Source organism: Pristiophorus japonicus, chromosome 2 (assembly GCF_044704955.1).
Source record: "Pristiophorus japonicus isolate sPriJap1 chromosome 2, sPriJap1.hap1, whole genome shotgun sequence".
Classification (NCBI taxonomy): Eukaryota; Metazoa; Chordata; class Chondrichthyes; family Pristiophoridae; genus Pristiophorus; species Pristiophorus japonicus.
The window spans coordinates 91,974,457-92,046,545 of NC_091978.1; positions in this window are offsets into that span (position 1 = coordinate 91,974,457).

The window sequence follows — 72,089 nt, forward strand, 5'->3', positions numbered from 1 at the left end:
TATGTCAGGCAGGACATGGGTGGTAAACATGGCCCTCAAGCTTTCAATGGTGGCAGTGGCGGTGCTTCCCGGCATTATTTCGCATTCAATCCATTTTCAAAAAGCATCCCCCACCACCAGGAACATTTTACCGAGAGGCCCGCATAGATGACATGGATCCTCAACCATGGTCTGGAGGGCCAGGACCACAAACTTAGTGGTGCCTCTTTGGGCACATTGCTCAACTGAGCACATACGCTGCATTGCCGTACACAGGACTCTTAAGTCAGAGTCGATACCGGGCCACCACACGTGGGATCTGGCTATCGCTTTCATCATTACTATACCCGAGTGTGTACTGTGGCGATCCGAGATGAACGTCTCCCTGCCCTTTTTGGGTAGCACTACGCGGTTACCCCACAACAGGCAGTCTGCCTGAATGGACAGCTCATCCTTTCGCCACTGGAACGGCTTGATTAGCTCTTACATTTCAACGGTGATGCTGGCCCAGCTCCCATGTAGTACACAGTTTTTTACTCGGGACAGCAGTGGATCTTGACTGCTCCAAGTCCTAATCTGGCGGGCCGTGACAGGTGATTTATAATTTTCAAACGCTTCCATGACCATCAACAAGTCTGCGAGCTGCACCACCATCAACAAGTTTGCAGGCTGCGCCATTTCCATCCCCATGGTGGGCAATGGTAGCCGACTGTGAGCATCCGCACAGTTCTTGGTGCCTGGCCTGTGGCGGATGCTATAGTTATACGCTGAAAGCGCGAGTGCCCATCTTTGTATGCGGGCTGAGGCATTAGTATTTATCCCCCTGTTTTCAGCGAATAGGGATGTGAGGGGCTTGTCATCGGTTTCCAGCTCAAATTTGAGGCCAAACAGGTACTGATGCATTTTCTTTACCCTGAACACACACGCTAATGCCTCTTTCTCAATCATGCCTCTTTCTCAATCCCCCTCGGCCTTAGACAAGCACCTAGAAGCGTAGGCAACAGCTTGCAACTTCCCCGCAATGTTAGCTTGTTGTAATACACACCCCACTCCGTACGATGATGCGTCACATGCTAGCACAAATCTTTTACACGAGTTATACAATACAAGCAGCTTGTTGGAGCATAAAATGTTTCTGGCTTTCTCAAAAGCAATTACTTGTTTTTTTCCCGATACCCAGTTCTTACCTTTGCACAATAACGCATGTAGGGGCTCCACGACGGTGCTTAACCCTGGTAGGAAGTTACCAAAATAGTTGAGGAGTCCCAGGAACGACCGCAGCTCCATGATGTTCTTTGGCCTGGGCGCGTTCCTGATAGCCTCTGTCTTGGTGTCTGGGCCGAATGCCGTCCGCCACGATCTTTCTCCCCAAAAACTCCACTTCTGTTGCCATGAAGACACATTTCGACCTCTTCAGCCGCAACCCTACGCGATCCAGTTGCTGGAGGACTTCCTCCAGGTTTCGTAGGTGCTCGGCGGTGTCCCGACCCATGACCAATATGTCGTCCTGAAAGACCACCGTGCGTGGTATTGACTTGAGTAGGCTCTCCATGTTTCTCTGGAAGATCGCTGCAGCCGACCGAATTCCAAACGGGCATCTGTTGTATATGAACAGTCCCTTGTGCATATTGATGCAGGTGAGGCCCTTCGAAGACTCCTCCAACTGCTGCGTCATGTAAGCCAAAGCCAGGTCGAGCTTGGTGAACCTGGCAGGTGAGCTCCTGCCAGCGTCGCAAATAGGTCATCTGCCTTAGGTAGCGGGTATTGGTCCTGTAGTGAGAAACGCTTAATAGTTCCACTGGGGAGATGATGCCCTCACGTTGCAACCTGTCCAGCTCGATTTGTACTCTCTCCCTCATCATGTGAGGTACCGCTCGCACCTTGTGGTCAATGGGTCGTGCCTCTGGGACCAAGTGGATCTGCACCTTCGCCCCGGAAAAGGTTCAAATGCCTGGCTCAAGAAGGGAAGGAAATTTGTTAAGAACCTGGCTACATGAGGCCTCATCGCCATGTGATAGCGCTCGGATGTCATCCTAGTTCCAACGGATTTTGCCCAGCCAGCTCCTTCCAAGCAGTGTGATGCCATCGCCCATGACAATCCAGAGTGGCAGTTTGTGCACCGTGCCCTCATAGGTGACCTTGACCATGGCGCTGCCCAGGACAGTGATAAGTTCTTTGGTGTACGTTCTCAGTTTCGTGTGGATGGGGCTCAGGGCTGGTATGAATGCCTTGTTGCACCACAGTCTCTCAAACATCTTTTTACTCATGATGGATTGGCTAGCGCCAGTGTCCTGTTCAATGGCTACTGGTAAGCCATTCAATTTTATGTTTAGCATTATAAGTGGACATTTCGTCGAAAATGTGTGCACCCCGTGTACTTCAGCATCTGCCTCCTCTCTCTGAAGCTTGAAATTGCTTTGGTCCACCATGAACCGATCTTCCTCTGCCACATGGTGGTTAGCAGGTTTTGCAGAGCTTGCAGCTCGTTTGCAAGCTCGTTGCAGGTGCCCCATTGTTCCACAGCTCTTGCAAACATACCCTTTGAAGCGGCATGAATAGGCCGAATGGAAGCCTCCACAACGTCAACAAGGTGTGAATTGTCTTGCATTCATCCTTTGTTGTGGACTCTGAGTCATCTGGGTCACCTGAGGCCTGCTGGCAGTTGCAGACTCGTGGTTTCTGCCCTGTACATTTCTGCTCGCAAACTCAGTTCCAGTTAATTTATGAACATTGCTCGCATTTGTGTGCTGAGAGATTTGTTTGGTGTTATCACTGGTGGACATACATGCCTGTGCTATTGCAATGGCCTTACTGAGGGTCGGTGTCTCTACAGTCAAAAGTTTTCGTAGGATGGTCTCGTGGCCAATGCCCAGTACAAATAAGTCTCTGAGCATTTGCTCCAGGTAGCCATCAAACTCACATTATCCTGCAAGTCGCCTTAGCTCGGCGACGTAGCTCGCCACTTCCTGACCTTCAGATTGCTGGCACGTGTAGAACCGATACCTCGCCATCAGCACGCTCTCCCTCGGGTTAAGATGCTCCCGAACCAGTGTACTCAGCTCCTCATACGACTTATCTGTGGGTTTCACCGGAGCCAGAAGATGCTTCATGAGGCTGTAGGTCAGTGCCCCGCAGACTGTGAGGAGGACCGCTCTCATTTTTGCAGCGCTTCCTTCTCCGTCCTGCTCATTGGCTACAAAGTACTGGTCTAGCCGTTCGTCATAGGCTTCCCAGTCCTCACACTCCAAGAACTTCTCCAGGATGCCCACAGTTTGCTGCATCTTTGCGTTGGATTCGTATTCTCGTCGCCAGTTATTGTGTTCCTAACACAGATAAGGCTGCACACAGGGAGGTTAAAGTAACAGTGACCTCAGTCTTTAATAAGACACTCCAGAGTGAGGAACAGGCCTTAGGGGCCGGCTTATATACAGTGCTCCCAAGGGATGCTGGGATCCCTTGGGATTTCATGGGATGATCTCCCTGGTGGCGGAACATGGGAGTGCATGCTTTACAGATACACAACAAATACTTTAAAAAAGTTATTATAGTGTTCGGGGTGTGCAAGGAGTGATGCTGGGTGCTTACAAAACCTTGGATGTGGAAGGAAAGCCTCTGAGAACACCACCTGTTCCCTTTCCTGGGGGCTCCAGTTGCAGTCCCCCTTGGGCTGAACATCACATGGAGATGGAGCAGAGGCAGCAAAGGGGACAATGTGTTCTCAGAGGGAAGAGGAAGAAGCAGAAGAGGAAGAAGCGGAAGGAAAGCTGCACCCCGGACAGTTCCTTTCTGGCCGGGATATCTGAGATCGAAGCATCCGACTGCGGTACCAGTAACCACAACCCCAATTCCCCTTTCAACATTTGTCCCACACCTTGCCTTCCCTCTGTTACTGACCATCACAGCGTCCTCTTGGCCACAATGCTGAAATAAAAGCCACCACAAAGCAAACTTTCCAATCCAACTTTATTCATATATGCATCCAATATTACATTAAAAAAATCATCTAATCGCCCTTGTGCATTCCCTTAGTGACTGTCTTGCGAGTGCCTTTGCATATCTTACTGCTCCTCTGCAATGCTACACCAGTCTTCCTCTGCTTTTTCTTCAAGGCAAAAGGGTAGGGTTGTGGTGAGGGGGGCGGGAAAGCAAGGGGTGCATGCTCATACTATGTGTGGCTTGTATATCAGGAGAGATTGTGGGATGAGGCGTAAGTGGGATGTGAGAAGGAGGATAAAGTATGACGTCACCAGCATCTTGTATTCTTTCAGCCCCGCCACTGGCCAAGGACTCAGCCATGCCCATGCCAAGAATGGTCAGCACTATCTCCTCCAAGAAGGTGAGGTGTGTCTCGTGTTTGGTTGAGATTGTTAGCCGGTGAGTGATGGGGGTTGGGGGTGGGGGGTGGCTGGGCGGATGTCGTGCATTGAGCAGTGTGTGAGGTTAGTGATGCAATTGGTAGGAGGCAGTTTTTGAAGATGTATTCACTGACCTTGACCACTCATCTGAGGTCATGAAACTTTTTTGGACACTGGAGCCAGGTTCTGGGGTGACACTGATGGCCTCGGTGATGTGGTCCTACTTCCTTCTTTCTGGAGGGCCTTCTGGCCCCTTGTGGGTAGAGGACCTCTCGTGCAGTGTTGACCCCCTGCAAAAAGCTGCAATGCTGTGTGCGAGACCCTGGGTGCCCTTTCCTGGCCTGTTGAACTATTTGTATTAATATTGAAGCACCTTTACCATTTTTTAATTGCGGAAGGCTGTTTAGCTTTCAGAAATGAAGACTGCCTAGTTTGGAATGATTTTTTAATGATTTTATTCAGAAGATAGTTGAGCTTGAAGGACTATAGACTGCCTATATTTGAATCATTTTTTTTTCAGAAGGCAGTTAACCTATAAGGGCTCAAAACTGCTTTCTAAAATGACAGCTTTGCTTCAAGAAATGTTCAAGTTCCTGGAGTGGTACTTGAATCCACAGCCTTCTGAATCTGCCCCACCCCCCCTAATTGATGCTGGCACTTTGCCCATCCCAACACCACCCCCCAGCTTATGCTGACCCTCTGGAGATAGCAGTATGGTTCATACTGATTTTTATTAGGAAGCGTTTATATGCAGACCTGGTCCCCAAGACAATTGGCATGCATGGAAGCAATATGCAAGTTTATGAAATACTCTGCTTGAAACACTTATGGATTAGGGTTTGAATAGAATTTTGGAATTTGAACAAAATAAGAAAACATGAAGGCTTGGCATCAGAGTGGGCTAAACTGTGTTTACTTTGTGGCTTCAAACTGTTCAGCTTTAATTCACAAAGCAGAGAAAATCTTATGATTGAATCATTGCCATAACTATCAACTGCACCATCAAAACACCATTATCAATTCCCATGTTTCATTAGTATGAAATAAATATGAATGGTGTTATGTTGCTATGAATTCCTCATCAGTTAAACAGGCTGAAAATTACTTTTTGTTCAATTACGTTGGGACTTACTGATATTGAGAATTTAAACTCATGACAGTTTAGTTAAGGAATTCAACGCTGAATTTCCGTGGGGTTCTCCTGATCTCCGACTGTGATTTTGGTGGAAGATCGACAGTACCACAGAGAAGCAGTGTAAGTGGTTGTTTTCAGTCATTTAGGCTGCGTCTCCAGGGGTTTAACCAAAGTTACAGCAGGGCGTTGGGAGAACTCCTGCAGAATTTCAGGGTCATCGTCTTTACCAGAGGAGATATATTCCTTGGGGCGATAACACAGCCCTGTTTGACCCAGTCAGAATGAGGTGAATTTATAATGGGGAACAAGGAAATGGCAGAGCCATTGAACAAATACTTTGGTTCTGTCTTCACTAAGGAAGACACGGAAAACATCCAGGGGACCAAGAGTCTAGCGGGAAGGAGGACCTGAGGAAAATCCTTATTAGTCAGGGAATGGTGTTAGGGAAACTGATGGGACTGAAAGCTGATAAATCCCCAGGGCCTGATAGTCTGCATCCCAGGATGTGGCCCTAGAAATAGTAGATGCATTGGTGGTCATTTTCCAACATTCTATAGACTCTTCAAAGTGCTCCTTCCAGTGGGCCCTGACAGCCTCTGTGTCCTTGATGAGTGTTTCCCCATTCTTGGCCTGTAGTGGGGTGGGGCCTTGAGAGTTTGGACCATAGGTGGCCTTGACTGCGACGAAGAATCCTCGCACATCATGGCTGTCGACCAATTGTTGTATCTCCTGCGCTTTCTCCATCCACCACCTGTTCTTTAAGTCCCAGGATTTTTGCCCCAACCGTCCTCTCAATCTTCCTAACTGCCATGCTCCACGTCACAGTCAACAAGCTCCCTGCTGGAGAGGAACTAAACTACAGGACCAGTGGGAAGATGATCAACCTTCATTTTCCAACATTCCATGGACTCTGGTTCAGTTCCTATGGATTGGAGGGTAGCTAATGTAATCCCACTTTTAAAAAAAGGAGGGAGAGAGAAAACAGGGAATTAAAGACTGGTTAGCCTGACATCGGTGGTGGGGAAAATGCTGGAATCAATTATTAAAGATGTAATAGTAGCACATTTGGAAAGCAGTGACAGGATCGGTGCAAGTCAGCATGGATTTATGAAAGGGAAATCATGCTTGAGAAATCTTCTAGAGTTTTTTGAGGCTGTAACTAGTAGAGTGGATAAGAGAGAACCAGTGGATTTGGACTTTCAAAAGGCTTTTGACAAGGTCCCATACAAGAGAGTAGTGTGCAAAATTAAGGCACATGGTATTGGGGGTAAAGTAGTGACATGGATAGAGAACTGGTTGGCAGACAGGAAGCAAAGAGTGGGAATAAACAGGTCCTTTTCAGAATGGCAGGCAGTGACTAATGGGGTGCCGCAGTGTTCAATATACATCAATGATTTAGACGAAGGAAATGAATGTAACATCTCCAAGTTTGCAGATGACACTAAGCTGGGTGGCAGTGTGAGTTGTGAGGAGGATGCTTGGAGGCTGCAGGGGGACTTGGACAGGTTAGGTGAATGGGCAAATGCATGGCAGATACAGTATAATGTGGATAATGTGAGGCTATCCACTTTGGTGGCAAAAACACGAAGGCAGATTCTCTGAATGGAAACAGATTAGTAAAAGGGGAGGTGCAATGAGACCTGGATGTCATGGTACATCAGTCATTGAAGGTAGGCATGCAGGTACACCAGACAGTAAAGAAAAAAAATGGCATGCTGGCCTTCATAGCGACGGGATTTGAGTATAGAAGCAGGGAGATCTTACTGCAATTGTACAGGGCCTTGGTGAGACCACACCTTGAGTATTGTGTGCAATTTTGGTCTCCTAATCTGAGGAAGGACGTGCTTGCTATTGAGGCATATTGAATGGTGGTGCAGGCTCGAAGGGCTCAAAAGGCCTGCTGCTGCACCTATTTTCTATGCTTCGATGTTTTTATGTTTCTTCGCCGTCTCCGGGCCAGGTGCAAGACCACCCCAACCTCTGTCGTCGAGCTACAGTACGTGGATGACGCTTGCGTCTGCGCACACTGAGAGGCTGAACTCCAGGACATTGTCAACGTATTTACCGAGGCGTAAGAAAGTATGGGCCTTATGCTAAACATCCAGAAGGCAAAGGTCCTCTACCAACCTATTCTCGCTGCAGAGCACTGTCCCCAATCATCAAGATCCACGGCGCAGCCCTGGACAACGTGGATCATTTCCCATACCTCGGGAGCCTCTTATCGACAAAAGCAGACATTGATGAGGAGATTCAACACTGCCTCCAGTGCGCCAGCACAGCCTTCGGCTGCCTGAGGAAAAGAGTGTTCAAAGCCAAGGCCCTCAAATTTACCACAAAGCTCATGGTCTACAGGACTGTAGTAATACCTGCCATCCTGTTTGGCTCAGAGACATGGACCATGTATAGTAGACACCTCAAGTTGCTGGAGCAATACCACCAACGATGCCTCCGTAAGATCCTACAAATTACCTGGCAGAACAAACACACTGACTGTTAAGTATGGAGAAAGAGTCAGACTGAACACTGTGAGCTCAAAGTAAAGTGTGACCGTAGTCTTTTATTGCAGATCTCCAGAGTGCTGCTCCAAGCTGTGAGGCCTCCTTAAATACCTGCACTCCCAAGGGATTATGGGATCCCTTGGGACTCCGGGGGATGAACCCTCTGGTGGCTGCACAGAGTAAATAGAAGTTTACATATATAACAACACTCCCCCCCGCAAAGTCAATAATGTAACTATTTACAATGTGAGTCGATCTGGGGCCCTTCTTACCCTGGTTGTTCGCCTCGGTGTGAAAGCTGGTATTGTTGAATCATTCAGAAACATAGAAACATAGAAAATAGGTGCAGGAGTAGGCCATTTGGCCCTTCAAGCCTGCACCACCATTCAATAAGATCATGGCTGATCATTCACCTCAGTACCCCTTTTCTGCTTTCTCTCCATACCCCTTGATCCCTTTAGCCGTAAGGGCCATATCTAACTCCCTCTTGAATATATCCAATGAATTGGCATCAATAATTCTCTGCGGTAGGGAATTCCACAGGTTAACAACTCTCTGAGTGAAGAAGTTTCTCCTCAACTCAGTCCTAAATGGCTTACCCCTTATCCTTAGACTATGTCCCCTGATTCTGGACTTCCCCAACATCGGGAACATTCTTCCTGCATCTAACCTGTCCAGTCCCATCAGAATTTTATATGTTTCTATGAGATCCCCGCTCATCCTTCTAAACTCCAGTGAATACAGGCGCAGTCGTTCCAGTCTCTCCTCATATGTCAGTCCGGACTTCCCGGGAATCAGTCTGGTGAACCCTCAATAGCAAAAATGTCCTTCCTCAGATTAGGAGACCAAAACTGAACACAAAATTCCAGGTGAGGCCTCACCAAGGCCCTGTACAACTGCAGTAAGACCTCCCTGCTCCTATACTCAAATCCCCTAGCTATGAAGGCCAACATATCATTTGCCTTCTTCACCGCCAGCTGAACTTGCATGGCAACTTTCAATGACTGATGTACCATAACGCTCATGTCTCGCAGCACCTCCCCTTTTCCTAATCTGCCGCCATTCAGATAATATTCTGCCTTCGTGTTTTTGCCACCAAAGTGGATAACCCCACATTTATCCATATTATACTGCATCTGCCACGCGTTTGCCCACTCACCTAACCTGTCCAAGTCACCTTGCAGCCTTTTAACATCCTCCTCACAGCTCACACTGCCACCCAGCTTGGTGTCATCTGTAAACTTGGAGATTTTACACTCAATTCCCTCTTCCAAATCATTAATGTATACTGTAAATAGCTGGGGTCCCAGCACTGAGCCCTGCGGCACCCCACTAGTCACTGTCTGCCATTCTGAAAAGGACCCGTTTATCCCGACTCTCTGCTTCCTGTCTGCCAACCAGTTCTCTATCCACATCAGTACATTACCCCCAATACCATGTGCTTTAATTTTGTACACTAATCACTTGTATGCGACCTTGTCAAAAGCCTTTTGAAAGTCCAAATACACAACATCCACTGGTTCTCACTTGTCCATTTAATGTCTGTAAGCTTGTAATGTTTGTAGCTCCACACTATGGATGTGGACGTATTGTTTACTGCAACTGCAGAGTTAATATTAAACAGAATCAGGCAGATTCTGGAGGCTTCTGAGAGAGCTGTCTGCCATGTTAGGAGCTGTGTGTCCTGTGCTCTGTGAATATATCACATTTGGCGATGGGATGGGATTTTTCGGATGATTTAAAGCTTAAATTTTGTTGGTGAAGGATTCAGCCAGCCGATAGAGAGACTTTGGAAGTTTCTGTCTTTGGAAAAAAGCTACAAAATCCGAGGTAAAATACAGCACACGGTGTGAACAGCTAGAGATTAAAATGGCAGGTGTAATCGGACATTTGGGGGAATATAGACATCACCGGGAATGTTTTAAAGTGTATTTGGATCAGCTAGAAATGTATTTCACTACAAATAACATAATCGAAGTTCCAGACAATGCAGTCCAGAATCAGGCTGTGTTGGAACGTAAGAGAGCAATCTTCCTATCGGAGGCAGGCCCAGCATTGTACAAAACCCTTGTAAATCTGCTTGTGCCTGACGAGCCAAAGGACATAACGCTTAAAGAGATTTTAACGAAGCTGGAGCAGCACTATAACCCCAAACCGTTAGAAATCACTGAAAGCTATCGTTTTGAGATTTTGAATTAAAAGACTGATGAATGTATCCAAAATTACAGTGCATCGTAGCATTAAAAAAGCTATCGATGCACTGTAATTTTGGAAACTTTCAAAACCGAGCATTACGGGATCGTTTTGTTTGTGGGGTGAAAAATGATGTGATCAGAAGGAAGTTATTGACGATGGATGACTTGACTTTTGAGATTGCTTTTCAGACAGCGAGGTCGATGGGCATGACCGAACAATATTCCCGAGAATTAAATAATAATGACGGTCATCAGTCAACCGAGGTAAATCACCTGCAGGTTCAAAGTAAGAGGCGGTGGGGGCCCAAAGTCTCAGAAACTGGAAATTCTAACAGAGCGTCGAAGTCGTGCTATAGGTGCCTGGGACAACACATTGCTCAAAGTTGTCCATACGTGAAGGCAGAGTGTTTCTTCTGCAGAAAGACTGGGCATCTTGCGAAGGCATGCCGACTGAAGGGTAAACCAGCTTTCAAAGCTATGAGTCCAGCATTCAAAGCTATGAGTAGAAATCCCAAGAGACTACATAGCATGGAAGAACAACAACAGGATGAGGAGATGTTAGAGTTACACGTCATCAGGAGTACGAGGTTAACGGACAGCGATTCGGGAAGTATCAAAATCCAAAAAGCTGTCGCGGGATTCAAGATACCAATGGAAATCAACACGGGTGCATCCGTGAGTGTACTACCGGAGTCGCTGTATCTCGACAAATTGCGTGATTTCCAACTGGAGAAATCCAAGATAGAGCTGCGAGGCTACTCGGGAGAGAAAATTCTGTGGTAGGTCATATCACCATACCGGTGAAATATAAAGATCAATTTCAGAACTTGCCTCCAATAGTAGTGAAAGGAGACAAGCCGGCCTTACTAGGAAGAAATTGGTTGAGCTCACTGAAGCTGGATTGGAGTGAGATTTTCTGTGTGGAAGCGAGATTTTCATCAACGGATGAGGTTATCAAGAAGTATCCGAAGGTGTTCTGCGAAACAGGCAGTCCGATCCAAGGCTTCAAGGCGAGTGTCAGGGCACAGAAGGACGCTAGATCGGTTTACTACAAGCCACGTTCCGTACCATATGCACTCAAGGAGAAAATTGAGCAAGAACTCAAAAGACTAGAGACTGAGAACATTATTTGTAAGATAGATCGATGTAATTGGGCTACACCCATTGTTGTTGTACTTAAGTCCGATGGTAAGGTAAGATTGTGTGGTGATTATAAAGTAACCGTAAACCAGGTTCTAGAGGGTAATGTCCCCAGTACATTGCCGAATATAGAAGATTTGTTCACAACACTGACAGGTGGTCAGATCTTCTCAAAACTGGCTTACGAATGCCAACTTACAGCTTGAACTAGATGAAAAGTCCAAGTCATGTTTGACTATAAATACTCATCTAGGTCTATATCAATTTAATAGGCTACCGTTTGGAGTGGCTTCTGTCCCTGCCACATTCCAAGGGGTGATGAACCAGATTTTGCAAGGTACTGAAGGGGTAGTATGTTATTTGGATGACATACTAATTTCAGCACCAAATAGGCAAATTCATAATAACATATTGAAAGAAGTCCTCAAACGGCTAGAGAAGCACAGAGTACGAGTGTCTGCTCGTAAGTGTGAATTATTTCAAAACTCAGTGGAGTACTTAGGGTACAGAGTAGACAAAGATGGTTTACATCCAACCATGGGAAAACTGGATGCAATTAGAAATACACCCACTCCCAGGAATGTCACTGAACTTCGTTCATTCTTGGGTCTTTTGAACTATTATGGGAAGTTCCTACAAAATTTGGCTACAGTATTACATCCACTGAATGAACTATTGAAAAAACAACAAGTAAAATATTGGACATTTTGCAAAAATTATTTTCTTCATTTGGCCTCCCTGAAGAGATTGTTACGGATAATGGACCACAGTTTCGTTCAGAAGAATTTGCACAATTCACGAGCCAAAATGGTGTGAAATATACCAAGGTTCCACCATACCATTCTGCTTCGAATGGTGCAGCAGAGCGCACTGTACGAATTGTAAAACCTGCCCTCATAAAACAAATGTTAGATCCAAATTCAAGGAAACGACAGTTGTCATTGGATCAGAAATTGGCTAATTTTTTGATTACATATCGAAATACTCCTCATACAACTACTGGTAGAACACCAGCAGAGTTGTTTCTCAAATGACAGCCACGAACCAGATTCTCGTTGTTAAAACAAAATTTTGCACAGTCCGTAAAAGAGACACAATTACGACAGAAAGAGAATCATGATAGAGGTAGAGTAAAAGAGAGAAGTGTGAAATTAAACCAGAAGGTGAGAGTGAAGAACCATCACCATAAATGGGTAAAGTGGTTACGAGGAAGAGTGGTAAAGATATGTGGTCCTCGCACATATTTGGTAAAAATGTTTGATAATGGACAGGTTAGGATTGTTCATATTGATCATATTTTACCTACAGACATGGAAGGAGTTGAAGGTGGGAATGATTCAATTATTTCTGACTCATCAGATAGTTTTGATACACCAGGAGCAAATCCTAAATCCAATGTACTGGAAACAAATCCAGGAGAGAATCAGAATGAAAGTCTGAGTCCGAGTCAGGAAAACAAAGAGCCTGAAGTTAGTGAGTTCAAATGAAAATCAAGGAAATTCTGTGAAGGAAAACATTCCTCAGGATGAGCCTCGAATGAGTGCGAAATCGACACCATGTTTGGAAGGTATCCTCTTTGAAACAGAAAACAAGTGGTATAGTTAAATTTGTAAATATGGAAAAAAATAAGTCTATATCCTGTGTTATGTATAAACATGAAAGTTATGTATGATGTTTGTTATAATAACTTCTTCCTTAAGGAGGGAAAAGTGTAATGTCTGTAAGCTTATAATGTTGGTAGCTCCACACTGTGGCAGTGGACTTATTGTGTACTGCAACTGCAGAGTTAATATTAAACAGAACCAGGCAGATTCCGGATGCTTCCGAGCGAGCTGCCTGCCATGTTAGGAGCTGTATGTGCTGTGCTGTGTGAATATATCACAGACCACTCTACCAGTTACATCCTCAAAAAATTCTAGAAGGTTTGTCAAGCATGATTTGTTGGGCCCTCGCTGGGCTGTTGTGCAGCTGGCCTTGCTGGGCTGCCTCGTGTGTTGGGCACTGCTGGGCTGCTATAGATGAAGGGTTCTGCTTCGTGGTCATCCGTGGTACCGGTTGCCACTGGTGTGTATGTTGGGGGATCAAAAAAGGTAGGGTCCAAGGTGGGTTGCTCAGGGTAGTCCGTGAATCTGAGTTTGATTTGGTCCAAGTGTTTCCGGTGAATGAGTGCATTTGAAAGTTTGACCCAAAACACCCTGCTCCCCTCTTTGGCCACGACAGTGCCAGGAAGCCACTTGGGACCTTGTCCATAATTCAATACAAATACAGGACCATTGGTTTCAATCTAGCATGACACATTTGCGCTATCATGGTATGCATTTTGTTGAAGCCGCCTGCTCTCCACCTGTTCATGTAAATCAGGGTGAACTAATGACAGCCTTGTCTTAAGTGCTCTTTTCATGAGAAGTTCAGCAGATGGGATCCCAGTGAGTGAGTGTGGTCTCGTGCGATAGCTAAGCAGGACTCGGGATAGGCGAGTCTGCAGTGAGCCTTCAGCTACCTTCTTCAACCCTTGCTTAATGGTTTGCACTGTTCGCTCTGCCTGACCATTGAACGCTAGTTTAAACGGGGCAGATGTGACATGTTTGATCCCGTTGTGGGTCATGAATTCTTTGAACTCAGCACTGGTAAAACATGGCCCGTTGTCGCTCACCAGGACATCGGGTAAGCTGTGAGTGGCAAACATGGTCCGCAGGCTTTCAGTAGTGGCAACTGACGTGCTAGCCGACATTATCTCACATTCAATTCACTTGGAATACGCGTCTACAACCACAAGGAACATTTTACCCAAGAACGGGCCTGCATAGTCGACGTGTACCTTAGACCACGGTTTGGAGGGCCAAGACCATAAATTTAGCGGCGCCTCTTTGGGTACATTGCTTAACTGCGAGCATGTATTACAGCTGTGAACGCAGGACTCTGAGACCGCATCGATACCGGGCCACCACACGTGGAATCTGGCTATTGCTTTCATCATTACGATGCCTGGGTGGGTACTGTGGAGGTCATTGATGAAAGTGTCTCTACCCTTCTTGGGGACCACGACTCGATTGCCCCACAGAAGGCAGTCTGCTTGCATAGACATTTCATCTTTGGGCGGCTGGAACAGCTTTATCTCTTCCTGCATTTCCACTGGGACACTGGACCAGCTCCCGTGAAGCACACAGCTTTTGACTAGAAATAATAAGGGGTCTTGGCTTCTCCAGGTTTTGATCTGCCGGGCAGTGATGGATGATTGCTCACTCTCAAATGTTTCCATAACCATGAGTAGATCTGCAGGCTGTGTCATTTCCACCCCCGTGGTGGGCAATGGCAGCCTACAGAGAGCAGTTTTCTGTGCCTGGCCTGTGGCGGATGGCGTAGTTGTATGCCGACAACATGAGCGCCCATCTCTGGATGCGGACCGATGCATTGGTATTTATCCCTTTACTCTCGGAAAACAGGGATATAAATGGCTAATGGTCGGTTTCCAATTCGAATTTTAGCCCAAACATGTATTGATGCATTTGCTTTACCCCATAGACACACGCTAATGCTTCTTTCTCAATCATGCTGTAGGCTCTCTCAGCCTTAGACAGACTTCTGGATGCATAAGTAACTGGTTGCAGTTTCCCAAAATCATTAGCTTGTTGCAATACACACCCAACGCCATATGACGACGCATCACATGCTAGTTCCAAACGCTTACATGGATCATGCAACACAAACAATTTGTTTGAGCATAACAATTTTCTCGCTTTTACAAAGGCATTTTCTTGGCTTTTGCCCCAAACCCATTCACCCCCTTTTCATAGTAAGACATGCAGTGGTTCTAACAGTGTGCTAAGACCCGGTAAGAAGCTACCAAAGTAGTTCAGGAGTCCCAGAAACGATCACAGCTCCGTCACGTTCTCTGGCCTCAGTGCGTTCTCGATTGCCTCCGTCTTCGTGTTGGTGGGCCTGATGTCGTCCGCTGCAATCCTCCTTCCCAAGAACGCCACTTCAGGTGCCAGGAAAACGCATTTTGAGCGTTTTAACCTGAGCTCCACATGGTTGAGTCGACTAAGAACCTCCTCCAGGAGCTGCAGATGCTCGACTGTGTTCCGACCTATGACCAAGATGTCGTCCTGGAAGGCCACGCTGTGCGGTACAGACTTCAGTAAGCTTTCTATGTTTCTCTGGAATATCGCTGCCCCTGATCGAATTCCAAACGGGCATCTGTTATAAACAAAAAGACCTTTGTGCGTGTTGATGCAGGTGAGGGCCTTCGATGATTCCTCCAGTTCCTGCGTCATGTAGGCTGAAGTCAGATCCAGCTTCGTGAATGTCTTTCCTCCCGCCAGCGTTGCAAAGAGGTTGTTGGCCTTTGGTAGTGGGTATTGATCCTGCAGGGAGAAACGATTGATAGTTACTTTGTAATTGCCACAGATTCTGACGGTGCCGTCTCCCTTGAGGTCTGGGGCAATAAGACTGGCCCACTCGTTGAACTCGATCGGGGAAATGATGCCCTCTCTTTGCAGCCAGTCTAACTCGATCTCTACCCTTTCTCTCGCCTTGTAATGGATGGTTTGCGCCTCCGGAATTAGGTGGATCTACACTTTTGCTCTTTGGAATTTCCCGAAAACTGGTTCGAACAGCGAAGGGAACTTGTTTAAGACCTGGGCACACGAAGTGTCGTCAGCGGGCGAGAGCGCTCGGACGTCGTCCCAGTTCCAGCGTATCTTTTCCAGCCAGCTCCTGCCGAGCAGCGTGGGACCATTGCCCGGTATGACCCAGAGTGGTAGCTTGTGAACTGCTCCATCGTAGGAGACCTTTACGGTAGCACTGCCGATTACAGGAATCAGTTATTTTGTGTTAGTTCTTCGTTTCATGCAAACTGGAGTTAAGACTGGCCTTGAGGCCTTGTTGCACCACAGTCTTTCAAAAGTCTTTTTGCCCATGATGGACTGGCTCGTGCCCGTGTCCAACTCCATTGACACCGGAGTCTATTTAGTCCAACATTCAGCATTATCGGGGGACAATTCGTGGCGAATGTGTGCACCCCATGTATTTCTGCCTCCTCGGTCTGAGGCTCTGGTTCATCGTGATCCTCCGTGGATCTGTCCTCCCCTGCAACATAGTGGTTTGCAGGTTTAACAGGATTTGCAGCTCGCCTGCACATACTTTGGATGTGTCCCATTGTTACACAGCCCTTGCAAACGTACCCTTTGAATCGGCATGAATGGAAACGATGATCACCTCTGCAGCGCCAACACGGTGTTAATGGCCTAGCATTCATCACCCTTGATGCTGGACTCTGAGACATCTGTGGACATGCAGCTGCAGGTATGTGTGGCCTGCCCTGTATGTTACGATTCGAAAACATCATCACTTTGTTCACAGTACTTGTAGCAGCACTTATGTGCTGAGAGTTTTGCTTCGTATTGTCACTGGTGGCAATGAACGCCTGTGTTGTCGCTATGGCCTTACTCAAGGTTGGGGTCTCTACAGACAAAAGTTAAGTATGGTGAAAGAGTCAGACTGAACAATGTGAGCTCAAAGTAAAGTGTGACCTTAGTCTTTTATTGCAGGTCTCCAGAGTGCCGCTCCAACCTGTGAGGCCTCCTTAAATATCTGTGCTCCCAAGGGATTGTGGGATCCTTTGGGACTCCAGGGGATGAGCCCTCTGATGGCTGTACAGAGTAAATACAAGTTTACATATATAACACTAACATTAGCGTCCTCGACCAGGCCAACATCCCCAGCATTGAAGCACTGACTGCACTTGATCAGCGCTGCTGGGTGGGTCACTTCGTCCACATGCCAGACACGAGACTCCCAAAACAAGCGCTCTACTCGGAACTCCTTTATGGCAAACGAGCCAAAGGTGGACAGAGGAAACATTATAAGGACACCCTCAAAGCCTCCCCGGTAAAGTGCAGCATCCTCACCCACCCCCTGGGATTCTCTTGCCGAAGACTGCCCTGGGTGGAGGAGGCGGATCTGGGAGGGTGCTAAGCGCGGCGAAACTCGGCGGCGAGTGCATGCGGAAGACAAGCGCAGGCTGTGGAAGGAGCGTGCGGTTAACCTGTCCCACCCTCCCTTACCCTCAACGACTGTCTGTCCCACCTGTGTCAGGGGCTGTGGCATCTCACATTGGACTGTACAGTCAGCTAAGGACTCATTCTAAGAGTGGAAGCAAGTCTTCCTCGATTCCGTGGGACTGCTTACGATGATATTCCTTGATATAGAGATATGGGTGAAAATTTTCAATGGATCTGCCGGTGGAAACATTAGTGGGGAAAAATATACCCTCTCTCCCGTTTTCGCTCTCCACATGGCCGATGCCATCCCGAAACAGGGACCTACTGCGGAGGCGGGGCGGGGAGGTGGGGGTGCGGGGGCAGAGCGGATGCCTGTTCAGTTAGTAGGTCCTTTAACATGCAAATTGGGGTTGAATGACATATATAGATCTTTGGGCACGTGGAGGGTGCGGGGTACCTGTCGTTCACCTGGATGGTGAAGCCCAAGGCGCCCCCATATTGAACCTCGGGCATCATTATAATGGGGCCGGCAAGGTTCAACAGCCAGCTGGTGAAGACTAGTGTAAGATCGGGCCACTGCTAGCATTGCAGCGGCCTTCTGTTTAGTGGGTCTGGAGGTTAGTTCCGGGATCGGGGCCAGGTTTTGGATTGGAACCGGGCTTCAGATCGGGGAGTGCTGTGGGGATCCAGGATCAGGGTCTGGGTCTGGGATCTGGTCCTGGATCAGGGTCAGGTCGGGTGGGAGGAATCGGCGGTTGGAGAGGAGGCCAGGGGCGGTTGATGGAGGATCAGGGGGTCAGGAGGGGCAACGCTTGGAGGGGTTGTGAGCAGCTAACGCTAAATGTGGGATCGGAAAGAGCACTCCCACTCCTCCGAGCTCCACATTCAAGTAAGTAAAAGTGGAAAGCTTACCTTGTATGCCACAGGCGATCCCAAAGTTTGGTTTTAATCAAGAAGAAACAACCTTGTCGTGAGGGCCTCAAACAGGCATTAGGCTCCTTATTTGCACATGCAAAGGGTCAAACACCTGGTTCAGGCATGGGTAAAGGGTGGCTTTGTTTTCCCTTTCCCAACATAGTGGCCGATGCACTTTCAGCCGGAAATGTGTGTGTGCTTACTACCCGCCATTTGGCACCTTAGGCCAGTTAGTGCTTGAAAAACAGATGCTGTGCGGCCGAATTAATAGGCCATATAATTTGCTTGCCATTTTGTGAGGCAACTGGCTCGAGCACTCAGTTTTACCTGGTGATGTAGCCGAAGAGGACCAAAACCAGTAAGTTCATGTATTTTTTATGGGGTCAGGAGCAGCAGGTGTTCTCTTTGGGGCTCCAGAAGAATGTTGCGGACTGCTTCCACCCTGGGCTTTACCCCTCCACAATCATGCCCTCAGTATCTGTCTTGGTGCCAGCCAGGTTGAGAGAAAACTGTCTGGAGCTGGCAAGCTGCAGTAGGGTGATTGCTTGGCACCTCCAGCATAGTAATGAGTCCCAGTCCTCAATATGGACCAGGCCTCCAGCTGGTATTATAGGCTGGCCTGCAGCATACTCCACCAGTCAGCCGCCCGAGAGTTAAAATTTCAATTGTCAAAGAGAAGCTTTAACCTTGAAGTACTAAGATAAGCAACTAAAGCACTTCAATTCTCTTCCTTCCTATTTCCGATTTGTCTAATTTAAAAACTTTATTTTAACTTTTTTACTTTTCTTTTATAATAATAAGGGATATATTTCCTCCATTCCGTAATGTTATTGAAGAAATCTGGCAAGAGAATAAAGCTTCGTACTCACTCTCATGTTTTTTGCCAACATTAGCAAATTAAGAAAGATGTTCCACATTGAACGCCTTTCATGTCCTCAAGACTTCCCGAAACACTTCACAGCCAATGAAGGACTTTTGAAGGTAGTTCCTGTTGTTTTGTAGGCAAGCACAGGAGCCAATTTGTGCATTGCAAGGCTCCAAAAACAGCAATGATATAAATGACCAGTTAATCTGTTTTAGTGATGTTGGTTAAGGAATAAATGTTGGCCACACACCGGGGAGAACACCTGCTGTTCATCAAATAGTGCCATGGGATCTTTCACGTTTGCCAAAGAGGGAAGACTAATTCCTTGTTTTGACATTTCATATGAAAGATAGCGGGGCCGTAATGTACCTCCGCCTGAAACAGGTCGCACCTCCCGTTCCTGAAGTGTATATTCTGCCACTGTGGATGAGGTCGCCTCTTTCGGTAAATTCAGCACTTTATTGTGTTTTTTTTGGCGGACCGGAAGTCGGTCATAATAGGGGCGGAAGGGGTGGTAAGTACTCTAGAGGGGTGAAAGCGGAGACTGTCAGTCAACAGTGGAGCAGAGATGACATCATGACGCGTCACTATGCTCTTCCCTTCACTAAAAGGGGAGAGCCTTCAGTACTTTAACACTTCAGTCCACTGGGCCACCAAGGAGGGTTTCGGCCGGGCCAGCAGTCTGGCACCCAAGAGGGGGTGTCAGGCTGCCTGTTGGCTGCCCGGCCGAACCCAGGGGCATAATTGTCGGCCCGATCTGGCAGTCGGCCGACAAAAAAAAACATGGCGGCCGCGACAGTGCGCCCTCCCCTTGAAGGGCCACCGCGCTGCTTTGGCTCACACAGTGCAAGCAAGGTGCACCGACAAAAAAAAGCTGTCAGGGGCACCGCGTGACAGATTAAAGATTTTTGCAGCTAAATTTCGTGGGAGGTGCGATGGAGGTGCAGGAAATCGGCCGTGCGCCCTTTGATGATGCACTTAGGACGGTCGGCAACAGCGGGACGGAAGTGGGGACCGCCAGAAAAATCCCCGAGCTAATTTTTGCTGGCGGTGGCCATTAGACCGATAGTCAGCAGTCGCTCGACTCCGCCAGCTGGCCGCCGCTTTCTGCCGGTAAGAGGCCTTTTTGGGCAACTGAATTTCGGCCCCAGCACCTCCGACGATGCAGCACTCTCTTATCCCGGTACTGAAGTGTGAGGCTGGATTACATACTCAAGTCGCTGGACTAGAAACACTAATCTTCTGATTCAGAGGCATGAGTGTTACCACTGAACTACCGCTGACATGGAGGTCAATTTACTCTTTAATCTTTTATTTGTGTTCTTTTCTCTTCTTCCTGTTTCCACTGTTCAATTTGGTGGAGTGAGTAACTTTGTTTTTAAGAATAATAATGTTTTTATTGGTTGAAAATCAGTTTATAAAAGCAATTTTCTTTCTAACCAATTGAAAACCAAACATTGAATCAGGGCTGAGTTGGGTCATTGATGTGACCAGATAAACATTTGATACTTTTTCATTTTTATGTATCAAACATGACAGAGGTTTTCAGAGCCAGACAATAAGAGGGCAAGTAATCTCATCTACAGCATTGGTTTGTGGATGGGAAGCTACATGCATACAGTCTATGATGGCTTGCACATGCAGGAATACAGCAACGCAGGATGCACTGGAACATTTAACATTAAAGAGTGAATTGTAACGTGATTTCATAATCTGACACTTACAGCAAGGAGTGGTACTCAAAAGGAGCATATCAGAGGAAATTTCAGGTGCTCATGCTGTGATTTACTGTCCATAATGGACTGATGATCATGGGCTGCGTGTACGACATTTTCCAAGATGGAATACCGAGGTGTGCTGCTCATCATTGGGAGTGTTGGCCCATGGAAACACCCTTGTATATATATAATGAACTACATTTTATGAATAAAACAATTAAAGTATTATTCTTTCTTAATTTTTCCCAATTTGAAAATTTAGCATAGGGGTAGAACTTGGTATGCTTTCGCAAACTTTCCAGGTCCAAAATGTGCGCCACAAAGTTGAATTGCGTTGTTCTGTGCCAGAATTTCTGACTCCATATTGGTTCGGGCACTCTATAGGTGTCTCTAACGGCCATTAAAAATAGATGTAGGCATCATTTAAATACATGAATAAGGCCTTGCACCTGAAAAAATACCTTTTTCTGAAAATGATGTCTGTGTGTGCCTGAAACATCACTTCATAGAATCATAGAAATTTACAGCATCGAAGGAGGTCATTCGGCCCATCGTGCCTGTGTTGGCTCTTTGACCGAGCAGTCCCCACTTTTTGTCTGTAATCATATAAGTTCCTCATCCTCAAGTACCTGTCTCACTCCCTTTTAAAATTATTTATGGACTCAGCTTCCACCACTCTTTCAGGTAGTGCGTTCCAGATCCCAACAACTCTCTTTTCTGCTTATCTCCGCTCTAGGGGTTAGAAATTTTGTTGCGCCTCATTTGCGGCGATAACTTTTTTCATCCCGGGAACGTCAGCTTTAGTGCTCCAAGTGGGAAGTGGAGTGCTAACTCAAGCGCTACCACTTGTCTTCAAGCACTAACGTGTATGAGAGGGGTGATAGCTGCAGAGCGCTGAAGAGTGTTCAGTGCAGTGCTGCCGGCATCAGAGGCTCCTTCCCTCGTTTAAAGGGAAGGGCCAATGATGGGTTGCAAAATTCTTCCTCTTATTTCTGTGGGGCCACGGGGACCTGCACGACTTCCATTACAGCCCCAAGCACTCTCAGAGAATGGAGGGCTGAGGAATTGTGCAGCAATCAGCAGGCACCAGACTGGTGCAAAGAATAAGGTTTGTCCGACCTGACCACCATTGCCTTTAATTATCGCTCTCCAAGCGGCCAGCCAAGGTGACAATGCCCCCAGTTGCTGCTATTGTAGACGCCCGGTAATGCAGCGGAGGGCGGGACCAAATATCACAGCCGGGGCGGTAACGGCACTGCATACCTGATGATGTCACAAGCTATGGGGCGCAAGAGATCGAGGCGATAAGTGTTAGCATCAGCGCAAAACCACCAGTGAAGTTCGCAGGTATCGGTAACCCTTTAGCGTTCCGTTAGTCAAACATGATTTAACTTTAACAAATTCATGCTGGCTCTCCTTGATTAACCCATGCCTTTCCAAATGAATGTTAATTTTGTCCCTGATAATAGTTTCTAATAACTTCACCACCACCGATGTTAGGATGACTGGCCTGTAGTTTCCTGGTTTAACTCTCTCCCCTTTCTTGAAGAGTGGTATAACATTAGCAATGCTCCAGTCCTCCGGCACTACTCCGGTATCCAAAGATTTTATTCTTAACTTTTGAACATTTTATCTTGGAATATTTGGATTAATGAACTTTCATTGCTCCAAGACCAGATCTATTGTGTTCAGGCCATCTTCTCCAAAATATAATACAGTGGAAGACACTCAAAATGTGGTGGAAATATTACCAAAGTGGAATGCAGCTATTGTTCTATAAATATTCAAATTTTGCAAAGCAAACATTTTTTTTCTTAGCGAAGGTTTTTGTCTTGAGAAGGAAGACTATTTAATTTGCCTCTCAGCTGTACTTCTAGAAACATAGAAAATAGGTGCTGGGGTAGGCCATTCGGCCCTTCGAGCCTGCACCACCATTCAATAAGATCATGGCTGATCATTCCCTCAGTACCCCTTTCCTGCTTTCTCGACATACCCCTTGATCCCTTTAGCCGCAAGGGCCATATCTAACTCCCTCTTGAATATATTCAATGAATTGGCATCAACAACTCACTGCGGCAGGAAATTCCACAAGTTAACAACTCTCTGAGTGAAGAAGTTTCTCCTCATCTCAGTCCTAAATGGCCTACCCCTTATCTTAAGACTGTGTTCCCTAGTTCAGAACTTCCCCAACATCGGGAACATTCTTCCCGCATCTAACTTGTCCAGTCCGGTCAGAATCTTATATGTTTCTATGAGATCCCCTATCATCCTTCTAAACTCCAGTGTATAAAGGCCTAGTTGATCCAGTCTTTCCTCATATGTCAGTCCTGCCATCCCTGGAATCAGTCTGGTGAACCTTCGCTGCACTCCCTCAATAGCAAGAACGTCCTTCCTCAGATTAGGAGACCAAAACTGAACATAATATTCCAGGTGAGGTCTCACCAAGGCCTTGTACAACGACAGTAAGACCTCCCTGCACCTATACTCAAATCCCCTAACATACCATGAGCCTTCATCACCGCCTGCTGTATCTGCATGACAATTTTCAATGACTGATGAACCATGACATCCAGGTCTCATTGCACCTCCCCTTTTCCTAATCTGCCACCATTCAGATAATATTCTGCCTTCATGTTTTTGCCACCAAAGTGTATAACCTCACATTTATCCACATTATACTGCATCTGCCATGCATTTGCCCACTCACATAACCTGTCCAAGTCACCCTGCAACCTCTTAGTGTCCTCCTCATAGCTCACACCTCCACCTAGTTTAGTGTCATCTGCAAACTTGGAGATATTACACTCGATTCCATCATCTAAATCATTAATATATATTGTAAAGAGCTGGGTCCCAGCACTGAGCCCTGCGGCACTCCACTAGTCACTGCCTGCCATTCTGAAAAGGATCCGTTTATCCCGACTCTCTGCTTCCTGTCTGCCAACCAGTTCTCTATCCACGTCAGTACATTACCCCCAATACCATGCGCTTTGATATTGCACACCAATCTCTTGTGCGGGACCTTGTCAAAAGCCTTTTGAAAGTTCAAATACAACACATCCACTGTTTCCCCCTTGACCACTCTGCTAGTTTTATCCTCAAAAAACTCCAGAAGATTCGTCAAGCATGATTTCCCTTTCGCAAATCCATGCTGACTTGGAACGATCCTGTCACTGCTTTCCAAATGCGCTGCTATTTCATCCATAATGATTGATTCCAACATTTTCCCCACTACTGATGTCAGGCTAACCGGTCTATAATTACCCGTTTTCTCTCTCCGTCCTTTCTTAAAAAGTGATGATACATTAGCTACCCTCCAGTCCATAGGAACTGATCCAGAGTCGATAGACTGTTGGAAAATGATCACCAATGCATCCACTATTTCTAGGGCCACTTCCTGAAGCACTCTGGGAGGCAGACTATCTGGCCCTGGGGATTTATCAGCCTTCAATCCCATCAATTTTCCCAACACAATTTTGCGCCTAATAAGGATATCCTTCAGTTTCTCCTTCTCAGTAGACCCTCTGTCCCCTAGTACCTCCGGAAGGTTATTTGTGTCTTCTTTCATGAAGACAGAACCAAAGTATTTGTTCAATTGATCTGCCATTTCTTTGTTCCCCATTATGAATTCACCTGAATCTGACTGCAAGGGACCTACGTTTGTCTTCACTAATCTTTTTCTCTTCACATATCTATAAAAGCTTTTGCAGCCAGTTTTTATGTTCCCTGCAAGCTTCCTCTCGTACTCTATTTTCCCCCTCTTAATCAAACCCCTAATCCTCCTCTGCTGAATTCTAAATCTCTCCCAGTCCTCAAGTTTGCAGCTTTTTCTGGACAATTTATATGTCTCTTCCTTGGATTTAACACTATCCTTAATTTCCCTTGTTAGCCACGTTTGAGCCTCCTTCCCCGTTTTATTTTTACTCCAGACAGGGATGTACAATTGTTGAAGTTCATCCTTGAGATCTTTAAATGTTTGCCATTGCCTATCCACCGTCATCCCCTTAAGTATCATTCACCATTCTATTCTAGCCAATTCACGACTCATGCGGTCGATGTTACCTTTCCTTAAGTTCAGGACCCTAGTCTCTGAATAAACTTTGAAGCTCCATCTTAATAAAGAATTCTACCATATTATGGTCATTCTTCCCCAAGGGACCTCGCACAACAAGATTGCTAATTAGTCCCTACTCATTACACATCACCCAATCTAGGATGGCCAGCCCTCTAGTTGGTTCCTCAACATATTGGTCTAGAAAACCATCCCTAATACATTCCAGGAAATCCTCCTCCAACGCATTGCTACCAGTTTGGTTAGCCCAATAAATATGTAGATTAAAGTCGCCCTTGATAACTGCTGTACCTTTATTGCACGCACCCCTTATTTCTTGTTTGATGCTGTACCCAACCTCACTACTACTGTTTGGTGGTCTGTACACAACTTTACTGCCCTTTAGTATTCCGCAGCTCCACCCATACCAATTCCACATCATCCAAGCTAATGTCCCTCCTTACTATTGCCTTAATTTCCTCTTTAACCAGCAACGCCACCCCGCCTACTTTTCCTTTCTGTCTATCCTTCCTAAATGTTGAATACACCTGGATGTTGAGTTCCCAGCCTTGGTCACCCTGGAGCCATGTCTCCGTGATGCCAATTAGATCATATCCGTTAACTGCTATCTGCGCAGTTAATTCGTCCAGCATATTCCGAAAACATAGAAACATAGAAACATAGAAAATAGGTGCAGGAGTAGGCCATTCGGCCCTTCAAGCCTGCACCACCATTCATAAGATCATGGCTGATCATTCCTTCTGTACCCCTTTCCTGCTTTCTCTTCAAACCCCTTGATCCACTTAACCATAAGTGCCATATCTAACTCCCTCTTGAATATATCCCCAGTGAATTGGCATCAACAACTCTCTGCGGCAGGGAATTCCACAGGTTAACGACTCGCTGAGTGAAGAAGTTTCTCCTCATCTCAGTCCTAAATGGCCTACCCCTTATCCTAAGACTATGTCCCCTGGTTCTGGACTTCCCCTACATCAGGAACATTCTTCCCGCATCTAACCTGTCCAGTCCCGTCAGAATCTTATATGTTTCTATGAGATTCCCTCTCATCCTTCTAAACTCCAGTGAATAAAGGCCCAGTTGATCCAGTCTCTCCTCTTATGACAGCCCAACAATCCCTGGAATCAGTCTGGTCAACCTTCGCTGCACTCCCTCAATAGCAAGAACATCCTTCTTCAGATTAGGAGACCAAAACTGAACACAATATTCCAGGTGAGGTCTCACCAAGGCCCTGTACAACTGTAGTAAGACCTCCCTGCTTCTATATTCAAATCCCTTAGCTATGAAGGCCAACATACCATTTGCCTTCTTTACCGCCTGCTGTACCTGCCTGCCCACTTTCAGTGACTGATGAACCATGACACCCAGGTCTCGTTGTACCTCCCCTTTTCCTAGTCTGCCACCATTCAGATAATATTCTGCCTTCGTGTTTTTGCCCCCAAAATGGATAACCTCACATTTATCCACATTATACCGCATCTGCCATGCATTTGCCCACTCACCTAACCTGTCCAAGTCGCCCTGCAGCCTCTTAGCGTCCTCCTCACAGCTCACACTGCCACTCAGTTTAGTGTCATCTGCAAACTTGGAGTTATTACTTCATCCAAATCGTTAATGTATATTGTAAAGAGCTGAGGTCCCAGCACTGAGCCCTGCGGCACTTCACTAGTCACTGCCTGCCATTCTGAAAAGGACCCGCTAATCCCGACTCTCTGCTTCCTGTCTGCCAACCAGTTCTCTATCCACGTCAGTACATTACCCCCAATACCATGTGCTTTGATTTTGCACACCAATCTCTTGTGTGGGACCTTGTCAAAAGCCTTCTGAAAGTCCAAATACACCACATCCACTGGTTCTCCGCTGTCCACTCTGCTAGTTACATCCTCAAAAAATTCCAGAAGCTTCGTCAAGCATCACTTCCCTTTCATAAATTCATGCTGACTTGGTCCGATCCTGTCGCTGCTTTCCAAATGCACTGCTATTTCATCCTTCATAATTGATTCCAACATTTTCCCCACTACGGATGTCAAGCTAACCGATCTATAATTACCCGTTTTCTCTCTCCCTCCTTTTTTAAAAAGTGGCATTACATTAGCTACCCTCCAGTCCATGGGAACAGATCCAGAGTCGACAGACTGTTGGAAAATGATCACCAATGCATCCACTATTTCTAGGGCCACTTCCTTGAGCACTCTGGGATGCAGACTATCTGGCCCTGGGGATTTATCGGCCTTCAATCCCATCAATTTCCCCAACACAATTTCCCGCCTAATAAGGATATCCTTCAGTTCCTCCTTCCCACTAGACCCACTGTCCCCCAGTACCTTCGGAAGGTTATTTGTATCTTCCTTCGTGAAGACAGAACCGAAGTACTGGTTCAATTGGTCTGCCATTTCTTTGTTCCCCATTATAATTTCACCTGAATCCGACTGCAAGGGACTGATGTTTGTCTTTACTAATCTTTTTCTCTTCACATATTTATAGAAGCTTTTGCAGTCAGTTTTTATATTCCCTGCAAGCTTCCTCTCGTACTCTATTTTCCCCCTCTTAATTAAACCTTTAGTCCTCCTCTGTTGAATTCTAAATTTCTCCCAGTCCTCAGGTTTGTTGCTTGTCCTAGCCAATTTATATGCCTCTTCCTTGGCTTTAACACTATCCTTAATTTCCTTTGTTAGCCATGGTTGAGCCACCTTCCCCGTTTTATTTTTACTCCAGACAGGGATGTACATTTGCTGAAGTTCATCCATGTGATCTTTAAATGTTTGACATTGCTTATGAGTATTGACGATCCTTTGAGTATCGTTTGCCAGTCTATTCTAGCCAATTCACGCCTCATCCCGTCGAAGTTACCTTTCCTTAAGTTCAGGACCCTAGTTTCTGAATTAACTTTGTCACTCTCCATCTTAATAAGGAATTTTACCATATTATGGTCACTTTTCCCCAAGGGACCTCGCACAACAAGATTGCTAATTAGTCCCTTCTCATTACACATCACCCAGTCTAGGATGGCCAGCTCCCTGGTTGGTTCCTCGACAATTTGGTCTAGAAAGCCATCCCTAATACACTCCAGGAAATCCTCCTCAACCGCTTTGATACCAGTTCGGTTACCCCAATCAACGTGTAGATTAAAGTCACCCATGATTACTGCTGTACCTTTATTTCACACATCCCTTATTTCTTGTTTGATGCTGTCCCCAACCTCACTACTACTATTTGCTGGTCTATACACAACTCCCACTAGAGTTTTCTGCCCTTTGGAATTCCGCAGCTCCACCCATACCAATTCCACATCATCCAGGCTAATGTCCTTGCTTACAATTGCATTGATTTCATCTTTAACCAGCAACGCCACCCCGCCTCCTTTTCCTTTCCATCTGTCCTTCCTAAATGCCGAATACCCTTGGATGTTGAGTTCCCAGCTTTGGTCCCCGTGGAGCCATGTTTCCATGATGCCAATCACATCGTATCTGTTAACTGCTATCTGCGCAGTTAATTCATCCACCTTATTCCAAATACTCCTTGCATTGAGGCACAGAGCCTTCAGGCTTGTTTTTTTAACACACTTTGCCCCTTTAGAATTTCGCTGTAATGTGGCCCTTTTTGTTTTTTGCCTTGGGTTTCTCTGCCCTCCACTTTTACTATTCTCCTTTCTATATTTTGCTTCTGACTCCATTTTATTTCCCTCTGTCTCCCTGTATAGATTCCCATCCCCCTGCCATATAAGTTTAACTCCTCCCCAACTCCCCCTAGGACATTGGTTCCGGTCCTGCCCAGGTGCAGACCATCCAGTTTGTACTGGTCCCACCTCCCCCAGAACCGGTTCCAATGTCCCAGGAATTTGAATCCCTCCATTCTGCACCACTCCTCAAGTCACGTATTCATCTGAGCTACCTGCGATTCCTACTCTGACTAGCACGTGGCACTGGTAGCAATCCTGTGATTACTACTTTTGAGGTCCTGCTTTTTAATTTAGCTCCTAGCTCCCTAAGTTCGCCTAGTAGGACCTCATCCTGTTTTTTACCTATGTCATTGGTACCTATATGCACCACGACAACTGGCTGTTCACCCTCCCTTTTCAGAATGTCCTGCACCCGCTCCGAGACATCCTTGACCCTTGCACCAGGGAGGCAACATACCATCTTGGAGTCTCGGTTGCGGCCGTAGAAACGCCTATCTATTCCCCTTACAATTGAATCCCCTATCACTATCGCTCTCCCATTCTTTTTCCTGCCCTCCTGTGCAGCAGAGCCAGCCATGGTGCCATGAACTTGGCTGCTACTGCCCTCCCCTGATGAGTCATCCCCCTCAACAGTATTCAAAGTGATGTATCTGTTTTGCAGGGGATGACCGCAGGGGACTCCTGCACTACCTTCCTTGCACTACTCTTCCTGTTGGTCACCCATTCCCTATCTGGCTGTGTACCTTTTACCTGCGGTGTGACCAACTCGCTAAACGTGCTATTTACGTCATTCTCAGCATCGTGCATGCTCCAGAGTGAATCCACCCGCAGCTCCAGTGCTGCAATGCGGTCTGTCAGGATCTGCAGGCGGATACACTTCCCGCACACGTAGTCGTCAGGGAAACTGGAAGCGTCCCTGAGTTCCCACATAGTACAGGAGGAGCATATCACGTGTCTGAGCTCTCCTGCCATGACTTAACCCTTAGATACACTTAAATTGGCAACAACAATGTTAAAAGTTTACTTACTGATATAGAAAAGAAAAAGAAAAACTACTCACCAATCACCAGCCAATCACTTACCCCCTTGGCTGAGATGACACCTTTCGTTTTCTTTCTACTTCTTTTTTGCCTTCTCCCTGTAGCTGCACAAGCTCCTCCTCACCACGCACCTCCTCGACGCTGGGCCCCGGTTTCCCTGCTGTGCCTTTTATTGGCCTCTCGCCGAAGTCCCGACTGCCTCGCCACGCACCTCCTCCTCGCATTGAAGCACAGAGCCTTCAGGCTTGTCTTTTTAACATACTTTGCCCCATTAGAATTTTGCTGTAATGTGGCCCTTTTTGTTTTTTGCCTTGGGTTTCTCTGCCCTCCACTTTTACTATTCTCCTTTCTATCTTTTGCTTCTGCCTCCATTTTATTTCCCTCTGTCTCCCTGCATAGGTTCCATCCCCCTGCCATATTAGTTTAACTCCTCCCCAACAGCACTAGCAAACACTCCCCCTAGGATATTGGTTTTGGTCCTGCCCAGGTGCAGACAATCCAGTTTGTACTGGTCCCACCTCCCCCAGAACCGGTTCCAATGTCCCAGGAATTTGTATCCCTCCCTTCTGCACCACTCCTCAAGCCACGAATTCATTTGAACTATCCAGCGATTCCTACTCTGTCTAGCACGTGGCACTGATAGCAATCCTAAGATTACTACTTTTGAGATCCTACTTTTTAATTTAGCTCCTAGCTCCCTAAATTCGTCTCGTAGAACCTCATACCATTTTTTACCTATATCTTTGATACCTATATGTACCACGACAATTGGTGTTCACCCTCCCTTTTTAGAATGCCCTGCACCTGCTCTGAGACATCCTTGACGCTTGCACCAGGGAGGCAACATACCATCCTGGAGTCTCGGTTGCGGCCGCAGAAATGGCTATCTATTCCCCTTACAATTGAATCCCCTATCACTATCGCTCTCCCACTCTTTTTCCTGCCCTTCTGTGCAGCAGAGCCAGCCACGGTGCCATGAACTTGGCTGCTGCTGCTCTCCCCTGATGAGTCATCCCCCTCAACAGTACCCAAAGTGGTGTATCTGTTTTGCAGGGGGATGACCGCCGGGGACCCCTGCACTGCCTTCTTTCCACTGCTCTTCCTGTTGGTCACCCATTCCCTATCTGGCTGTGTACCTTTAACTTGCGGTAAGACCAACTTGCTAAACGTGCTATTCACGTCATCCTCAGCATCGTGGATGCTCCAGAGTAAATCCACCCACAGCTCCAGTGCCACAATGCGGTCTGTGTTTAGCTTTAACAGCATACTTGAGCTAAAGGCACACCAGAAACAGAGCAGCTACCATCGGTCAACTTCATTATAAAATCACTGTTTGATGGCAGACAATCATGATTCAATGCTATAATTGCCTGTTTCGGGTCACTTAGCCAGATTTTCTGTTAGGAACATTGAGCAAGCAATTGTACATTGAACACTAAGTAAGTTCAGTGGTCTGTATAAGTAAAGCAACAGCGCTCCAGGCACGACAAGTCGTGGGGATTGTTGCGCCTTATTGTAAACTGAATAAAATTATAGATTACATTGCAAATAAGAATATCAAAGACAATTTAAGATAGACAGGATCATTCTTCACCTGAGTATTTTACAATTTCTCACTGGAGAAATACCACCAACGATGTCTCCGCAAGATCCTACAAATCCCCTGGGAGGACAGATGCACGAACATTAGCGTCCTCGTTCAGGCTACATCTACAGCACTGAAGCACTGACCACTGATCAGCTCCGCTGGGCAGATCACATAGTTCGCAGGCCAGACACAAGACTACCAAAGCAAGCGCTCTACTCGGAACTCGTCCACGGCAAATGTGCCAAAGGTGGGCAGCGGAAACGAAACAAGGACACCCTCAAAGCCTCCCCGATAAAGTGCGACATCCCCATTGACACCTGGGAGTCCCTGAACAAAGACCGCCCTAAGTTTAGGAAGTGCACTTGGGAGGGCGCTGAGCTCCTAGTGTCTCGTCGCCGAGAGCATGCAGAAATCAAGCACAGGCAGCGGAAGGAACGTGCGGCAAACCAGACTCCCCGCCCACCCTTTCCTTCAACCACTGTCTGTCCCACCTGCGACAGAGACTGTGGTTCTCATATTGGACTGTACAGCCACCTAAGAACTCATGCTAAGAGTGGAAGCAAGTCTTCCTCGATTTCGAGGGACTGCCTATGCTGATGACTTTACAATGCATCTAGCACATGGAAACTGTTATATATGTAAACCTGTAAATACCTTGTTTAACCACCAGAGGGCTCATCCCCTGGAGTCCCAAGGAATCCCACAAACCTTGGGAGCACCTGTACATAAGGAGGCCTCACAGGCTGGAGAGGCACACTGGAGACCTATAATAAAGGACTGTGGTCACACCTTATTTTGAGCTCACAGTATCTGGTCAGACTCGTTATTCAATACATAACTGGCGACGGGATACAGATGATGAACCCCACCGCAACGATGCAGAGAACAGTGGGCATCCTGGAGAAATTTTCAGAGGGAGATGATTGGAAAACCTTTGTGGAGCGACTCGACCAATACTTCGTGGCCAACGAGTTGGAAGGAGAAGCGAACGCTGTCAAACGAAGGGCAATCCTCCTCACCATTTGCGGGGCACCAACGTAAGGCCTCATAAAAAATCTGCTTGCTCCAGCAAAACCCACAGAGAAGTCATACGATGATTTGTGCACATTGGTCCGCGAGCATCTAAACCTGAAGGAAAGCGTTCTGATGGCGAGGTACCGGTTCTACACATACAAGAGGTCTGAAGGCCAGGAAGTGGCGAGCTACGTTGCTGAGCTAAGACACCTTGCAGGACATTGCGAATTTGAAGGACACTTGGAGCACATGCTCAGGGCCTTCTTTGTACTTGGCATTGGCCATGAAGTAATACTTCGCAAATTTTGACTGTCGAGACCCCAACCTTAACTGGACTCCCAGTGTCAATAAAGATGGACACGGGCACGAGCCAGTCCATAATGAGCAAAAAGACTTTCGACAAATTGTGGTGCAGAAAGGCCTCAAGGCTAGTCCTGACTCCTGTTTGTACTAACCTGAGAATGCACACAATGGAACTGATTCCCATAATCGGCAGTGCTACTGTAAAGGTCTCATACAATGGAGCGGTGCATAAGTTGCCACTCTGGGTGGTACAGACGATAGCCCCACGCTGCTCGGCAGGAGCTGGTTGGGGAAGATATGCTGGAAGTGGGATGACGTTCGAGCGCTCTCGTCCGTCGACGACACTTCATGTGCCCAGGTCCCAAAACAAGTTCCCCTCGCTGTTCGAACCAGGCATTGGGAAGTTCCAAGGAGCAAAAGTGCAGATCCACCTGATTCCAGCGGCGCGACCCATCCATCACAAGGCGAGAGCAGTACCGTACATGATGAGAGAGAGGGTGGAGATCAAGCTGGACCGGCTGCAACGAGAGGGCATCATTTCACTGATCGAATTCAGCGAGTGGGCCAGTCCTATTGCCCCAGTCCTCAAGGGAGACGGGAGCATCAGAATCTGTGGTGATTGCAAAGTAACTCTCAATCATTTCTCCCTGTAGGATCAATACCCGCTACCAAAGACAGATGAGCTATTTGCGACATTGGCGGGAGGAAAAATATTCACGAAGCTGGATTTGACCTCGGCCTACATGACACAGGAGCTGGAGGAGTCATCGAAGGGCCTCACCTGCATCAACACGCACAAAGGTCTCTTCATTTACAACAGATGCCCATTTGGAATTCTATCAATGGCAGCGATATGCCAGAGGAACATGGAAAGCTTGCTGAAGTCGGTCCCATGCATTGTGGTCTTCCAGGACGACATCTTGGTTACAGGTCAGGAAACTATCGAGCATCTGCACAACCTGGGGGAGGTTCATAGTCGTCTTAATCGCGTGGGGCTCAGGTTAAATCACTCAAAGTCCTTTTTCCTGGCACCTGAAGTGGAGTTCCTGGGGAGAAGAATAGCGGCGGATGGCATCAGGTCCACCAATTCGAAGACGGAGGCAATCGAGAATGCACCGAGATCACAGAACGTGATGGAGCTGTGGTCGTTTCCTACTCCTGATCTACTTTGGTAACTTCTTACCGGGTCTTAGCACACTGTTAGAACCACTGCACTCTTTACTGCGTAAAGGAGATGAGTGGGTATGGGGTAAAAGCCAAGAAAATGCCTTTGTAAAAGCTAGAAAACTGTTATGCTCAAACAAATTGCTTGTGTTGTATGATCCATGTAAGCGTTTGGTACTAGCACATGATGCGTTGTCATACGGTGTCGGGTGTGTAATGAATCTGGGAAATTGCAACCGGTTGCTTATGCATCCAGAAGTCTGTCTAGGGCTGAGAAGCCTTCAGCATGATTGAAAAAGAAGTGTTAGCGTGTGTTTATGGGGTAAAGAAAATGCATCAATATCTTTTTGGGCTAAAATTTGAATTGGAAACTGACCATGAGCCACTGATATCCCTCTTTTCTGAAAGTGAGGGGATAAATACGAATGCATCGGCCTGCATCCAGAGATGGGCGCTCACGTTGTCCGCATACAACTACGCCATCCGCCACAGGTCAGACACAGAAAACTGTGTCGATGCTGTCAGTAGGCTGCCATTGCCCACCACCGGGGTGGAGATGGCACAGCCCGCAGATTTAGTTATGGTAATGGAAGCATTCGCGAGTGAGCAATCACCTGTTACCGCCCGACAGATTAGAACCTGGACAAGCCAGGACCCCTTTCTGTCCTTCGTAAAAAATTGTGTGCTCTAAGGGAGTTGGTCCAGTGTCCCGTTAGAAATGCAGGAAGAAATAAAGCCGTACTAGCAGCGCAAAGATGAAATGCCTATCCAGGCAGACTGCCTTCTATGAGGTAATCAGGTAGTGGTTTCAAAAAAGAGACACTTTCATTAGTGATCCCCACAGTACCCACCCAGACATTGTAATGATGAAAGCAATAGCCAGATCCCACATGTGGTGGCCCGGTATCGATGCAGACTTAGAGTCCTGCGTGCACAAATGTAACACATGTTCACAGTTAAGCAATGCACCCAGGGAGGCACCACTAAGTTTATGGTCTTGGCCCTCCAAACCGTGGTCTAGGGTCCATGTCGACTATGCAGGCCCGTTCTTGGTAAAAATGTTCCTAGTGGTTGTAGTTGCGTACTCCAAATGGATTGAATATGAGATAATGTCGGCAAGCACGTCCGCTGCCACCATTGAAAGTCTGCGGGCCATGTTTGCCACGCACAGCCTGCCTGATGTCCTTGTGAGTGACAATGGGCCACGCTTCTCTAGTGCTGAGTTCAAAGAGTTCATGACCCGTAATGGGATCAAACATGTCATATCTGTCCCATTTGAACCAGTGTCCAATGGTCAGGCAGAGAGAGCAGTGCAAACAATCAAGCAAAGCTTGAGGAGGGTAAATGAAGGCTCACTGCAGACTCGCCTATCCTGAGTCCTGCTTGATTACCGCACAAGACCCCACTCACTCACTGGGGATCCCCCCGTGGAACTGCTCATGAAAAGGGCACTTAAGACAAGGCTCTCGTTAGTCCACCCTGCTCTACACGAACAGATAGAGAGCAGGCGGCTTCAACAGAATACATATCATGATCGCGCAAATGTGTGATGCGAATTTGAGATTAATGATCCTATATTTGTGTTGAACTATGGACAAGGTCCCAAGTGGCTTCCCGGCACTGGCGTGGCCAAAGAGGGGAGTAGGGTGTTTCTGGTCAAACTTTCAAATGGACTCACTGACAGGAAACACTTGGACCAAACCAAACTCAGATTTACAGACTATCCAGAGCAACCCACATTAGACTCTACCTTTTTTGACCGTCCAACACACACACCAGTGGCAACCGACCCAGCGGCTGACCACGAAGCAGAACCCATCACCCGTAGCAGCCCAGCAGGACTCACCACACCAGGCAGCCCAACAAGGCCAGCTGCACAGCAGCCCAGCGACGGCCCAGCAAACGACTCACTAAAGCCAGCATTTGCACCGAGATGATCAACCAGGGAAAGGAAGGCCCCAGACCAACTCACATTGTAAATAGTTACGCTATTGACTTTGGCGGGGGGGGGGGGGGCGGGAGTGTTGTTATATATGTAAAGCTGTAAATACCTTGTGTAACCACCAGAGGGCTCATTCCCTGGAGTCTCAAGGGATCTCACAATCCCTTGGTAGCACCTGTACATAAGGAGGCCTCACAGGCTTGAGAGGCATTCTGGAGTCCTGTAATAAAGGACTACGGTCACACCTTACTTTGAACTCATAGTAGCTGGTCAGACTCTTTATTCAATACATAACAGAAACCATACTACTATTTCTGCTGAATCGTTATCACCTGCTAAATGTGCGCAGTTATAAAAACATAGAAACTTAGAAATTTACAGCGCAGAAAGAGGCCATTTCGGTCCATCGTGTCTGCGCCGGCCCTCAGTCAGCAGCCCTGAAGGTTATATATATACCTATGAACAATGAACAATGACGAACAGGTAAAGAGCATGCAGCCCAACCAATCCGCCCCACACAACAGCGATACCCCATGTATTGTAACATTTTACACTCCACTCCACCCGGAGCCATGAGATCTCCTGGGACAGGCAAAAAAACAGATAAAAACTCAGGCCAATTGGGGAAAAAAATATGGGAAAATTCCTCTCCGACCCACCCAAGCGATCAAAACTAGTCCAGGAGATCACTCTGGCCATATTAGATTCCATGATGTACTTACCATCGTGTCTGCATCAGCCAAAACAAGGTTATCAGTATAATCTCAGTTACCCGCTCTAGGTCCGTAACCCTGCAGGCTACAGCACTTCAAGCACCTTTTAAATGTAGTGAGTGTTTCTGCCTCCATCATCATCCACCACCCTTCCAAGCAGCAAATTCCAGACCCCCACAACCCTCTGCTTGAAGAAGCGTTCCCTCAAATCCCCTCTAAACCTTCCACCAACCACCTTAAACCTATGCCCCTCATAATTGATGCCTCCACCAAGGGAAATAGGCCCTTGCAATCCACTATATCCAGGCTCCTCAAAATTTATACACCTCAATGAGGTCTCCCCTGAGCCCCCTCTGTTTGCTCTGAATCCAAAATTGGCTTAGAAGTAGGAAGCAAAGGGTAATGGTTGATGGATGTTTTTGTGACTGGAAGGATGTTTCCAGTGTGGTTCCGCAGGGCTCAGTACCGGGTCCCTTGCTTTTGGTGGTATACATCAATGATCTAGATTTGAACATAGGGGGTATGATTAAGAAGTTTACAGATGACACTAAAATTGGCTGTGTTGTTAATAATAAAGAGGAAAGTCATGGACTGCAGGAGGGTATCAATCAATGAGGTCTCCCCTCAGCCCCCTCTGTTTGCTCTGGCCTATACAATCTGTCCTCATAGCTAAGATTCTCCATTCCAGGCAGTATCCTAGTAAATCTCCTCTGCACCCTCTCCAGTGCAATCATGTCCTTCCTATAATACGGCAAGTAGTATTCCAGTTGTGGCCTAACCAGTGTATTATACAATTTAAGCATAACCTCCCCGCTCTTGTATTCTATGCCTCGGCCAATAAAGACAAGCATTCCGTATGCCTTCTTAACCACCTTATCCACCTAGCCTGTTACTTTCAGGGATCTGTGGACAAGCACTCCGAGGTCCCTTTGTTCATCTACACTTATAAGTGGCCTACTGTTTAATGTGTCTACCCTTTACTTATTAGCCCTCCCCAAGTGTTCTTCGAATTAAATTCCATTTGCCACTGTTCTGCCCACCTGACCAATAGGTTGATACCCTCCTGCAGTCCTGGATTCTGGCCTGGAGCTGTACATCATTTATTCAGCCTGATCAGCTACTTGGATGCTTCTCATTGGGGTTGATATTGTTTTCTCAGTCTTCTCAGCTGTTGGAAGGACAAACCAATCAAGAAGTCAGGGACAGAGAGGACTCTGTGGAATATTTCCCTTCTAATCAACAGCAGCGGACACCATGGCCAATAAATATTGACCTATGGTAGCTGCTCTGTTTCTGGTGTGCCTTTTAACTCAAATATGATGTTAAAGCTAAACACAGAAGTACAGCCAAGAGGCAAATTAAATAATCTTCCTTCTCAAGACCTTTGTGAAGAAAAAAAATGATTGCTTTGCAGAATTTAAATATTTATAGAACAATAGCTGCATTCCACTTTGGTAATATTTCCACCACATTTCGAATGTCTTCCACTGCATCAGAAATTTGCGTTATATTTTGGAGAAGCCGGCCTGAACTCAATAGATATGGTCTTGGATCAACGAAAGTTTATAAATCCAAGTATTCCAAGACAAAATGTTCAAAAGTTTAGAATAAAATAAATGTCACAAGGACATCTTTTACATGAAAGATTGGTGTCGATCGTCACTGTGTTATTTGTGATGTATTGTTGCTTCGTATTTTTAAGGTATCTTATAAAAGCAGCTATTATTATTAGGGCATACTGCATGCTGGCTAAGGGAATAAAGACTTCAGTAGGACATAAGGTTGTGTTCTATGCTACCATCCAGGTGGGAAATACAAGGGAACATCTATGCTCCAAAATCATGATCTGCATTTTCTTGCACTCTGTATAATTTCTTTCTGTATTTTCCATGATTTTATTTTCCTGTTGTTTTTTTGTCTGCCAACGCACCAGACGAAAGCAATAGAAACAACATGAATATGTCTTTGCTCGTTTGTTGGTATGTTCTTTCTGTGTATACAAGATTTGATGCACAATGGTTCTGTAATATTTGCAATTTAATGGGCTCAATTTTCCCCAAAGCTGTTTTTTGGCGCACTTGAAGAGTTGCACCCATTTTTGGGGGCCCAAGTATGCCAAAAAAAAAATTCCAAGTTTCACCGTTTGATTTCTTCATTTTTGGCGCAGCCTAGCCTGTCCTTTAGGTTTGGGGGTGGAGCCGGTCACCACGGTAACCAGGGACACAATGCGGGCTGAGGTTAGAAAGTGAAACATATAGCCAGTTCGCAACCTGCACAAGCACATTAAAATACATTGCAGCAACTTACTGCCACTAAATTATTAAAGTTCCCCCCCACCTCACTCCCTCCCAATGCCTGTGCCGATCCCCGCTCCTGTTAAAGGCCAAAGGGCCTCCCTGTCCTGATCCCCGCACCTAGCCCTGGCCAAGTGGCCTCCTCCCCTCCGATCCCCTCACCTACCCCAGGCTGAGTGGCCTCCCGGTCCTGGCACCCGCACCTAATTATACCTGAAAGGCTCCCCCCCCCACCCCCTTACATCTCCTGTTGCTGCTGTCCGGGCACCTGCTGCACTTACCTGTGACGATTTCCTTAACTCACCAGAAGGTTTTCCTACAGAGGCCAAGAAGAACTGGAGTAACTCTTAGCTGGCCAAATTTGCCTAACTGGCCAGAATTGGTGAGGGTGGCAGATTATGCCCCTTTTGGCTGAAAAAAAAACTAAACTAAAAAAATCGTAACTAACTGAGTTACGCTGGTGCAAATTGATTGGGGAAACTTGGATTTTTTAAACTTAGGCCAAAAAAAGTGCTCTGCACCAAAAAAACTGGGGAAAATTGAGCCAAATATTTACTGCCTTTGTTTCTATTCTGTATCTGCTCATCAGTGCATGCTTTTCCTTGCTGCTATGTTTCCTTAATGCTTAATGTTTTTTACTTGTTTGCCTCTCCCTTTCCCTTTCACTCAATCTGCCCTCCTCTCCTGTTTCATTTTGCCTGCTTCTCCTCTTTCACTTCTGTTGCTCCTCACTATACTGGATCTTGATGTAATATGCATTATGCAGACAATCTGGCGAGATTTTCTAATGAAGTTTGCAAGATCACATATTTCTATGAGAATTTTGGCTCCCCAAGGATGCAGTTGGTAAAGACATTCCCCTGGTGGTAAAATGATCGTGTGACATGTGGAGCCCACATCACTGTGCCTGGAACACAAAGGTCTCCAAGCAACAAGGGAGAATATATATATATATAAATGTGACTGCACACTCTTGAGAAATCTGTTATAAAAAAGACGTTTTCACTGGCTTCCTGCAAGCTATTTTACAAGTCTGAATGTTAACTCATAACTCAAGTTAACTCAAATTCAGACTTGTAAAATGCACACTGGTGTGCATGCAAGGCAATGTGTCTGAATGTTCAACGTTTCGAGTTGGTGGTTGCACAATGTCAGAACATGCAGGATTCTGGCAGCATTGCTGCACTGCCACAAAGTCACATATGTGCAGGGAAATCTCAAGGGATGTCCCTAATTGTCAAAATTGTGTGTACAGCAATTTAAAAAAAAAATTGTTCCTGTGATGTGAGCGTTGCTGACATTTATTGCCCTTGAGATGATGATGGTGAGCTGCCATTTCAGAGGGCAGTTAAGAATCAACCACATTGTGGGTCTGGAGGGCAAGGATGGCAAATTTTCTTCCCTAAAGGACATTAGTGAACCAGATAGGTTTTCACGACAATCTGGCAGTTTTATGGTCACCATTACTGATACTAGCTTTTTATTCCAGATTTATTTAATTAACTGAATTTAAATTCCCCAGCTGCCATGGTGGGAATTGAACTAATATCTCATAATTAGTCCAGACCTTTGGATTACTAGTCCAGTAACATAACCACCATGCTGCCGTACCCCTAAATGCACTTCCTTTAAAATGATCTTTGTGCACCAATAAAATGAATCTTTTAGCAATGATTCATGTCATGCACAATAGTTTGTAGAATAGCAGCAATGGAGGGAATAGATGATAACAAGAAAATGTACAGCAATGTATTCATTTTTTTGCATATTATGTGACATAATAGCAGGAATATTTTGGAATTTAGGTAGCTGCACAGAGAGATAAAGTAATATAGACATTAAAACATTTACAATTTGCAAGAAAAGCATATTTTCGATGCACAAAACATATCTAAGAACATGTTCCATTGGGAGCCTGCGCCTCTCTGAGTTCATAGTGCTAATTATCCAGTGTGGTTTCAGTGTTAACTGGAATAGTAGACTGCTCAAAGGAATGCATATTCTGTGAATTTATTTTAAAGAATTATACAAAAGGAAAACATGGAAAACTTGACGTTGTAATGACAAACACTGATATTTCGGATTGGGCAGGCTGTACAACAGATGGCTTACCCGACCCCACCGGGCAGGTAAGGTTAAAATTACTTGTTGTGAGTATCCACAACAACCACAGATATAAAAATTGTCTCCAGGTGTATTTACTTGGGCTCAAAGTGGCTGAGCTTCTGAGGAGAAAAGTCTCTTAGAGCACATGGTTAAAGTGGAATACTAAAGCAGAGGGGCAGACAGTGGGTGACTATCCATCTGGGGTGGTGGTGGGGGCGGGAGTTGGCAGGGGATAGGAGGGAGGAGGAGAATTCAGTTAGAGGCTACACAATTAAGATTTATAGATATACAGTGTTGGATACATCCAGTCAGACGAGGACAACAATTCTAGAGGCCTGAAGACAAATTTGATGGAGAAGTTGGACTGATACCACCATATATGATGGGGAAGTTTCCTAGTCAATTTTTCAATCTTCTTTGTTTCTTTCTTTATCTAATTCAATGGTGGAGCGGTCTTGAGGGGCTCAATGGGATACTACTGTTCCTATGTTCCCACCCAAAATCTTAACTTATCTTCCTCTTTCAGATGCTGAGTGACTCATTTTTCCATTCGGTTGAATCATTGATGCTGCTGTCATGGAGCATCTTTGGTCATGTTGTTAGTATTATCTTACTGAAGAAATTACGAAAGAATTGCCTGGCAACCCAACCAGTAAGGTTGTGGGTTCAAGTGGCAGGGTTGGCACTTAACTTGGATGTAGTTTCAGAAGCTCTCAGCCTTACTCAGCTCTCAGTCTTACTGCTGCCTTCAGGGCATTTCTGAAAGAAAGAAAGACTTGCATTTATATAGTCCCTTTCATGACCTCAAGACGTCCCAAAGCACTGTACAGTTAATGAAATACTTTTGAGGTGTAGTCACTGTAGTAATGTAGGAAACGCAGCAGCCAATATGTGCACAGCATGCTCCCACAAACAGAAATATTGATGATGATCAGATAATCTGTTTTTGTGATGCTGTTTGAGGGATAAATATTGGCCAAAACACCGGGCATAACTTCCACGCTCTTCTTCGAAATAATGCTATGAGATCTTTTATATCTACCTGAGAGGGCAGACAGGGCCGCGGTTTAGAATCATAGAAATATAGAAACCTATGGCACAGAAGGAGTGCTATCGGCCTATCATGTCTGTGTCGGCTGAGAAAGAGCTATCCAGCCTAATCCCACTTTCCAGCTCTTGTAGGTTCCGACACTTCAAGTGTATATCCAAGTACTTTTTAAATGTGATGAGGGTTTTTGCCTCCACCACCCTTTCAGGTAGTGAGTTCCAGACCACCACCCCCCTCTGGGTGAAAAAAGTTCTTCTCAACTCTCCTCTAATCTTTCTACCAATTGCGTTAAATCTATGCTCCCTGGTTATTGACCCCTCTGCTGGGGGAAATAGGTCCTTCCTATCCACTCTATCTGGGTCCCTCATAATTTTATATACATCAATCAAATCTCCCCTCAGCCTCCTCGGTTCCAAAGAAAACAACCCCAGCCTATCCAATCTTTCGTCAACGTTAAAATTCTCCAGTCCTGGAAACACACTCGTAAATCTCATCTGTACCCTCTCTAGCGCAATCTTTCCTGTAATGTGGTGACCAGAACTGCATGCTGTGGCCTAACTAGTGTTTTATACAGTTCGAGCATAACCTCCCTGCTGTTAACTTCTCATCCGAGAGATGGCACCTCCGACAGTGAAACAATTCCTAGGTACTGCACTGGAGTGTCAGCCTGGATTTTTGTAGTGAGGTCTCTTAAAGTTCTGTTCCTTTAAGACCCCTTGTTGCCTCTGTTACTGCAGCAGCACTGCCAGATTCTCCACTCTCGCACTGGCATGTTCCCACTTGATGACGGTAATTCCCCCCACACCCGGGACCCTGGTCTGCATACGAATTAACCCTGACCCAGGAGAATGTTTTGGGGCTGGGATAGATCCAGATGGAGTAAATGGAAGTCCCATCACGTCGGAACTCCACAGCAAAGAGGAGAATTCAGTCTCCTGCCCTCCCCCTGTCCCCATCCCCCGCCGCCCCCAGCCAGTTTACAAAGGGGAGAAATGTTAATTTGTTAATTGTTAATATTTAACACTAGCACCCTTCACCTCGATAAACACTAATCTTCCCCCCTTCCAAATAAATATCTTTCTTTTAGAAAAGGAAAAATCTTCGACTAAGATCATAAAATTCAGCTAAACAGAAAAGACCAAAGGAAGTGCCAAACTGAACACTAGTGGCAATGTCAGGTATCATTTCGCAACATAGATATATTTAGTTGTTCTTTTATTACAAAATAAAAATGCCTGTGGGAACAGTTTTCTGATTGCTCATAAAATTTGGCCCTAGAACAAACAGCAGCTTTAAATCTCTTCAGTGCAATTTTGTTTTCTTGGAACAAGTGCTCAGCCAGACATTCTTGAGGGAACATAACCTCTTCATTGTGTTTATCGAAGCACTCCCAATACTTCACTAATGTCTGCTGGCTGTATATCATTGAAATTCATTTCTGTTTGTTACGTGACTGTAAATTATTCGATTTGTCAGCCTTTTGCTGAACTGCAATGCTCTCCTCTTCATGGATGAGAAATTGTACTGATTAAATAAACATGTCACTCCTATCCTAAAGACTTTTCTTCTAACCCCTATCTCGGGTAAATCAGGAACTGGGTTACCATGGCAGCAAATTAATAATAATAAAGCAAAGGTAAGTTCAGATTTCTATTTTTCATTTTGACAAATGACTGTGGACATCACTATTAAACACATGCCAAGCATTACACTTTCTGCATAAGACTGAAATTAAATCTCATAAGCATTTCGAAACTAAGCAATGATCTTTTTTGATTTTGTTCTGATATGTAGTGCAGATGCTACATCTCCACTAATGTTTTTCAGGACATACAAATCAGTATAAAGTTTTAAAAAACCCTGAAAATATAACTTTAAAATCGGGGAATGACTGTGATTCATACAGATTTTTTGAAATATGATCAATTAAAATTATACATGGCTTGTAAGGATTTTTGTGAATGACTCTTCTTCTCTTTGAGATCATGGTAGAAATGAGTGAATTAGGCTTGAATGGAATATTCTGTTCAGTTCAGATTCTCCATTGTGCAATGGGTGGGCAAGCTTGCTGCTGGGACCTCATTATGGGCTCAATTTTGGCCAGGAGTTGCTCCGTTTTTTTGGAGTAACTTGTTTTTTCTGGCGTAAATTAAAAATCCCCATTTTCCACAATCAATTTGCACCAGTGTAAGTGAGTTAGTTACGATTTTTTTAGTTTTGTTTTTTTTTCTCAAAAGGGGGCGTTACCATCCACCTACACCAGTTCTGCCCATTTAGGCAACTTTGACCAGCTAATTGTTACTCCAAATCTACTTAGACCAGCAGATGTGGCCACTTCAGAAAACCCTTGCGGAGAGTTAAGAAATCGGCGCAGGTAGGTACATCGGAGGTCATTTGGCCTGGGATAGGGGCAGGAAGGGAAGCAGAGAGGACCTGCACCTAAAGCACCAAGCCTTACAAAGCACCAAACCTTGCAAACAAAAAGTTCTAAGAATTCAATAACAAATAAAAAATTGAAGTAAGTCCTACCTTCATCTTAAAACTCGGCCCGGGAAGGCAACGGGCCGGCTGGTGCGGGAGGCCACTCGGCCAGGGCTAGGGGCGGGCAGGAGAACTGATAGAAATCATCAAGGCAGGAGCACTATCAGTTCTGCTGCCCGCCTGCCCTTAGCCCTGGCGGAGTGGCCTCCTAGTGGGATTTTGAAGAGATCGATTGCACCGGGAGGCCACTCAGCTAGGGCTAGGGCCGGGCGGGCAGGAGAACTGATAGTGCTCCTGCCTGGATGATTTCCATCTGTTCTCCTGCCCGCCGGCCCCTAGCCCTGCCCAAGTGGCCTCCCGGTGCGATTTCTAAGATTAAAGTGATTAAAGCTTCAAATCGATGCATTTACCAAAGTCGGGTTAAGGCTTTTCAATATGGGTATCTAAAGAAACATGCTACTTAAACTGACTGCATCACCTGTTAATGCACACACAGCTTCCCAATAAGCAATGTATTTTCCAATTTAAGTCCATAAATAGGCATTTTCCAACCAAATGGAACTAAGCAGTCCATGCAATTGCCATTCCATACCCCTACTCACAATTTTTGGCCGGCATCGGGCCCCACACAGCGGCTGGCGACGAGATACAGATGACGAACCGAATGATGCAGAGAACAGTGGTCATCCTGGAGAAATTTTCAGAGTGAGATGATTGGGAAACCTTCGTGGAGTGACTCGACCAATACTTCGTGGCCAACGAGCTGGAAGGAGAAGCGAACGCTGCCAAACGAAGGGCGATTCTCCTCACCGTCTGCGGGGCACCAAGGTATGGACTTATGAAAAATCTGCTTGTTCCAGCGAAACCCACAGAGAAATTGTATGATGATTTGTGCACAGTGGTCCGGGAGCATCTGAACCTGAAGGAAAGCGTTCTGATGGCGAGGTACCGGTTCTACACCTACAAAAGGTCTGAAGGCCAGGAAGTGACAAGTTATGTCGCCGAGCTAAGACACCTTGCAGGACATTGCAAATTTGATGGACATTTGGAGCACATCCTCAGAGACTTTTCCGTACTTGGCATTGGCCATGAAGTCATACTGCGTAAACTTTTGACTGTAGAGACCCCAACCTTGAGTAAGGCCATAGCGATAGCCCAGGCGTTTGTTGCCACCAGTGACAATACTAAGCAAGTCTCTCAGCACACAAGTGCTGCTGCAAGTACGATGAACAAATTGATGTTGTTTTCAAATCGCAACGTACAGGGCAGGCCCCACTTGCCTGCAGCTGCACATCCACAGATGTCTCAGAGTCCACCATCAAGGGTGAGGAATGCAAGGCCATTAACACATTGTTGGCGCTGCGGGGTTGATCATCATTTCCATTCATGTCGCTTCAAAGGGTACGTTTGCCAGGGCTGTGGAACAATGGGACACTTCCAACGTATGTGCAGGCGAGCTGCAAAACCTGTTAATCCTGCAAACCACCATGTTGCAGAAGAGAACGGATCCACGGTGGATCACGATGAACCAGAGCCTCAGACTGAGGAGGCAGAGGTATATGGGGTGCACACATTTACCACAAAGTGTCCCCCGATAATGCTGAAGGTTGAATTAAATGGATTCCCAGTGTCAATGGAGCTGGACATGGGCGCGAGCCAGTCCATTATGAGCAAAAAGACTTTCGAGAAATTGTGGTGCAACAAGGCCTCAAGGCTAGTGTTGACTCCCATTCGCACGAAACTGAGAACTTACACAAAGGAACTGATTCCTGTAATCGGCAGTGCTACTGTAAAGGTCTCCTACGATGGAGTGGTACACAAGCTACCACTGGGTGGTACTGGGTGATGGTCCCACGCTGCTCAGCAGGAGCTGGCTGGGAAAGATACAATGAAACTGGGACAACGTCTAAGCGCTCTCGCCCACTGACGACACTTTGTGTGCCCAGGTCTTAAACAAGTTCCCTTCACTGTTCAAACCAGGCATCGGGAAGTTCCAAGGAGCAAAAGTGCAGATCCACCTGATTCCGGGGGCGCGACCCATCCATCACAAGGTGAGAGCAATACTGTTCATGATGAGAGAAAGGAGATCGAGCTGGACAGGTTGGAACGAGAGGGCATCATTTCACCGAACTAATTCAACGAGTGGGCCAGTCCGATTGTCCCAGTCCTCAAGGGAGACGGCACTGTCAGAATCTGTGGTGATTACAAAGTAACTATCAAGTAACTATCAATCGTTTCTCCATGCAGGATCAATATCCTCTACCAAAGGCTGACGGCCTTTTTGCTACGCTGGCGGGAGGAAAGACATTCACGAAGCTGGACTTGACCTCGACCTACATGATGCAGGAGCTGGAGGAATCATTGAAGGGCCTCACCTGCATCAACACACACAAAGGTCTCTTCATTTATAACTGATACCCGTTTGGAATTCGATCAGCTGTGGCGATATTCCAGTGAAACATGGAAAGCTTACTGAAGTCGGTCCTGTGCACGGTGGTCTTCCAGGACAACATCTTGGTTACAGGTCGGGACAGAACCTGGAGGAGGCCTTAGTCGATAGTCTGCATCCCAGAATACTTAGGGAAGTGGCCCTAAAAATAGTGGATGCACTGGTGATCATTTTCCAACAGTATAACGACTCTGGATCAGTTCCTATGGACTGGAGGGTAGCTAATGTAACAACACTTTTTAAAAAAGGAGGGAGAGAGAAAATAGGTAATTATAGACTGGTTAGCCTGACATCGGTAGTGGGGAAAATGTTGGAATCAATTATTAAAGATGAAATAGCAGCGCATTTGGAAAGCAGTGACAGGATCGGTCCAAGTCAGCATGGATTTATGAAAGGGAAATCATGCTTGACAAATCTTCTGGAATTTTTTGAGGATGCAACTAGTAGAGTGGACAAGGGAGAACCAGTGGATGTGGTGCATTTGCATTTTCAAAAGGCTTTTGACAAGGTCCCACACAAGAGATTGGTGTGCGAAATTAAAGCACATGTTATTGGGGGTAATGTACTGACCTGGATAGAGAACTGATTGGCAGACAGGAAGCAGAGAGTCGGGATAAACGGGTCCTTTTCAGAATGGCAGGCAGTGACTAGTGGGATGCTACAGGGCTCAGTGCTGGAACCCCAGCTATTTGCAATATACTTTCAAGATTTAGATGAAGGAATTGAGTGTAATATCTCCAAGTTTGCAGATGACACTAAGCTGGGTGGCGGTGTGAGCTGTGAGGAGGATGCTAAGAGGCTGCAGGTTGTCTTGGGCAGGTTAGGTGAGTGAGCAAATGCATGGTAGATGCAATATGATGTGGATAAATGTGAGGTTATCCACTTTGGTGACAAAAACACGAAGGCAGACTATTGTCTCAATGGCGGCAGATTAGGGAAAGGGGAGGTGCAACGAGACCTGGGTGTGATGGTACATCAGTCATTGAAAATTGGCATGCAGGTACAACAGGCGGTGAAGAAGGCAAATGGTATGTTGGCCTTCATAGCTAAGGGAATTGTGTATAGGAGCAGAGAGATCTTACTGCAGTTGTACAGGGCCTTAGTGAGGCTTCACCTGGAATATTGTGTTCAGTTTTGGTCACCTAATCTGAGGAAGGACGTTCTTGCTATTGAGGAAGTACAGCGAAGGTTCACCATATTGATTCCCGGGATGGCAGGACTAGTATAGGAGGAGAGGCTGGATCAACTGGGCTTGTATCCACTCGAGTTTAGAAGAATGAGAGGGGATCTCATAGAAACATATAAAATTCTGACGGGATTGAACAGGTTAGAGGCAGGAAGAATGTTCCTGTTGCTGGGGAGTTCCAGAACCAGAGGTCACAGTCTAAGAATAAGGGGTAAGCCATTCAGGACCGAGATGAGGAGAAACTTCTTCACTCAGAGAGTAGTTAACCTGTGGAATTCTTTACCGCAGAAAGTTGTTGAGGCCAGTTCATTAGATATATTCAAAAGTGAGTTAGATATGCCCTTACGGCCAAAGGGATCAAGGGGTATGGAGAGAAAACAGGAAAGGGGTACTGAGGGAATGATCAGCCATGATCTTATTGAATGGTGGTGCAGGCTCAATGGGCCGAATGGCCTACTCCTGTACCTAATTTCAATGTTTCTATGTTTCATTTATAGAAAGATCGCATGACACAGCTGTGCGATCGTGATACCCTTGCTGACTTTGTCTTCTGTATTCAACATGATTATTCAAGTCAGGGTGTACAAGAGATAACTTGGTCTTAAGACCTTTCCTCATCATTAGTTCAGCAGGCAAGACCCCGGTAAGCGTGTGTGGACTTGTCCTGTAACTAAGCAGTATGCATGACAGGCGGGTCTGCAATGACCCTTGGGTTACTTGCTTCATACTCTGCTTTATGATTTGGACAGCACTTTCTGCTTGCCCATTGGATGCAGGTTTGAATGGTTCTGACCTTACATGCTTGATACCATTGAGTTTCATGAACTTTTGAAACTCCTGACTGGTGAAGCACAATCCGTTGTCACTAACAACGATGTCAGGCAGAGCATGTGTCGTGAACATGACACTGCGATTCTCAATTGTAGCTGTGGATGTGCTAGATGACATAATTGTACACTCTATCCACTTCGAATATGCATCCACCATAACTAAAAACATCTTCGCCAGGAAGGGACCTGCAAAGTCTATGTGGATCCTGGACCATGGTTTGGACGGCCACGACCACAGACTCAGCGGCGATTCCGCTGGTGCTTTGCTGAGCTGCATGCAAGTGTTGCACTTATGCACACATGATTCCAGCTCAGAGTCAATTCCCGGCCACCATACATGAGACCTGGCGATGGCTTTCATCATTACAATGCCAGCATGTGTGCTATGTAGCTCACGTACAAATTTCTCTCTCCCTTTCTTGGGCATAACTACACGATTGCCCCACAGTATACAATTCAACTGAATAGACAGTTCATTTTTGCAACGAATGTAAGGTTTATTCTCCTCGCACATTTGCTTGGGTATGGCAGACCAATCACCTTTGAGGATGCAACTCTTCACCAGTGATAAAATCGGGTCCTGGCTGGTCCAGGTCTTAACTTGTTGAGCCGTGACAGGGGTTCCTTCACTCCGAAAAGCATCCATAACTAACAGTAGATCCGCTGGTTGTGGCATTTCCACCTCTGGTGGGGGCAACGGCAGACGGCTCAAAGCATCGGCACAATTCTCGGTGCCAGGTCTATGGCGAATGATATAATCAGAAGCAGATAATGTCAGCGCCAACCTCTGGATGCGGGATTAAGCATTGATATTGATACCTTTGTTTTCAGAGAACAGTGAAATGAGCGGCTTGTGATCTGTCTCCAGTTCAAATCGAAAACCAAACAGGTACTGATGCATCTTTTTAACCCCATACACACAGGCTAGTGCTTCTTTCTCTACCATGCTGTAGGCTCTTTCTGCTTTAGACAAACTTTTTGAAGCATACGCGACAGGTTGAAGTTTACCCGACTCATTAGCTTGTTGGAGTACGCAACCAATTCCATATGACGAAGCATCACAGGCCAATACTAAACGTTTACATAGATCATAATGTACCAGCAGCTTGTTAAAGCAAAGCAGATTACTGGCTTTCTCCAAAGCTCTGTCTTGAGATGCACCCCACACCCAGTTGTCGCCTTTTCGTCGCAGCATGTGCAGTGGTTCTAATAAGGTGCTCAATTTATATAGGAAGTTACCGAAGTAGTTAAGTAGACCCAGGAATGAACGCAGCTCCATCACATTCTGCGGCTTGGGTGCATTCTTGATGGCCTTGGTTTTTGCTTCCATGGGTTGATGCCGTCAGCAGCAATTTTCCTCCCCAGGAATTCGACCTCTGGTGCCATGAAGATGCACTTCGAGCATTTCAGTCTGAGTCCCATTTTGTCCAGACAATGTAGAACCTCTTCCAGGTTGTTCAGATGTTCCTCGGAGTCATGACCTGTGATTAGGATGTCATCTTGGAACACGACGGTTCTGGTAATGGCCTTCAGTAGACTCTCCATGTTCCTCTGAAATATTGCTGCAGCCGAGCGAATTCCAAAAGGGTACCTGTGATAAATAAACAGGCCTTTATCCGTGTTAATGCACGTAAGTCTCTTCGACATCTTAACCAGCTCCTGTGTCATGTTGGCCAACGTCAAGTCCAGTTTGGTGAATGACTTCCCCCCGGCTAGCGTTGCAAACAAGTCATCAGCCTTTGGTAATGGTTACTGATCCTGTTTCGAAACCCTGTTGATCGTAGCCTTGTAGTCTCCACAGATTCTGACTGTGCCATCACTTTTCAGCACAGGAACAATGGGGCTGGCCCATTCATTAAATTCAAACGGTGATATGATCCCTTCACGCTGGAGTCTGTCCAGTTTGATTTCGACCTTCTCCCTCATCATATATGGAACTGCCCGAGCTTTATGATGGACGGGTCTTGCATCCGCGTCCACGTGGATCTGCACCTTGGCTCCTGTGAAGTTGCCGATGCCTGGTTTGAACAGCGAGGGGAACTTGCTCAGTACTTGGGCACATGTATCTTTCTCTGACGACAACGCCTTGATGTTGTTCCAATCGCATCTGATTTTTTCAAACCAGTTCCTGCCGAACAGCGTTGTGCCATTGCCTGGGACAATCCATAGCGGTAACTCGTGAACCGCACCGTCCTACGACACTTTAATTGTGGCACTGCCGATCACCGTTATGAGTTCTTTGGTGTACTTGGCATTGACTGGACTCAGCCTGGGCCTCACAGCTTTAGTATACCACAGCTTGTTGAATGCCCTCTGGCTCATTATCGATTGACTCGCCCCCGTGTCCAGTTCCATCGATACCGGCACCCCATTAAATTTCACGTTGATCATTATCGGTTTGCTCTTAGCTAGGAATGAGTAGTCAATACACTTCCTCCTCTGGTATCTCGAATTGCGTATCCGGATCTGTGCTAGTCTGACCATCATCCTCCACGTGGTGTGTCGCAGCACGCTTGCTCATCTGCGGACAGTTGCGCTGGAGATGCTCCACTTTCAGACAGCCTTTGCAGCTATATTGCTTAAATCGGCACTGCTGGTGCCGGTGATTTCCCCCACAATGCCAACACGGAGAAATCGGATGCATTCCCGCTGGCGGACTTTAGGCAGCCACAGGTTTCGCGTACGCAGTCGGGTAGGCCCTGCCATGTGCCGTTCTGCCGAACGGCAAATCAATCATATTTACAGTACTTGCCGAGTTTCAATTTTTCACTGATGTCTGCTTTAGACTTCCATCCGTCGTCATGCATGACTGAGCGATCGTGATGGCCCTGTTCAAGTCCAACGTCTCCACCTCCAGTAGTTTACGGAGGATCACCTCGTGGGTGATGCCAATTACAAAGAAGTCCCACAGCATGTCTGCCAACACATCCCCGAATTTACATGGTCCGTCTAGATGTCTCAGGTCGGCAACGAATTCTGCCGCATTCTGGCCCTCTGAGCGAAAAATCTGTATCTCGAGATGATGATGTCTTCGTCTGGCTTAAGGTGGTCCTGTACCAGTGTACATAATTCTTCATACGTCTTCTCTGTTGGACTCACAGGCAGGAGCAGATTCTTTATCAGACCATAAATTTTTGGACTGCAAATCGTGAGGAACACCACCTGGCACCGATCTGCGTCGCCGACCTCCTCCATTTTGTTGGCCACGAAGAACTGGCTCAAACGGCTCACAAAATCTGCCCAATCTTCTCCTTCCACAAATTGCTCCAACAATCCAATTGTGCTCATTTTTGCACGCAAAGGTTCTTGTTGCCCCATCGCCAAATGTTGTGTATGTAATAACTGTTAGACTGAGTACTGTTTAACTCCAAGAGGTATAACCTTGGCCCTGCTTTATTAAGGCCCAAAGTGAGTAATATACAAAATGGCTGGCCTTTTATACTTGGGCTGCACACATGTGCGTGCAGTCCAATGGCCTCCAACAGTGATGCCATCTAGTGGCTAGTGATCCCAAAAGTACATACATGACACAAACCTTGGTGGTGGCTTCACTCCTCTCCTCTTCTTTCTTACAGTTTCTGTAATGGCTGCGAAGAAATGATAAAATGGATATTCTAATCAGCCCCACTGACAATGACCCTTGGTCAAAAAGTCTGTTTTTTGTTGTGTTTATGCGTGTTATGACCAGAGTGAGAAGTTCGAAATTCGGCACCGCTGTTCTTACGCCCAAAAATGAGAGAGCAGCATTAAAACGTGGCATTGCACACTCATGCTCGGGCAGGAACTCAAGAGGTCTACTGAATTTCGCATCAGGAGGCTCCCGCCATGCTAGCTGGAAAATGGAAGAAAAGGGAAGAAAGAAAAAACTCAAACTTCTCCAACCCACACACAAACTTCCCCACTGTTAGAAATAATGACAAAAATGAAGAAATAAATAAAGAAAAAAACTTACCTTGCTCTCTGGCCGATTCCACCCGAGTTCCTGTGTTTACTCACCACTTTTTTCAGGCTGTAAGAATGCCTGCCGGGAAGGCCGATGTTCAAACTTAATATCACGATAGAGGCACCAAGAAGGCGTTGCACGCTGGATGATGTCACCACATGGGTAGTGTTAGTCGATGCAGAGTTAGCTCTTGGCGCCTCTGCCAAAGAGCCAACTGAATTTCTGCACAGGCATGAATGCCGCTTACCATCGAAGGTAGGCCTTTGCCACCCGTTAGCCGCCTCCTGCTCGCAGTAACGGGTGGCGATATAAACTGAATTTTGACCTCCTAGAGTCAGTCAGTCGACACAGAAATAAGCAGGCCCACGAAATGGAATGTGTCAAATGGCATAACCATTGAACTAAGGAACGAAAGTTGGATATAAATGTTTGTAGTCTGACATCGTTTCATAGGAAATACTGTAAAATCACATGTAGTCACGTTCATAGTTCTGATTTTCCCTTTCTTGCTTCTTCTTGGCTCTGTCGATCTTGGATTTATCAGTGAAACGCATGTTACACTGCCGATGGTATCCAATCAAATGTGGGATCGTTGCGAGTCTTTCTGGTGCAATAACCAGCTCCAGATCTAAACTTTTGATGGCATTTTCTGCAATTTTAGCTTCTCTAGTTCCAGTCAATTTCCACTGATGAATACTCGTGAAAATCTTTATCCAGCTAGAGTCTGAAAAATAAATTATGTTGCCTTTGGATCCGGCAACTACGTGCATGCCATTATTTTGGTGCATGCAGTCACTGACTCTAATCAATCTAGTACAGAGATTGTGATTGGCTGATTTCACGGTACTGACAAATACAGCATTTGTGATTGGTCATTTAAGTAACTCGCAATTATGTCATCACTCTGGATTTTGACGAGATTTCTGCCTATTTTCTAATGAAATTTTCTGCAAAATGCTCACTTTTTGAAGATGGAATCATTGATTTTTGTGATAAATGGTGCATGAAACACAAAAGGTTAGTATTCAGGTACAGCAAGTGATCAGGAAGGCCAATGGAATCTTGGTTTTTATTGCAAAGGGGATGGAGTATAAAAGCAGGGAAGTCTTGCTACAGTTGTACAGGGTATTGGTGAGACCACACCTGGAATACTGCATACAGTTTTAGTTTCCATATTTACGAAAGGATATACTTGCTTTGGAGGCAGTTCAGAGAAGGTTCACGAGGTTGATTCCAGTGATGAGGGAGTTGACTTATGAGGAAAGGTTGAGTAGGTTGGGCCTCTACTCATTGGAATTCAGAAGAATGAGAGGTGATCTTATCGAAACGTATAAGATTATAAGGGGGCTTGACAAGGTGGATGCAGAGAGGATGTTTCCACTGATAGGGGAGACTAGAACTAGAGGGCATGATCTTAGAATAGGGGGCCACCCATTTAAACCTGAGATGAGAAAAAATTTCTTCTCTCAGAGGGTTGTGGAAGCTGGGACATTGAAAATAATTTAAGATAGACAGTTTCTTAAACGATAAAGGAATAAGGGGTTATGGAGAGCGGGCACAGAAGTGGACCTGAGTCCATGATCGGATCAGCCATGATCGTATTAAATGGCGGAGCAGGCTCAAAGGGCTGTATGGCCTACTCCTGCTCCTATTTCTTATGTTTTTATGTTACCTCCACAGGGGGGGCTACAGAAATGCATTTTTTTGAGACTTGGCCCATGGTCTATATCCTAGTGATATAAGGCAGTCCTACCCCAGTGGCTGCAGCATGGCTGATGGAAGGCTACTGACTTTCAATGGGGGACATTGCAGATGGCCTCGCAGGAAACCTCGAGGAGCTGGTGGCTAGGTGTGTGAACTTGAGTGACGGTGTTTCTTCTTTTTCTTCAATCTCCTCTTCGTCTTCTTGGCCAACCAGTGGCTGGGAAGCTGGATTTCTTGGGTGTCTGAAATGAGGAAGGCATAAGAGTAGAGCTGTGGTGAGGATGGAGTGGGGTTGAGGGGGGGTTGGGGGGTTGTAAGGTAAGAGGTGCATGCTTACACATGTGCAGCTTGTAAATCAGAAGAGATTGTGGGATGAGGGGAAGTGGGATGTGAGAGGAAGAATAACATATGAGAATACTAGCATCTTTTTATATTTTCAGCCCCGCCACAGGCCAAGGGCTCAGTCATGCCCCACCAAAAACCTTCTCCAAGGGCGTGGGGTGAACCTCGGAATGAGAGGTGTGCCTTGTGTTTGGTAGAGATTGTTGGTAGGTGAGTGATGGGGAGCATTAAATTGAGCAATGTGTGAGGCTAGTGGTGCAGTTGGTAGGGGATGGCTTTTGAAGATGCATTTACTCACCTTGACCACTTCTCTGAGGTCATGAAACTTCTTTGGGTACTGGAGCCAGGTCCTGGGGGCAACACTGCCCTCGCCTATTTTTTAGCGAAATCAAATTTCTAGGCACCTTCCTCTTCTACTGCAAACCCCTTGCAATAAAGGCTAACATACCATTTGCCTTCCTAATTGCTTGCTGTACTTGCATTTTAACTTTCTGTGATTCACGTACCAGGACACACAAATCTCTCTGAATACCAACATTTATTCGTCTCTCACCTTTTAAAAACGTTCTATTTTTTCCATTCTACCTATCAATGTGGATACATTTCACACTTCCCCACATTACAGTCCATCTACCGCTTTCTTGCCCAATCACTTAACTTATGCAGCCTATTTGCGTTGTCCTCGCAGCTTACTTTCTCACACACTGGCCTGGATATTAACAGGGGCAGGTTGCGTCGGCAAAGGGGAGGAAGGGGGTGCGGAGTTTCGGACGGGAAACCCGCATGCTGTGGGGCTTTAATTCCACAGTGTGTGTCTTTTCTCCTTGACAGGTTCCCTGCCTGGAGGTCAGCCTGACTGACAGGCTTGACTTGCAGTTGGATGTTGAGGACTGCGGAGCAGGCCACCGGAGCAGATAGGTCCAATCCTCGACCTGGGGGAGTCCGATTCAAGGGGGGGTCCAATCCCTGACACCGGTGGTCTTTGTATGGGGGGATCTGATGGGAAGGAACTCAGGGAGTCGGGGGGAAGCACTCCTGCTCCACAAACAGTACTGTAAAGGCACTTACCCTCGAAGCTATCCTCATCTCCCTTCAGCTGCTGGGTTTCCCGTGGCCTGCAAAACCTGGCTGACCACTGTTAAACAAAGCAGGTTAAATCAGAGGCTGCCATCCTTATTAAAATATTTAAATTGCTAACCCACCTCCTAGGAACGGTTTCGCTGCCCAACCCTTGTTCCGCCTCTGTTAACATTGGAAGTGGGCAGGTTGGAGGCGGGTTTGAGATTTTTAAAATGTTAACATCTGACTCGACCCCAACCCACCTGTTTTTGGGCGTTAAAATTCAGCCCACTCTTTTCTTTCTTGCAGGAGAAGCTCGCACACAACATGAGGCAACGGGCAACAGCCAGAGAAGCCAGGGGCCACCTGCATACTCTCTCTCTCTGCTAGAGAAGGACACGCTGGACATCACGGGCAAGGGTGAGTCATGACCATGGCTAGTACTGGAGAAAACTTTGGAACACAGGGTTACTTCATATCTTACCCTGTTTCCCTTCTGACTTCTCTCTCACCTTCCACATTATTCATGACAAACTGCAGCTGCTTTCTGCAGTGACTCATCGCTCTTTCTGCTCTCCATTCACATTAAAGCTAACCTGTGCCCTCTCCCTCAGTTCAGTTGCTGAAGATGTGGGGGTATCTCTGTCACTTCAGGAAGAGGAGGCCAGCCTTCTCGATCTGAGTCGGCTTAGAGACTGGCACCACGCGTACATTAGAAATTAGGCTAGAGGTGGGGTCTTCAGGTCGTGAATCTTGGGCACAAGCATGCAGGAATAATTGAGTGAACTCTGTTATGAGTGTGCAATGCTTTCTGCCCAACTTTTCTCTCGGTGTTCTGCCCAGGTGATGCATAATTCCTGGGCAGTAAAGGCGAATATCATCTTTTCAGCACATTTTTGGTAGGCCATTATATTGATAGTGATGTTATTAAGAAAATATTGCATCTTATTTTGTGCAATGCTGCCTAGACCTTCTGCACCTATTTCAATGGCTTAGTTTATTAAAGTTAACAGAATAGGACAAGGAACAACGACAACATTATGCAATTATATAGCACCTTAAATGTTGGAAAATGTCCCAAGATGCTTCACTGGAACGCAATCAGACAAATATCGACGCTCATCCAGAGAAGGAGTTGCTAGGAGGGGGGAATCAGAGTTTGGTCAAAGAGATGGGTTTTAAAGAGGGTCTTAAAGAAGGAGACTGAGGTAGGTAGATGGATGTTTAGGGAGGGAATTCTAGAGCATAGGACCTAGATGGTTGAAGGCCCTTTAGAAAGGTAATTGACCTGAAACATTGAGCCAGAAATCGCACTCCTTACGGGCGCATACGAAGTGTGCACGCATGTGAAGGAAAAGGACCTCTGCGGGTTGAGAGTTGGACTATCTGCCCAACTCCTGCCCAGCAACTGTCCTTCAAATTCTTACGCTGGTAAAAGCAGGCCTTCGCATAGAGGCCCAGAACCGCAAGTCGCCAAACCTCCGGGACCACCAAGTACTTTTGTAGAAATTATTGCGGTCGGAGGCATCTTCCCGCGGCAATCCTCCAACTGCAATTTCTGGGCCCATGCATTTACAATTGTGAGTAAGGTATAGGTTTGGCAATTAACTCTGAATGGCCCCTATTTTCCACTTGCTGGATTTTTGGCACCCATGCATGTTAACGTACGATTTTTTTTGTGTACGTTTACGGCAGAAATAAAATCGTGACTTTTTTCAAAGAAATATTTGAATTTGGTACAGTGCTCTCCAAAGTTAGTTTGGGGGGGGGGAGGGGCGGAGCTTCAAGTCTGCACTAAAAACTCTTTGGGCATGCACGAAAAGCTGAAGTTGCCAAGGAAACCAGAGACGCTGAAGCAAGCTCCCTCGGAGGGACTGCTACCCCACCGCTGCCGAAAAGGCCACAAAGGACCTCACGCCCCCCCCCCCCCCCCCCCCGGCTGGACCCACAGTCATCAGTCCCTCCCACCCACAGCTGGACTCACAGCCACTGCTCCCCCCCGCCGGCTGCACCCACAGTCATCGCTCCCGCTCGCCCTGGACCCGCTGCAATCCCGGGCAGAATGGCCCTCCCGCACCCGACCTTCAACTTGCAGGGAAAGTGGGGCCATTCGGCCCGAGATTGCAGTGGGTCCAGCCGGTGGGGAGCAGTTCTTTCGGCCCGGGATTGCAGCATGGGGAGCAGTTTTTTTGGCCTGGAAATCTTCTTCCCGTGCTCCAAAAAGAGTTCCCTGTGAAAAAAAAGATATTGTATTGTGTGTTCAATTGCCTTGCTCCTGTCCACTTATGCGCCGCGCTGATTCCTGAAGTTAACGTGTGGTTTTTTTGTGGGGCTTTTGGGCAGTGAGCGCCGCTGGAAAAAATCGTGGACGGCCAAAATTGATTAAGTTCACAAAAATGGCGCCGGATCCCGTTTTGACTCAGGTTGGTGCCAAAAAATGTTAAACTGCCATACATGGTCGGCGCCGACGTCTAAACGTTGGTGAAAGTTGGAAAGTGAGTATTTCACGCCAAAACACGTAACACAATCGTGGTGAAAATAGGGGCCTTTATCTCATTGATGATGCCTGACCTGCTGAGGATTTCCAGTGTTTTCTGTTTTTAGTTGCTGCTAAAAATATACTTTATTTAAAAAAATAAAAACTGACTCACAATATGATATAAATTACTACATGGCTGTCAGTGAAATAATCGAATGATAGAGTTCAGCCAATGAGCAAAATGCAGTCACTGTTTATGAGATCATGTGAACCCCTCGACTGGATGGCTGCCTTGTATGTATTGGCAGTCACCAGTATCCTTTATCTTATGAACAGTCAGATTTAGGAGGAAAAAAATAAATGCACAAGATAAAAATCCAGATGATTGCAAATTCTGTCCTTCACTCTCATGCAGCAAACCAATGGCCAGGAATTTCCTTGGAGCAAGTGCTGCTTCACTCGTGAAATTCACATGTGCAGCAATCACCATCTGTGCAGGCTTTCACATAAGGGGCCCAAGTTTCAGGCCGCGCCTAGAACGGCGCAGGCCCGACCTGGACGCCCGTTTTTAGCGCCACAAAGTGCGCCTAAAAAAAACTTACAGATTCTCCAGCTCCCTGCTGGTCCTCTTGAGTCAGGCGCGGCGCAGCACGAGGCGTGGGGGGTGGAGCTAGGTCCCTGCGCTGAAAACAGTGCCGGGACCTCTGCACATGCGCGCTACAGTGGGCGCGCATGTGCAGTAGCTCCAGGCGCCCAAAACTGTGGGAGGGACCCGAAGCATGCAGCCCCTAGCCCTGGCCGAATGGCCTCACTGGGGCTGTGTGCATAAGGCTCCTCCCATGCCCAACTCCTGCTTCCTCCCGACCCGACTCGACTCGCGCTTCCCCCCCGCCCCCGGACCGGACTGGACCCGACCCTCCCCCCCCGGACTGGACCCGACCCGCGCTCCCCTTCCCCCCCACCCCCACCCGACCCGACCTCCTTCTCCCTCGCTCCCTCCCTCCCCCCCCCGACCCGAACCTCCCTCCCTCCCTTCCACCACCACACCCGACCCGACCCGCGCTCCCGACCCCCACCCGGACCCGACCCGACCTAACCTGACCTCCCTCCGCCCCCCCCCGCGACCCAAACTGAACCGACCTCCCTCCGCCCCCCCGACCTGACCTGCACTCCCGATCCGCGCTCCCCCCGACCCAACCCGCGCTCCCGACCCGACCCAATGCCACCTACCTGTAAATCTGCTGCTGGGGACGGGCCCTGCCCATTCAGCCTCCCCCCCCCTTCTCCTTTCTCCCCCCCCTTCTCCTTTCTCCCCCCTTCCTGCTTTCCCCTCATTCTCCTTTCCCCCTTCTCCTCCCCTTCCCCTTCTCCTCCCCCTTCCCCTTCTCCTCCCCCTTCCCCTTCTCCTCACCCCCTTCCCCTTCTCCTCACCCCCTTCCCCTTCTCCTCACCCCCTTCCCCTTCTCCTCACCCCCTTCCCCTTCTCCTCACCCCCTTCCCCTTCTCCCCCTTTCCCCTTCTCCCCCCTTCCCCTTCTCCTCCCCCTTCCCCTTCTCCCCCCTCTCCTCCTCCCCCATCCCCTTCTCCCCCCCCTCCCCTTCTCCCCCCCTCCCCTTCTCCCCCCCTCCCCTTCTCCCCCCCTCCCCCTTCTCCCCCCCTCCCCTTCTCCCCCCCTCCCCTTCTCCCCCCCTCCCCTTCTCCCCCCCCTCCCCTTCTCCCCCCCCTCCCCTTCTCCCCCCCCTCCCCTTCTCCCCCTCCTCCCCTTCTCCCCCTCCCCTTCTCCCCCCCTCCCCTTCTCCCCCCCTCCCCTTCTCCCCCCTCCCCCTTCCCCCCCCTCCCCTTCTCCCCCCCTCCCCTTCTCCCCCCCCTCCCTTCTCCCCCCCCCCCTCCCCTTCTCCCCCCCTCCCTTCTCCCCCCCCTCCCCTTCTCCCCCCCTCCCCTTCTCCCCCCCCCCTCCCCTTCTCCCCCCCCCCTCCCTCCCCTTCTTCCCCCCCCCCCTCCCCTTCTCCCCCCCCCCCTCCCCTTCTCCCCCCCCCCTCCCCTTCTCCCCCCCCTCCCCTTCTCCCCCCCCTCCCCTTCTCCCCCCCCTCCCCTTCTCCCCCCCCTCCCCTTCTCCCCCCTCCCCTCCCTCCCCTTCTCCCCCCCTCCCCTCCCTCCCCTCCCTCCCCTCCCTCCCCCCCTCCCCTTCTCCCCCCCCTCCCCTTCTCCCCCCCCTCCCCTTCTCCCCCCTCCCTTCTCCCCCCCTCCCCTTCTCCCCCCCTCCCTTCTCCCCCCCTTCCCCATCTCCTCCTTCTCCTCCTCCCCACCTTCCACTTCTCCTCCCCCCTTTCTCTTCTCCTCCCCCCTTCCCCTTCTCCTCCCCCCTTCCCCTTCTCCTCCCCCCTTCCCCTTCTCCTCCCCCCCTTCCCCTTCTCCTCCCCCCCTTCCCCTTCTCCTCCCCCCCTTCCCCTTCTCCTCCCCCCTTCCCCTTCTCCTCCCCCACTTCTCCTTCTCCTCCCTCTCTCCCCCATCCCCTCCTCCCCCTTCCCTTCCCCCTTCCCCTTCTCCTCCCTCCTCCCCCCCTCCCCTTCTCCTCCCCCTTCCTCTTCTCCTCCCCCCTTCCCCTTCTCCTCCCCCTTCCCCTTTTCCTCCCCCCGTTTCTCTCCCCCCTTCCCCTTCTCCTCCTCCCCCATCCCCTTCTCCTCCCTCACTTCTCCTTCTCCTCCCCCCATCCCCTCCTCTCCCTTCCCTTCCCCCCCTTCCCCTTCTCCTCCTTCTCCCCCCTTCCCTTCTCCTCCCCCTTCCTCTTCTCCTCCCCTTCCCCTTTTCCTCCTCTCCTCCCCCCTTCCCCTTTTCCTCCCCCCTTTCTCTCCCCCCTTCCCCTTCTCCTCCTCCCCCTTCCCCTTCTCCTCCTCCCCCCCTTCCCCTTCTCCTCCCCTTCCCCTTCTCCTCCCCCCTTCCCCTGCTCCTCCCCCCTCCCCCTTGTCCCCTTCCCTCCCCCTTCTCACCCTTCCCTCCCCTTCTCCCCATCCCTCCTCCTTCCCTCCCCCTCTGCCTCCCTCCCTCCCCTCCCCCTGCACCCCCTCTCTCCCTCTACCCCCTTCCTCCCCCTCCCCTCGCTATCAGAAACACAGACACTGACAGACAGAGAGTGAGGGACACACAGAGAGACAGAGACACTGACAGAGACACACTGGGGGGGGCATCCCAGCACGCTGTTGGAGGGCTCCCGGTGCTGCAGTCGGTAAGTAGAAAATGTTTTATTTATTAATTTTTTTTGATTGATTTATTGGTTGATTTATTGATGTTTTTATCATTTATTATTGATGATGGCTTTTTATTTGTAAAACTGAAGTGTTTAATGTTTGTAAACTTCCCTTTAACCCCCCCCCCCCCCCCCCGCCGATTCCCTACGCCTGATTTGTAACCTACGCCTGATTTTCGAAAGTGTAGATAAGGTATTTTCAAGCGTACAAAAATCTTCACTTACTCCATTCTAAGTTAGTTTGGAGTAAGTTTTCACTGCCGAAACTTTGAAAACAGGTGTAAGTGGCTGGACACGCCCCCTTTTGAAAAAAAATTCTGTTCCAAAGTGAAACTGTTCTAACTGACTAGAACTGGAGCAAATTAAATGCCGAGAATTTGAATTTCTAAGATACTCCGTTCTACACCAGTTGCTCCAAAAAATCAGGAGCAACTGAGGCCGAAACTTGGGCCCATACAGTGGTGCTGTTGAGTTTTGGAGGAAATCAGAGTACCCACTATTGTGGTTCGTTTCCCCTTGCTGCACACGTGTAACATTGTTGGTGCAAATGTATAATGGGGAACAAAGAAATGTCAGACCAATTGAACAAATACTTTGGTTCTGCCTTCACTAAGGAAGACACAAATAATCTTCCAGAAATATTAGCGGACCGAGGGTCTAGCGAGAAAGAGGAACAGAAGGAAATCGTATTAGGGAAATTGATGGGATTGAAGGCTGATAAATCCCCAGGGCCTGATAGTCTGCATCCCAGAGTACTTAAGGAAGTGGCCCTAGAAATAGTGGATGCATTGGTCATCATTTTCCAACAGTCTATCGACTCTGGATCAGTTCCTGTGGACTGGAGGGTAGCTAATGTAACACTACTTTTTAAAAAAGGAGGGAGAGAGAAAACGGGGAATTATAGACTGGTTAGCCTGACATCAGTAGTGGGGAAAATGTTGGAATCAGTTATTAAAGATGAAATAGCAGCGCATTTGGAAAGCGGTGACAGGATCGGTCCATTCAGCATGGATTTATGAAAGGGAAATCATGCTTGACAAATCTTCCAGAATTTTTTGAAGATGTAACTAGTAGAGTGGACAAGGGAGAACCAGTGGATGTGGTGTATTTGGACTTTCAAAAGGCTTTTGACAAGGTCCCACACAAGAGATTGGTGTGCAAAATTAAAGCACATGGTATTGGGGGTAATGTCGTAACGTGGATAGAGAACGGGTTGGCAGACAGGAAGCAGAGAGTCGGAATAAACGGGTCCTTTTCAGAATGGCAGGCAGTGACTAGTGGGGTGCCGCAGCCATTTCCAATATACATCAATGATTTAGATGAAGGAATTGAGAGTAATATCTCCAAGTTTGCAGATGACACTAAGCTGGGTGGTGGTATAAGCTGTGAGGAGGATGCTAAGAGGCTTCAGGGTGACTTGGACAGGTTAGGTGAGTGGGCAAATGCACGGCAGATGCAGTATAATGTGGATAAATGTGAGGTTATCCACTTTGGGGGCAAAAATATGAAGGCAGAATATTATCTGAAAGGCGGAAGATTAGGAAAAGGGGAGATGCAACGAGACCTGGGTGTCATGGTTCATCAGTCATTGAAGGTTGGCATGCAGGTGCATCAGGCGGTGAAGAAGGCAAATGGCATGTTGGCCTTCGTTGCTAGGGGATTTGAGTATAGGAGCAGAGAGGTCTTGCCGCAGCTGTACAGGGCCTTGGTGAGGCCTCACCTGGAATACTGTGTTCTGTTTTGGTCTCCTAATCTGAGGAAGGACGTTCTTGCTATTGAGGGAGTGCAGCGAAGGTTCCCGGGATGGCAGGACTGACATTTGAGGAGAGACTGAATCGACTGGGCCTGTATTTACTGGAGTTTAGAAGAATGAGAGGGGATCTCATAGAAACATATAAAATTCTGATGGGACTGGACAGGTTAATGCAGGAAGAATGTTCCCAATGTTGGGGGAATCCAGAACCAGAGGTCACAGTTGAAGGATAAGGGGTAAGCCATTTAGGACCAAGATGAGGAGAAACTGCTTCACTCAGAGAGTTGTTAACCTGTGGAATTCTCTTCCGCAGAGAGTTGTTGATGCTAGTTTGTTAGATTTATTCAAGAGGGAGTTAGATATAGCCTTTACGGCTAAGGGATGAAGGGGTATGGAGAGAAAGCAGGAAAGGGGTACTGAGGTAAATGATCAGCCATGATCTTATTGAATGGTGGTGCAGGCTCGAAGGGCCGAATGGCCTACTCCTGCACCTATTTTCTATGTTTCATTACCTTCACTTTGCCAGTAAAAAGGATTTCAATTGCACTTCCGACAAAGTTATTTAGCAGTGGAACGAGAACAGCTCCGAAGAAATTTGATTAAAAAGTAGCCAATACTGTATACTTGCCCTCATTTTTAGGTTGATATTTTTTTAGAAAACCTCTCTTGGGAGCTTAATTTCCTTTATTTTCAATGAGTTAATGATTAAGGCTAAATAGTACAATCTGGAATGTAACATAAACATGTTAACTTGTACTCTAAAAATAACTCTCTTGTGCTTATTTTGCTCAATATTGGAACATAGAATACAGAATTTTCAACAGGACAGATATTGAAGGATTGTATTTCTTTGTCCGCATAGTAATCTTCTTTGTAGAGCGGCAGCGGGACCAGAGAGAAGGCGCAGCGGCAATAAAGGAGCGCGGCAGAGGAGGCCCGACACCGGAGGAGGCGGACCTGTGCGGGAGCGACAGCGGGAGCAGAGAGGCAAAATTCGAAAGTGTTATATACGTGGACTTGTATTTACTCTGTACAGCCACCAGAGGGCTCATCCCCTGGAGTCTCAATGGATCTAATAATCCCTTGGGAGCACAGGTATTTAAGAAGGCTTCACAAGTTGGAGAGGTACTCTGGAGACCTGCACTAAAAGACTACGGTCACATTTTACTTTGAGCTCACAGTGTTCAGTCTGATTCTTTCTCCATACACAACAACTGGCGACAAGATACAGATAGCAAACCCAAAGATACAGAGAACAGTGGGCATCCTAGAGAGATTTTTGGAGGGAGATGATTGGGAAACTTTTGTAGAGTGACTAGACCAATACTTTGTGGCCAACGAGCTAGATGTGGAAGAGAGCGCTGCCAAACAAAGGGCGATCCTCCACACCATCTGTGGGGCACCAACGTATGGCCTCATGAAAAATCTGCTCACTCCAGCGAAACCCACGGAAAAATCGTACGAAGATTTGTGCACACTGGTCCGAGAGCAGTTGAACCCGAAGGAAAGCATTCTGATGGCAAGGTACTGGTTCTACACCTACAAAAGGTCTGAAGGCCAGGAAATGACGAGTTATGTCGCCGAGCTAAGACGCCTTGCAGGACATTGCGAATTTGAAGGACATTTGGAGCACATGCTCAGAGACTTTTTTGTACTTGGCATTGGCTACAAAACGATACTTTGCAAACTTTTGGCTGCAGAGACCCCAACCTTGAGTAAGGCCATCGCAATAGCCCAGGCGCTCATTGCCACCAGTGACAATACAAAGCAAATCTCTCAGCACACAAGTGCTGCGCCAAGTAATGTGAACAAATTGATGTTGTTTTCGAATCATAACGTACAGGGCAGGTTACACATACCTGCAGCTGCACGTCCACAGATGATTCAGAGTCCACCATCAAGGGTGATGAATCCAAGGCCATTAACACCTTGTTGGCGCTGCAGGGGTGATCATCGTTTCCATTCATGCCGATTCAAAGTGTACGATTGCAAGGGCTGTGAAACAATGGGACACCTCCAACAAGGGGGCGAGCTACTAAGCCTGTTAAACCTGCAAACCACCATGTTGCAGAGGAGGACAGATCCACGGAGGATTACGACGAACTAGCCTCAGACAGAGGAGGCAGAGGTACATGGGGTGCACACATTCACCACGAATTGTCCCCCGATAATGCTGAATGTTGAACTAAATGGACTCCCGGTGTCAATGGAGCTGGACACAGGTACGAGCTAGTCCATCATGGGCAAAAAGACTTTCGAAAGGTTGTGGTGCAACAAGGCCTCAAGGTCAGTCTTAACTCCAGTTCGCACAAAACTAAGAACTTATACGAAAGAACTGATTCCTGTAATCGGCAGTGCTACAGTAAAGGTCTCCTATGAAGGAGTGGTGCACAAGTTACCACTCTGGGTGGTACCGGGCGATGGTCCCACGCTGCTCGGCAGGAGGTGGCTGGGAAAGATACACTGGAACTGGGACGACGTCCGAGCGCTATCACCCGCTGACGACACTTTGTATGCCCAGGTCTTAAAACAAATTTCCTTCACCATTCGAACCAGGCATCGAGAAATTCCAAGGAGCAAAAGTGCAGATTCACCTAATTCCGGGGGCACGCTCCATCCATCACAAGGCAAGAGCAGCACCGTACATGATGATAGAAAGGGTAGAGCTCGAGCTAGACTGGCTGCAAAGAGAGGGCATCATTTCACTAATCGAGTTCAGCGAGTGGGTCAGTCCTGTTGTCCCAGTCCTTAAGGGAGATGGCACCGTCAGAATCTGTGCCGATTACAAAGTAACTATCAATCGTTTCTCCCTGCAGGACCAATACCCACTACCAAAGGCCAACGACCTCGTTGCAACGCTGGTGGGAGGAAAGATGTTCACGAAGCTGGATCTGACTTCAGCCTACATGACGGAGGAACTGGAGGAATCATCGAAGGCCCTCACCTGCATCAATACGCACAAGGGTCTTTTTGTTTATAACAGATGCCCATTTGGAATCCGATCAGCTGCGGCGATATTCCAGAGAAACATGAAAAGTTTACTGAGGTTGGTCCCGCACACCATGGTCTTCCAGGATGACATCTTGGTCACAGGTCGGAACACAGTCGAGCACCTGCAGTACCTGGAGGAGGTTCTTAGTTGACTCAATCACGTGGGGCTCAGGTTAAAACGCTCGAAGTGCGTTTTCTTGGCGCCTGAAGTGGAGTTCTTGGGAAGGAGGATTGCGGCGGACAGCATCAGGCCCACCAATGTGAAACGGAGACAATCGAGAACGCACCGAGGCCACAGAACGGGACGGAGCTGCATTCGTTTCTGGGACTCTTGAACTATTTTGATAACTTCTTACCGGGTCTCAGCACCCTGCTAGAACCACTGCATGTCTTACTACGAAAGGGGGGCGAATGGGTTTGGGGCAAAAGCCATGAAAATGCCTTTGTAAAAGTAGAAAATTGTTATGCTCAAACAAATTGCTTGTGTTGTATGATCCATGTAAGCGTTTGGTACTAGCATGTCATGCGTCGTCATATGGCATCGGGTGTGTATTGCAACAAGCTAATGATTTCGGGAAACTACAACCAGTTGCTTATGCATCCAAGAGTTTGTCGAAGGCTGAGAGAGCCTGCAGCATGATTGAGAAAGAAGCATTAGCATGTGTCTATGGGGTCAAGAAAATGCATCAATACATGTTTGGGCTAAAATACGAATTGGAAACAGACCATTAGCCACTTATATCCCTGATTTCCGAGAGTAAAGGGAGAAATACCAACGCATCGGCCCGCATCCAGAGATGGGCACTCACGTTGTCCGCATACAATTACGCCATCCGCCACAGGCCAGGTACAGAAAACTGCGCCGATGTTCTCAGTCGGCTGCCACTGCCCACCACGGGAGTGGAAATGGCGCAGCCCGCAGATCTAGCCATGGTTATGGAAGCATTTGAGAGTGAGCAATCACCCGTCACTGCCCAGCAGATCAAAATCTGGACAAGCCAGGACCCCTTATTATCTCTAATCAAAAGCTGTTTGCTTCACGGGAGCTGGTCCAGTGTCCCAGTGGAAATGCAGGAAGAGATAAAGCCATTCCAGCGGCGCAAAGATAACATTTCTATACAGGTAGACTGCCTTCTGTGGGGCAATCGAGTAGTGGTCCCCATGAAGGACAGAGACACCTTCATCAATGACCTCCACAGTACCCATCCAGGCATCGTAATGATGAAAGCGATAGCCAGATCCCACGTGTGGTGGCCCGGTATCTATGGCGACTTAGAGTCCTGAGTTCTCAGATGTAATACATGCTCACAGTTAAGCAATGTACCCAGGGAGGCGCCACTAAGTTTATGGTCTTGGCCCTCCAAACCATGGTCTCGGGTACACGTCGACTATGCAAGCGCATTCTTGCGTAAAATGTTACTTGTCGTTGTAGACGCGTATTTCAAGTGGATTGAATGTGAGATAATATCGGCTAGCACGTCTGCTGCCACTACTGAAAGCCTGTGGGCCATGTTAGCCACACATAGCTTACCCGATGTCCTGGTGAGCGACAACAGGCCATATTTTACCAGTGCTGAGTTCAAAGAATTAATGACCCGTAACGGGATCAAACATGTCACAAATGCCCCGTTTAAACCAGTGTCCAATGGTCAGGCAGAAAGAGCAGTGCAAACCATCAAGCAAGGCTTGAAGAGGGTAACTGAAGGTTTACTGCAGACTCGCCTATCCCGAGTCTTACTTAGCTACCGCACGAGACCCCACTCACTCACTGGGATCCCACCTGCTGAACTGCTCATGAAAAGAGCACTTAAGACAAGGCTCTCATTAGTTCACAGGTAGAGAGTAGGCGGCTTCAACAAAGTGCATATCATGATAGCGCAAATGTGTCACGCGAGATTGAAATCAATGATCCTGTATTTGTATTAAATTATGGACAAGGTCACAAGTAGCTTCCCGACACTATCGTGGACAAAGAGAGCAGGGTGTTTCGGGTCAAACTTTCAAATGGACTCATTCACCGGAAACACTTGGACCAAATCAAACTCAGATTCATGGACTATCCTGAGCAACCCATCTTGGACCCTTCCTTCTTTGATTCCCCAACATACACACCAGTCGCAACCGGCACCACGGTTGACCACGAAGCAGAACCCATCATCCACAGCAGCCCTGCAGGGCGCAACACACCAGGCAGCCCAGCAAGGCCAGCTGCACAGCAGCCTAGTGAGGGCCCAACAAATGATTCAACAACACCAAATTTCACACCGAGATGATCAACCAGGGCAAGAAGGTCCCCAGATCGACTCACATTGTAAATAGTTACACTATTGACTTTGGGGGGGGAGTGTTGTTATATATGTGGACTTGCATTTACTTTTTACAGCTACCAGAGGGCTCATCCCCTGGAGTCCCAAGGGATCCCATAATCCCTTGGGCTTGGGAGCACAGGAATTTAAGGAGGCTTCACAGGTTGGAGAGGCACTCTGGAGACCTGCAATAAAAGACTAAGGCCACACTTTACTTTGAGCTCACAGTGTTCAGTCTGACTCTTTCTCCAAACACAACAGAAAGAGTGATGTCAGAGTAAAAAACGTGACATCAGCACAAGAGAAGGAGCTGATTGGTGAGTAGCTGGTGAGTGTTTTTTTTTAAGTTTTAAGTTTATTTATGTTAAGGTAGTTCTTAGTCTATTGAATAGAGGCATGGCAGGGCAGCTCAGTCCGATGGAATGCACGTCCTTTGCCATGTGGGATGTCCTAGATGCCTCTCCTCGCCTGGGCGACCACGTGTGCAAGAAGTGTCGCCAGCTATGGCGGCTCGAGGTCCGTGTTTCGGAGCTTGAGCGGCAGCTGGAGTCAATGCAGTGGATCCGTGAGGCTCAGTACTTTGTGACTCGGAGGTGGTCTCCCCACACCTTGAGAGTGCAGGCAGAGAGGGAATGGTTGACCACGTGACAGAAGAGGAGAACCAGGCAGGTAGTGCAGCAGTCCCCTGCGTGCATCTCGTTCACCAACTAGTATTCTGTTCTGAGTACTGATGGGGGCATTGGTTCCTCTGGGCAGTGCAGCCAGAGCCAAGTCCATGGCACCAGAGGTGGCTCAGCTGCATAGGGAGAGAAGAGCAACAGTGGTAGGGGATTTGATTGTTAGCAGAGCAGACAGGCGTTTCTGTGGCCGCAGTCGTGTCTCCAGGATGGTATGTTGCCTCCCTGGTGCCAGGGCCAAGGATGACACGAAGCAGTTGCAGGACATTCTGCAGGGCGAGGTGAGCAGCCAGAGGTAGTGGTCCATATCGCTTCCAATGACAAGGGTAGAAAGAGAGATGAGGTCCTCCAGGCAGATTTCAGGGAGCTCAGAGAGAGATAAAAAAGCAGGATCTCAAAGATAGTAATCTCTGGATTATTCCCAGTGCCAGGTGCTAGTGAGTACAGAAATAGAAGGATAGAGCAGATGAATGCATGGTTGGAGAGATGGTGCAGGAGGGAGGGCTTTAGTTTCCTGAGGCATTGGGACCATTTCTGAGGGAGATGGGACCTGTACAAGTCGGACGGGTTACACCTCAACAGGACCGGGACCAGTATCATCGCGGAGGCCGGGGGGGCGGGGTGGGGGCGGTGGAGGGGGAGGAGGTGCTTGCTTGTGCTGTTGGGGAGGATTTAAACTAGCTTGGCAGAGGGATGGGAAGCTGAGAGTAGATTCAGTGGAGAGAGAAGCAAAGCTGGAATTGGAAAGCAGAAAATTGGAAAGTGAATTTGGAAGACAGGGGAAATAGACAGAAAATAGACAACAAGGGAGTTTGGCACTACTAAATTGTACATAATGCAAGCAGCCTGGGGAATAATGCAGATGAGCACAGATAGACACTTGGGAGTATGATATTATAGCTATTACAGAGACATGGCTGAAAGATGGGCAGTTATGGCAACTCTACATTCCTGATTATAAGGTTTTCAGACGGGATAGAGAGGGGATAAAAATGGAGGGGGGGGGGTGCGCAGTATTAATTAAAGAAACAATTGTAGCTGTGACGAGGGATGATATGTTTGAAGGATCAACAAATGAGGCCATATGGGTTGAATTGAAGAAAAAAAAGGGGGTAATCACACTGCTGGGAGTCAGAGAGAGATAGAAGAGCAAATATGTAGGCAAATTTCTGAGAAGTGCCAAAACTAAATGGCATTGTAGTGGATTTCAACTACCCTAATATTGACTGGGATAGAATTAGTGCAAAAGGTTTAGCCAATATGTAGCAAGGCCAACAAGAGAGGGACGGTTCTGGACAGTTTTAGGAAAAGAAGCTGGGCAGGTGGAAGGGGTATCAGTGGGAGAACATTTTGGTGCTAGTGATCATAATTCAGTTAGATTTAAGGTAGTTATGGAAAAGGACAAAGATAGACCAGGAATAAAAGTTCTCAATTGAGGGAAAGCCAATTTTACTAAGCTGAGATGTGATTTAGCCAAGGCGAACTGGAAACAGCTACTGGAAGGTAAATCAGTTTCAGCGAATTGGGAGGCATTCAAGGAGGAGATCCTGAGGGTTCAGAGCAGTTATGTTTCCTTAAAGAAAAAGGGTGGGACTAACAAATCTAGTGACCCCTGGATGTCAAGGGGCATACAGGGTAGGATAAAGAAAAAGGGAAGCTTATGACAGATATCGAGGGCTCAATACTGCAAAGACCCGAGAGCAGTATAGAAAGTGCAGGAGAGAAATTAAAAAGGAAATTAGAAAAGCAAAGAGGGAGCATGAATAGATTTTGGCAAGTTAAATCAAGGAAAATCCAAAGATGTTTTATAAATACATTAGGAGCAAGAGGATAACTTACGAAAGAGTAGGGCCTATTAGAGAACTTAAAGGTAATCTGTGCATGGAGGAGGAAGAAGTGGGTATGGTTCTTAATGAATACTTTGCGTCTGTTTTCGCAAAAGAGAGGGGTGATGCAGTCATTGCAATCAGGGAGGAAGTGTGTGAAATATTAGATGAAGCATAGAATACAAGAACAGGGAGGTTATGCATGAACTGTATTAAATACTAGTTAGGCCACAGTTAGAGTACTGCATGCAGTTCTGGTCAACAAATTACAGGAAAGATGTGATTGCACTAGAGAGGAGATTTACGAGGATGTTGCGTGGACTGCAGAATTTTAGCCATGAGGACAGATTGGATAGGCTGGGTTTGTATTCTTTGGAACAGAGGAGGCTGAGGGGAGACCTTATTGAGATATATAAAATTATGAGGGGCCTAGATAGAGTGGAAAAGAAGGATAGATTGGAAAACTGCAAATGTAACGCCCCTATTTAAAAAAGGAGGCAGACAAAAAGCAGGAATTATAGACCAGTTAGCCTAACATCTGTGGTTGGGAAAATGTTGGAGTCCATTATTAAAGAAGTAGTAGCAGGACATTTGGATAAGCAAAATCCGGTCAGGCAGAGTCAGCATGGATTTATGAAGGGGAAGTCATATTTGACAAATTTTCTGGAGTTCTTTGAGGATGTAACAAACAGGGTGGATAAAGGGGAACCAATGGATGTGCTGTATTTGTACTTCCAGAATGCATTTGACAAGGTGCCACATAAAAGGTTACTGCACAAGATAAAAGTTCACAGGGTTGGGGGTAATATATTAGCATGGATAGAGGATTGGCTAACCATGAAAACAGAGAGTCGGGATAAATGGTTCATTCTCTGGTTGGCAACCAGTAACTCGTGGGGTGCTGCAGGGATCTGTGCTGGGTACAATCTATATTAACGACTTGGAAGAAGGGACTGAATGTAACGTAGCCAAGTTTGCTGACGATACAAAGATGGGAGGAAAAGCAATGTGTGAGGAGGACACAAAAAATCTGCAAAAGGACATAGGCAAAAATTTG